A 72089-nucleotide genomic window follows, 5' to 3' on the forward strand; every position below is an offset into this window, starting at 1 on the left:
TAAATGTAGAATTTCTAAAAATACCTGGCAAAGATCGAACATGGCATCAATCAAAAAAATAAATTCACTGCTCCAGATTGTTGTCCATAGCCCACGTTAACCGGAAATAAAAATATAACGGCTGTCGCGAACAGGCAAGCACCGGATAATTTGGTCGCCGAAATGTCCGTACACCGAAATGTCCGTGCACCGAAACGCCCGTACACCGATATGTCCGTAGAACGATGTGTCCGTACACCGAAATTTCGGCACTGAAATATTCTGCACCGAAATGTCCTCGAGCCGTCTGGAGTTTGTCCGCTGCTCCCTGAAAAAATTCGCCTGGGAGCGTTCTTTTGATTATCTTTATCTCCAGATAATCTGCTCCGGTGGTGTTAATATTCGTATGATATACGTAGTTCGACGTGAGTTTTAAATGTCTCAGTTAATTTCGACCCAGAATTATCCGACACCATATTTTAATTTAAAACCCTAATTGTAACGTTAATGTAACGACACGTTCCAATTTTCGAAGTGGAACTGGAACGCGTTCCTTTCGCAATAAAGGAACTTGTAACGGGAACTCGTTTCAAAATTGGCAAGGAACGAGGAACGAGCTTTCGTTCCTATTTTGAAGGAACGTGTACAACACTGCAGCGACGACATTATACAGCCATCGAAAAGCCCCTGGGCTGCGCCGGTCATACTGGTGAAGAAAAAAGACGGCACATTAAGGTTTTGCGTTGACTACCGGCGACTCAACAAAGTCACCAAAAAGGACGTATACCCCCTGCCACGAATCGACGACTCCCTCGAACAGCTCTGCCACGCGAAGTACTTCTCATCGATGGACCTGAAGACCGGCTACTGGCAAATTGAAGTGGACGAGAGAGACAGAGAGAACACCGCATTTATAACCCCGTACGGCCTATACGAGTTTAAGGTGATGCCGTTTGGGCTGTGCACAGCACCAGCGACGTTTCAAAGAGTCATGGACACGGTGCTAGCTGGCCTGAAGTGGCACACCTGCCTTCTATACCTCGACGACGTTGTGGTATTCGTCCGGACTTTCGACGAACACCTTGCAAGGTTGGAGTCTGTACTCGAGGCCATTCGTACGCCAGGGTTAACGCTGAAGCCGGAAAAGTGACGTTTCGCGTACGAGGAACTCAGGTTTTTGGGCCACGTCGTCAACGCCGCGGGAGTCAGGCCTGGCCCGGCAAAAAATTCAGCCATAGCGAACTTCCCAAGACCCAAAGACAAGAAGGGCGTGCGAAGATTTCTCGGACTGTGCGCATACTACCGGCGCTTCGTCGCGAACTTCGAGCGCATTGCAGAGACACTCACGCGCTTAACGAAAAATACCACCCCTTTCAGCTGGAAAAATGCCCAAGAGGAAGCATTTTGCGAGTTGCAACAACGCCAGGGGAGTGAAACTTCCTATACCTTGCATGGGACGCGATATTCGCTCGCAGCGCCGGACAAATTCCTGGTGTTTGGGGGCGGTACTAAAAACACGGTGGCGCGTTGCAGACATTCTATAGGAGACGCCATCTTGATGAGGACTGAAAAGCCGAGGGGGGAGGGGGGATTTAGCGCCAATTCAAAAGGCATTCACATGGCCAGCGCACGACCTTTTTCCGGTTGCGCAACTCGCCCCATTATCTAAAGGGCAATTGTTTCGTTCTGATTGATAGAGTTTTGCGCGTCCACTTCGTTTTGCACCTCTTATTCTAAGTACGACGTTGTTTTGGTTTACTAGTACTAACAATCCAGACAAGAATAAAGAGCGAAGTTTTTTAATGTTTATTGCCTAAATTCGTACAGTGAAAACACAACTTGGATTTTTTACTGTTTTAGTAGCATACAAAAGTGTATGGCCCATGGCCGCATGCTAAGAACTAGGTATCCAGCCAGTGCATACCTGTCCGAGGTCCGCGTAGTCTCTACTGGTGAAATGGGCAGGACACAGCCGGTAGCTGCTGTAGGTCTGACGAGGTGATAAATGATCCAGGTCCTGCCTTCTCCAACACTGGAGCCAAATGCGAGATCTGGAACATCAACAAGAACGTGTGCATTATTGGGTTAGAATGAATACTAGCTTTATTGCTGCTTTCAAGCGCAGATACGATAGTTTTGAGTGAAATCTCTGTGGCATCTGTATTCGAAATACACGTTATCTGATATATTAGGAATCTTTCTTTCTTAAATTGATTTTGGCTACAAAGACGACTTGTGACAACGCCAATTGTAAAGGCGAATTTTAATTTAATATCGGTTTTCTACGCGGATACGTTTTTCTATCTGTGCGATTGAGGTGTTGTGTGGAAACGACCCACCCTTCGTCCTAATCCAAAATATATTTCTCCAGACGAAAGCAGCCATCCCACACCAGCATTTCTAAACTATTTTTAAGGCATATATACTTTCGCGTGCTATGTATTCCTCAGGTATTTCTCGGGCCCTGCAGTAAAGCGGTTATTAAGACCTTACTTAAAAACCTGTAATAAATTACTAGAACAGGTTAAACCTGCATTGCCTAATTATATATCGGCTTATAGCTGTAACTCCGTTCTTATGAATATATCGTTCCTGTACTGAAAGCTGAAACTACAAGCACGGTACTGAAGCGTAAATTATATATTATAAGTGGTGGTATTATAGTTATGATTGTATTATAAACATTTACAGTAATTGCTTAGTTTGTATATTGATTGCTACAAATTAATTCTGCTATATGCCGTGGATGCACGTGAAGACAAAATGCAGAACACACAATTGAAACGCAGTAAAATAATTAACGTAGTCACTACTTAGTTAACATTGTGCTAGCAACCCGATATGAACCTATGGAGCCACCCTCTGAGCCAAAAGTGTATGGGAGATGCCTTCCTCCAGCTGTGGACATAAATAGGCTGATAATAATAACGACAACAATAATACTGATAATAATTATAATAATTACAATATTATTAGTAATAATAATTGATTGATTGTAGGGTTTAACGCGCCGACGCAGCGCAGGTGATGAGGCGCGCCGTAGTGGAGGGCTCCGGAATAATTTCGACCACCTGTGGATGTTTAAGGTGCCCCGAAATCTCGTACACACGGGCGTTTTTGCTTTTCGCCTACATCAGAAAAGCGGCCGCCGCGGCCTGGAATCAAACCCGCGACCTTGTGCTCAGCAGCGCAACGCCTTAGCCACTGAACCACCGCGGCAGGTATAATATTAGTAATAATAATAATAACTACGCATGCTACGAAAACGTACTAAACGCAGGCAATCAAAACATAATAAAAAGAGGGCTAGATAAGCTCACACTGTTGCATTAGTTATTGTATATGTTGCCTCATATACATTTTCCTGCATACCGTGCATTCACTTGCGCTAAAATACAAAACACAGGATCGAAACGCATTAAATCAATAACGCACGTATAAACAAACGTGTGTATCTAATGTAGTCATTGCATTAATTGTCAGATGCTCTGCCACGCATTTCATGCGTAATTCAAGAGTGAAAGGAGACAATCAGAATGTAATAAATAAATAGTGCACGTGTACGCTCACTTAAATTATAAATCTACTGCTGCAACCGCATCATGCTATGTCGTGCAAACGTAGAAAAGCAAAACGAGCAGCATGCAGATCGTACCTTTCGTCCGCCGGGATCCAAAAGAATTTTATGCGGCCTGGCGTGAAGAATTTTGACACCACTCAGTACAGCACGATCTGTGATGACGGCGCGAATTCATTCATGCGGCTGTTTCGATGAAACAAACTTCACGGTGGTGAAAACTGCCCTCAGAACACCGTGGATCGTAACATACCTGTGGGCGCGACAAGAAACACCCCTTTTCTGCGGTGCGAAGCAGAAAGGGGCGGTTCCGGTTTTCCACTACGGGTGGCGCTCGTATTTTCGCAGTCTAGAACGGCAACTTTTAAGTTCACTTGCATATTAAAAACTCTGTTATTAATAAGTAACCTGGTAAAAAATAGAAAATGCAGCAACAACGTTCATTTATGCTCGTATGTAGTTCAGCCCCCAAACGTTAGGATCGCTGCAGTCACGGGACAGAAAAACGGCGGAGTTTCATCCACATGACAACGCCTGCAAAGCCCGCCCGTGCTCGCTCATTTCGACGAAAACGCCGATACGGAAATGCACACGGACGCCAGTGATATAGGCTTGGGTGCTATCCTCGTCCAAAAGCAAAGCAGTTACGAGAAAGTAATCGCCTATGCCAGCCGTGGTCTGTCGAAGGAAGACTCTCAGCCTTTGAGAACGAGTGGCTCGCTTTGATATGGGCGATTTCAAAATTTCGCCCATACGTGTATGGTAGACCATTCAAGGTTGTGACAGACCACCATGCGCTAGTGTTGGATCGCCAATTTGAAGGACCCTTCGGGCCATCTTGGGCGGTGGAGCTTGCGCCTGCAAGAGTTCGATGTTAAAATCGTCCATAAATCCGGCAGGAAACACTCCAACGCCGACTGCCCGTCCCCCGCCCCCGTCGACCCACCCCCACAAGACTCCGAGGAAGACAGCGCGTTCTTTGGAGTCGTGGCAGAGAGCGACCTAGCCGCCCAGCAGCGGGCCGACCCCGACTTGCGCGTAATGATCGACTACCTCCAAGGTGGCAACTTCGCCGTGCCCAGGACCTTCAAACGCAACTTACCACCATTCAACCTGAAAAACTCCGTCCTCGTGAAGAAGAATTTCAGCTCCGGATCTAGAATTATCTTCTTGTCATCCCGGCAGATCTTTGTGAAGAAATTTTGGAAGCGTGCCACGACGACCCGTCTTCCGGACATCTCGGCACAGCTTGCACAATTCGAAAAATCAAGGTCAAGTACTACTGGCTCCGCCTTATATCCGACGTCACCCACCACGTCCGGAGCTGCCGTGACCACCAGTGACGAAAAACGCCGCCGACGAGACCCGCCGGACTTCTGCAGCAGATCGCCGTCCCATCGAGGACCTTCAGCAGATTGGAATGGACCTTCTGGGGCCGTTGCCTACGTCATGATCCCGGAAGAAGTGGATTGTCGTAGCGACAGACTACGTGACGCGCTCCAGAGTGAGTGAGTGCATAACTTTATTGGACCCGAGACGGGGGTAAGGGAAGAAGTGAGATGGGAGTCCCCTTCATTCTTCCCCCCTCAGACGGCAGACATGATTCCTTGCGCCCTGTCGTCACCTTCGGCCATCTCGACGGCCCGGAGTTGAACGTCCGGGTCAGAACTGAGCAGCACGGCCCCCCACTGCTCTGAGGAAGTGATGTCTAGGGCTTGAGTTGTGGTGTTCACTTGAAGGGGGCAGGCCCGTAAAATGTTTTCAAGGTCGGCCCTTGCTTATCATAATTTACACTTATTTTGATATACTCCGGGGTAACAATACCTGTACGTCACCGGGTTCGGAAAAGTGAGGACTGAGTTAGACGCCATACGATGAGCTGCGGGATATCTGGCCCTCCCTAATCTATAATGATCGATTATCTCCCTATAGGTCACCATGCGGTCCCAACCCCCGTGCGGAACGAAGCCTCAGGTATTTCTGGGTGGTCTCGGAAGCCCATATCTCGAGCTGCGTCGTGAGCGTTTTCGTTCCCCGGAAGTGAAGAGTGCGCCGGTGCCCATATCATTCGAAACCCACGGAGTCTTAATTTTTTTAATCCTCCAAGGATTCCTTGGGCCTCGGGTGAGATCGTTCCCTTTGCGAAGTTTGTGAATGCAGATTTGGAATCGCTTATTATGAATTTCGCTTTTGTAGAAGAAAGCGCCAGTGCAATGGCTGCCTGTCCTCCTACTTCCGGAGTGTACGGGCGGATCGTTGCGGAGGCTACGCAATGGCCCTGCCGATCGACTACTGCCACCGCCATGGCGTTGTGTCCACATACTCGGCCGCGTCCACGTAGACCGCGTCATCAAAGCGTTGGAATCGCTTTTGGAGGGCTTTGGCTCTTTCATTCCTGCGCTGTAGGTTATGCACGGGATGCATATTTCTGGGCAGAAGGGTTGTGTATATACGTGCCCTCTGCTCGGCAAGGATATCCATTTTCCCCCTGTTGAGGTGACTTGAAGCTCTTGTAGGATATGTTTGCCTGTTGTACTATCGGAGAGCCTTTCTGGCTGTGCTATTTTTTAGGGTTCTACAAGCTCGTCTATGGTATTGTGCAGCCCCACCGCTCCAAAGCGTTCATTTGGTGCCGTAATGCGTATGCCTAATGCCTGCTTGTAGGCTCGCTTAATGATGTTATTGATTTTTTTCTTTCATCAGCCTTTAATTCTCAGAAGGACGTCGCGTAGAATACGCGGCTAAGAACAAAATCCCGCACTAATATGACGAGGTTACCTTCTTTCATACCATGATGCCGGTTGGCGATTTCGGAGATGAGGCGGACTGTCTGGTGTACAGTCGTTTAGAGCGCCTTTAAAGTCTCTGTATTGTAACCATTGGCCTGTATGCGAACACCAAGGACTCTGGTGCTCTGTACGAGGGGAATGGGTCTGCCGTCCGCATAGAGCTGCATATTGGGAACATCGCGGTCTCGTTTGCAGACTCTCCTGGTTAGTCTGTAAATAAGAGATTCGGATTTTAGTGGCGAGCAGCTAAGACCCTTGGGGGTCCCGTATTCCACTACCACGTCTATCGACTGTTGTAGTTTTTCTTGAATTTCTCCGTCACTGCCACCGGCAACCCACAGTGTGACGTCGTCCGCTTACATGCTGTGGTGCAGTCCTTCTATGTTGTTTAGCTGCTGTGGCAGATTAATCATGGCGAATTTAAAGAGAAAGGGAGAGAGAACAGACCCTTGCGGCGTCCCTCTGCTATCATTTTTGATCTCGCCAGATTACAATCCTCGAATAAGTAGCCATGCAGTGTGCCCCCAGAGAAAATCTTTGACATAGTCATAGACCTTTCGTCCTACCTCAAGCTGAGAGAGGTTGGAGAGCACTGCATCATGTTGCAGATTGTCGAATGCTTTTGTTAGGTATATTCCTAGTACTGCCCTGGTATCTAGTTGTGAGCACCCGTCTCCATCAATAATTTGGTGCTTAAGTCGGAGCATAATGTCCTGAATTGGAGTTTTTGTCGGAACCCAATCATGTTGAGGGGATAGAGATCTCTCTCCTCCATGAATTTGTTGAGCCTATTGAGAATGACGTGCTCCAATAGTTTGCCTACACACCAGGTAAGCGATACAGGTCTTAAGTTTTATGGCTGCAGTTTATTGCCTGGTTTATAAATGAAAACAATCCTAGCTTATTTCTATTGGGGTGGTAAGGTTTCTCTTTCCCAGCAGTGGTTCCTGTACTTGGAGAGCGCGTCTATTGAGTTGTCGTCCAGATTTCTAAGCATTTTGTTAGTCATTCTATCAGGACCCGGGGCAAACTTGGTACGTAGGCAATGTATGGCATATCGCACTTCTGCTGCAGTGATGGGACGCTCTTGTTCTCGATTTGGTGGTCCTTTCTAGGGTGGGAGAGTCTCTGCAGGGTTAGTACCAAGGTAACGGTTTCTGATTTCTTCAATAAGTTTGTCGTCTGTGCCCTTGTATTCATGGAGTATTTTACTGAGATTGTGTCTCTGAGTAAGTTCGCTCTTTTCTGGATCTAGCAGGCATCTTAGGATGTTCTACGTTTTCGCGAGTCCCATCTGGAGGTCCATTCCATCGCAAGTAGAGTCCCAGTTTTGACGCGTGAGTTGGTTGGCGTAATCCTCAATATCTCTATTTAGTAAGGCGAGCCGCCTGTGAAGGCTGCGGTTGAGTTTCTGCTTATTAAGGCGTTTTTCAACAGCCCGCATTGGCTTACGACATGTGTAGTAGAGTAGAGTCTGCTTGTTGTATGTTGGCTTCCTCGGTATAATTTTGGTTGCTGCCTGGACATGTGCATGAATATGTGATGTCCATGGTGCGATGTGTTCTACCACTGTACAAGTTGAGTTTTGTTCAGCAGCCCTAATCTGCTGGAGAGTGTCCCAGTGTGTGGTTTTGAGCTGCTTACCTGTGGCCCTAGTTGTTGCGGGTTTGATGGTAGTTCTTGACATGCAGTGATCACTCCCTAGGTTTTCTTGAGTCTTCAGCCATGTGGCGTCCCGTGCGTTTCTTGTGAACGTAAGATTTGGTGTGGTGTCCACGCTAATACTGTTACTGTTCCTTGTGGGGTAAGTAGGATCGGTGACCAGGGTGAGGTCCATCTGTTGGGCATCTTGCCAAAGCTGCGGGCCCTTTCTGAGATCCTTCCTATACCGCCAAGCAGAGTGAGGTGCATTAAAGTCACCCACAATAATAAGTGCCTGCTTTCGGGCAATGTCTACCGTTTTGCGAAAAAGGTTTGCAAATCGGTGCTTTTGGCGGGAGCTGCATTACAAGTTAAGCACAAAAAGGCTGCCCTCCGCACTGTTTTTTTTTACCCGATAAAATTTCGACGTGGACGTGACCCACTATCGCGATGCCAGTATCGTGTTGAATGGCCGGGATGTTACTTTTCACGAGGGTAGTAACGGTTTTTTTTTATTCACCCGAGTTCGAGCCATAGTACGATTTATAGCCTGATAATTTAGCCTCGCCTCCCGTTTTCCGGAGAGCGATTAAGTCTGAAGTCTGCGGTGGCTGCTGGTTACTTAAGAACTGACATAAATTCCCCTTTTTCATTTGAACTCACGGCAGTTCTATTGCCGAATGACGTACATATTTGCATTGCTACTCCGGGCCATAGTGTCCACTGGGGTTATCGAATGTTCTGGCACCCTCCCCCAAGTTGGGCCTGAATAGGGCTTGGATTTATATGCGCCTACGCCTGGTGTCTGCAGTGCTATTGTTTGTTTTCAATAGAGAGTACCCCAGTGTTCAAATTTGATAATTGCTTGTTCACCGACTTCGCAAATTAGGAGAACATGTCTGGCAGTTTCGCGAGACGGGCATCTATTTTTGTCGTGGTCGGATCACCGGATTCAGTTCCAGCTTTTCGCTTAAAGAGCGGTGCATCCACCGTGGACTCGCAGATGACTTCTACTGCTGCAGGTTTAGCGGAAACTGGGATTGGCGTTGCGGGTTCAGCATTGGGGTCGTTGGTGGCGCTGCCGGTGGTGGGTGGTTTTTGGCCTTGAGTTGGGCATATTTTGCCTTAAGCTGTTGATTTTCTTTGATAACTAACTCGGGCATTTGCTTGACCTGCGTTATCTCTGCTTCAACTGCAAAAGGGAGCCCTGCCTCATATGTTGTGTGTTGTTTGGAGCAGTTCGGGAGACTGTGCTAGATCAGCTCACCTTGCTTTGATCCACCATAGACGTGTCGTTGAGTCTGGAGCGTGAGGCAGAGCACGGCTCTCTGCGGTTCGCCTCCCGGCGACGAGACTTGGAACGGGATCTGTGCTGGCCTCCTGTGCTCTCCTCCTCCGCGGCTGGGGTAGGGAGTCGAAGAAACGACCAAGAGCGGCTCCTCTTCTCCGCGATTTTTGCCTCTCGGCGTTGCCCTTCCGGGCCGGCACTGTTGTCGGTGTTGCTCGTTTGCGTGGAGCTGTCCTTGTGCGTGGAACCACGATGCTGTTTCTCCCACTGACGTTGTTTGAGGAGAAAAGGAGTCTTAAACATTTTACGGCACCTCTTGTCACCAGCCATGTGGCCGTTGCCACAGATTGCACACTTCAGTTCACAAATGTGATTGTCTGGTGGGTTCTGGAGATTGCAGCTTTGGAGAAGGGCTTGACCGGTTGGGGGAAAACATGTGCGCGGTGCCCGAGTCGACCATAGGCCATGCAGAATTCGTGCTTCTTATGGAGGAAGCAGCGATACTCCGCACCTATATAGTAGTCGTAGTATGGGACGCGGCGGCCCTCGAAGACGATAATGACTGAGTTCGCTTTGCCCATGCGTCGGGCCAGTGAAAAAGTTGGGTTCTTCTTGTAGACGAGGCTGCGTGTGATGTAGTCAGCGGTGTCATAGTGAGGAATATTATGGATCACTCCCTTGGTAGTGAGCTCGTGCAGTGAGCCCTCCCATGCAGTGAGCTCATAACTGTGCTCACCGAAACAGAGCTGTCGGATTCCGTTGTACTTTGCGGCGTGGACCATCTTTGGGGTGCTCACGACTATGATGTTGCGTTTGGGGCTTGTCTGAAGTAAATTGTCCTCGGCTTTTTCCTTTTTGATTGCTGCGGCGGACGTCAATTTGGCGACGTCAAGTCCGTCCCGCGGTCGGAGGACAATCTTTATGTCGTCTTTAGGCAGCGGCGGCTGGCGCGGCAACCGTATTGCCTGCTTGCGCTTTGGCTCTGGAGTCTTGCTGACAGATGAGGCACTACCGGCGCCTGGTTACCTCTGGGAGTCATTCTGGGCTAGGTTTAGCCGTGCGGGTGCCTTGCCACTTCTTTTCCGGTGACTCCGGAGCCAACCAGCATCATTTTCGAAGTCTTCGGGTGAAATAGTCTCACCCTTTATTTCAACGACGTCCACAGTGCACGATGAAGAATCCAGCGGTGCGGTTTGGAGTGGCGTCCTCCCTGCGGGCACGTCCGGAGGCCCCATGGCGCCAGGCGCCATCCATCAGGCACGGCGGCGGTTCCAAAGCGCTGGTTAGGGTTAGCATCTTGCGGTATGCCCGCTCAGCGAAATGGGTGTAAAAAGCCTACCGGTGAGCCCGGATTTGTCGGCATTGGCTCCTCGACGACGTGGAAGACTTCGGAACCCGATGACGGATATTTCAACGGGCTGGCCGTGGAATTTACGCCACAGTAGGGTAAGATCTCAGAGTCTATGCGAAGCACGTTTGCTTGCATGCCCGCACGTCTGCGGGGCGCTACACAGAGACCGCGGCTCTTCCGAGGGGTACGGCACAAGAAGTTGCGAAGTTCTTCGTAAACCAAGTTGTGCCGTGACATGGAGCCCCTGAAGTCCTAATCATGGACCGCGAAACGGCGTTTACTCCGGAGCTTATGCAAGGAATCTTACGCTAGAGCAACACGGATCACCGAAGAACGACGGCGTACCACCCCCAAATGAAAGGTCTGACGGAACGTCTCAACAAGACTATCGCGGATATGCTGTCTATGTACGTCGACGTTGAACATAAAACTTGGGACGAAGTTCTCCCGTATGTAACATTTGCGTACAACACGGCTATCCCGGAAACTACGCAGATGACACCGTTCGAGCTTGTCTACGGAAGACGGCCGACTACGATGCTTGACGCCATGCTTCCGCATGTAGAAGACGACGACCTCAACGCGGACGTCCAACAATACCTTTAGCGTGCAGAGGAGGCCCCCCAGCTCGCTCGAGTTCGTGCAACGGACCAGCAGCTGGTGGATGCCGGACGCTACAACCTCCGACACCGAGACGCCGAGTACCGCCCAGGGGTTCGTGTGTGGGTTTGGACTCCCATCCGACGACGCGGACTCAGTGAGAAGCTTCTGCGACGGTATTTTGGACCCTACCTGATTATACGACGTGATGGCCAACTTACCCACGAAGCGATCCCCGATGGTGATTCTGGCACATCACGACGACGCACGCGACCCGAAGTCGTCCACGTGGTTCGCCTGAAACCTTACTGCGCAAGATGACGGACTTTTTTGTTGTTGTTTTGTTGTTGCGGTTTGTTCAGACTGACGTTTTATATAAGCATCGGGGCGATGCACTCTTAGCGGGAGGTAATGCCGCGAACAATGAATCGGTTAGTTTATTGTTTGTTTTTACTGCCCGGGCACGCCCGGCTCTGTTATCTGTGTCCCAAGCGAAGCCCGTGTTCCATTCTTTATTTTTATGCCGCACGGGCTATCTCATTGAGATAAGGAGACTGTTTCGCCCTAACGTCACTAACCTAGAATAATCTTCTGTGATCTACAACGTTCTGGATGTAAATCGACGGTTATAGAACCACGCGCGCCGGAAGTTAAAAAGCCGGCAGAGCAGACGCCGCGGTATTCGACTCACCGGCCCTCGCCTGGGCACGTCACTTTGTTGACTGCTGCTTCGCGGCCTGTGTATTATTTGAGTTGTTAGGGCAGCACAATTTCGCTCCAATAAACTTGTTTTCCTTTAAGATAACTGCGTTGTCTTTCGCTTCGTGACAATATTGTTACGCGGGGGAAAAACAAATGAGGCGAATCATGAAAGACGTGAAGGATCTACTTAAAGTATGTAGTACATCGCGGCCGGGAGAGAGCTCGTGCCAGCCAGTGCCTCGTCTTCGTCGGTGTTGGGTCATGCGGGGCATTGTCCACCTATGTGTTTTGTGACCATGTCATATCGACATCGGAGCTTACGAGAGGCGGAGTGATTGCGCCAGGTACAAATCCTCATAATCATCCTGATCACCTACTCAATCCCCAACCTAGTCCCACGGCTGCGGAACTTCAAAAGGTAGGCTCATACGCAAAATTGCGAAAACAGCTCTACGAACACCCCAAAGCGCTCCCGCTGCCAGTCTGTAACAGCAACAGTCTACAATACCTCAGCCGACCTCGTCCACACAGATAGAACGTCCCAGTATAAGCGGCTATCATCCACTGCCACTGTTCGAATGCTCTTGAATTGCTTACCGATCCAATTTGCCCCGGCAATACAACCCCACGCGGCCATCCCCCCTCTCCCTCTATGATCTCAATGTACAAAGTGTAGCCCGCAACATGTATCCTCCAACTCTGCGCACCGGAACGGTAAAAACTCGCCGTCACTTTAACGGCCATCTCTCCGTTAATTTTGACGAGCTGCCGCCGTCCAAGGGAAAAGACGTCCTTTCTCCCGTCAATAAAGAGGAGAGGGGGAAAACTACGGGAGCGCAGCAAAACAAACAAACTGCTTTTGGGCGTAAAGCGCTACAATTGGCTCCCGCAGTCGTGCAGGGCCCTCCGGGAAGACTTTTTTTTTTTTAGCCGGGCCATCTTCCGCCGCCTTCGTCTTCCTCCCTCGGTGCTGCGTTGCTTGTCCTCCGATTCTGTGTGTCGTCGCGCCATTTTTTGCCTGGTGTGCCACAAGTGACAACATTCTAAGCCAGGAGGCAAGGGCACCTGAAGAAGGTGAGTACTGTTCCCTTGCTTTTGTGCCAGAAAAGGTGTGGGAGGCGTGTTCTTGAGAGCTCGTTTGTGCGCTCACCGCGTGCGAAGCACATGGGTGAGCAGCGCCTTAGGCCTAGGTCTCTCGGCCCGCTTGAGCTGTAGCTGATGGAGGTACCCTTGCTAGCGCTCTTTATTGGCTTCGAACAAAAAGCAAGAGGATCGCGTTCAATGCTTCTTTTTGGCTTTCAATGGGACAAGATATTGTTAACGTGTGAATAAACGTGCACGAAGTAAAGCGTGCATCGTCTTCCGCTGAAAGCGCACCGGCCGTATGAGTGAGCGGAACGTATTTCGGCGCCAACGTATAAGCAAACACACGTTTTGTGGAGGCGCAGGGCCGGATATTTTAGTGGGATTCACCTATCCGCATCAGGCGCATATCGATTCATTTTGTCTGTGCGGGAATGCGCACCCGCCGTGAGCACGGGCGCCTTCGCGTACACCGGTTAATCGCCTGTGCACGCCGCTACATTGATTTGTTCAGGAGCTGTTTAACTCGTGAAGCGTATACGGCAGTGTCTGCAGAGTTACAGAATTTGAAAAAGTAACTTGTCAGAGACACAGTTTCTGTAAAAAAAAAGTATCGTAATTAGTTTTCCGTTAATGTAAAAACCAAGTAATAAAGCCCAAAACAAATGATAAAGTTTACTTCCTGTAAGCGCACGAAGGCAAGAAGATAGTCAAAATTGCACGTGGTGAATATCTAGACAAAGGGAATCTAAAACGGGACAAACTCAAGCCCAGCACCAAAAATCGTTGTGGATGCCTCATTTTGTTGCATCCGCGTTTTTGTGATGCACCGTTGGTGTCGGGGAATTCATTCTCGCTTTCACGAAATGAGTTAGCTTTTCTCAAGCCGACAATGAGTGTTTGATGTTGATCGCCGCGAAGCAACAACGCCGCCAGCTACAGAGGCTCGGCCGACACCCCTAATGCTGTCCATATACTGTGCCGCCGCGTGGGACAGCTCGCACGGGCGCCTAGACAATACTCCAGATGTTTTTAAACCATGGGAAGACAGTGAGCCGGCAGGGATAACGAAGACAAATGTTTCTGGCCCCAACCGCCGTGGGCACCGGCTTCTTTCGCCGTGTCAATATGGCTGCCCCGCTCTCGGTGGGCCCTCTCCGGAGGTCTTTCTTAGGCGTCCCCTCGTAGGGGGACGCCTAATTGCCATTTTCTTCACTTTCTTGTTTCCGCTCGACTCAAGACGGAAGAAAAACTTTAAAATCCTTTTACATACCGACCTTCGGCCTCGGTCTTATGCAACCATAGATCTCAGAGTGGTATCTTCCCTTAAGATAGTCCTCTTAGCTACCTACGGTCCTAAACTGCGAAGGAAGCCGTGTTGAGGAACAGTGAGGGGGATATGGGGAGAAAAAGTCCTAAAAAGTGAAAGCACGGTCTCTACGCCGGTCTTTAACGAGTGCGGCTGTTATTTGGATGATTCTTGGTAAAAAGAAAATAACTGTTTCGGTGTTTTCTGTTACACTTACATCACAAAAAGCAACAGGGTTACAGTTGCAAGTTCCTCTTTTTGAAAAGTAACTAGCTACAGTTTCGAGTCATGGAAAAGAAGTAACGAGATAGCAGTAATTAGGTACTGTCACTCTTACTGCCAAGGACTGGAACAGACTCACGAAATCCGACTGGCTGACAACGACGTTATATTCACGCTGTGCCCCTGAAACTTGCAACGACACGGACGCCGTGGGAAATAGGGAAAGAGCGACGCGCGCTGATTCGAATGGAAGTTACTGCCTACGTTGTGTAAGCAGTAATTTTGTAGCTTAGGCTACATTGACACCGCGGTAGGCACTAAACATGGGATAACCGAGGGTCCCGCGCTGGCACTGAGGCGCTGCAAGGGGCGCCGCATTTAATTGTTGTGTTGGTAGCCCGACACTATACTTTCAAGTTGGCTGTTTTCGCTGGCCGCACTTACGCATAAAAGAGGGTCTGTGCAGCAAACTAACGCAACTTAAAGAGGGAGGGCGCAGGTATACTGCTTGGAATACTGCATAACGCTAATGGCACACAACAAGCTTTTCTCTTTTTCGGTATTAGACTTTTTATGAATTTGGTAATGCGCTATGTAAATGTAATGGTAGCTAAATTAGAAACCACTGATAGTTGATTAGTCGTGGCATGGCGTTTATTTAATGCTTCAACCTTTTCTATGTCTTGTACATTGTTTATTAACCTGTGGGCTTGTAAATTTTCAGCACGCAGGTCAAGGCACACTTCGGGGACTGCCAGCAACACCACATCTTGCTGTCATAGGCACACTTTGGGGACTGCCGGCAACACCACATCTTGCTGTCATAGGTGGGTATTTGTCATTTATAAATTTACACAAAGCACTTATTTTCAAGAAAAAAAATTCTATGGTTTTTAAGCAAAGGAGAGGCAAGTGCTGGCATAATTTGGCATGCGATTTCTGTCGGCAGAATCGACATGGCTGAAGGATTTTTTTTAAATCTTGCTTTATATTTAAGGGAATGTAATACCTCTTGAAATGCATTTTTATGGATTCAAATGTCGATAACATCGCAGCTCAGGCCAGTTTTGGCAGAATAACAATTTGAGGTGCTTCGGATGCATTTTACTGAATGGCAGTGGGCTTACCATAACGATATCGTAGCTCAAACGAAACCTTTGCATAGCCTCTTCAAACACGATGTTGCGAATGTGACATAATATTCTGTCTATGCAGGTTCGAGCTTGGGAGACATTCGTCAGGTCGTGCTTGCAGTCGATGGACATGAATGCATGGCCACTGCTAGCATGGAGAAGGCATTGGGACTACTACTTGGAGCCTTCTTCGTTTTCAATATTTCGTACCCCTCTGGCTGCCCTCTCCCCATGGAGTTCTTTCAAAGGTAAATGAACTTGAAGTGATAGTTTTTCTGATACAGTTTGCAATTTAAGTGTCAGCAACTAGTTTCCTTAAGATAACGAGCATTCATGAAAATGTCTCGTCTGTCTCGCGACGGACAACTTCGCCTTCCTTGGTGCCACAATACAGTAAACTCATGATAATTCAAACTCAAAGGGACCCCGATGAATCTGTTTACATTATCGGAGGTTTCAATAATCAGAAGTTATCATAAATATGGTTAGGGGCAACATACAAACTTGTGTTGTAATGAAACATTCACATATTTAGTAGTAAAGCATTCACGCAGAATATTCACACCCTGAAAAAAGAATCACGAATGGATTACTGCTTTGCTTTGCATGAGAGTCCAAAACATTTTTTTTTCTCTCTTTCTCTATCTACACACTGTTGTTGGCGCGTGCAATGTCGTTTTGACACGTGTATACAGGTAATAGGATTTATTTGTGGCTATTAGTGATATGAGGATGCAAATTTGCAGCTAGAAACAGCAAATGCAACCGATATTTTCTGCCAAGTACAAGCGAAGAGTGCGAATTAACCGAATTTACGTAATGAAGCTGTTTGAATTAAACGACTTTAAAATATATTGCAAACAGCGGGCAACCAAATTTTTGAAATTTGTGAGAATTAACCGAAAGTGTGAATTGTCCGAGTTTGAATTATCTTCACTGTACTGTACTTGGTACAGATATCTATTCTAGGCATCATGATAAGTAACCTATTCTTTCCTAGCATTGAGGCGAGGTGCTGTTCAGTGTGAATTGTAAATGCACAGGTTTTCTTAATATTTTTTTCAAATTTAAAGTTTTGTGTGCTTTATGCACCGAAGCTAAACCTGGGCTGTGAGGTACACTGTAGTGGTAGACTGTTTAATGTACAAAGCTTCCGATATTTCTTACTGATTATTTTACAAATTAGCCCCTGACACTTGACCACATGTGCTTTACAGAAAGAATTTCATTTTATAAATTATATCGCATATGCCATCATAAAGCCTAGATATGTAGTAGTCAGTTCATGGCCTATAAATTTATCTTATCTCTTTTCAATTCCTTTCCAGGTACTTGGGGCAGATCAACCCATCTAAAGGACGAGGCAAGGGGCTGACCAGTGGCATAGCACCAAGGTTGCTGAGCCTTCTTAAAGCGCTTTAACATAGGTATGTTGAGCCTTTAATTATGACCAGTATGACCAGTAGGTTAAATCAAAACAGTATGCTTACCACGCATGCATGTCGCAGAGCAGCGAAACGTCGCTGCTGAACGATTTCAAGCAATCACTAAAAATGAATATTGTTCTCTCTTTCATTTTTTTCTCAGGGAATGCACCCATGGCTCCTGGTAAACAAGTAGCAGTCTGGAAGTTTGACGTTTTTTAAATCGATGTTCCATCCATGTACCCACTGTACCATTCAATTTATGCATCCATTGTACCATTCTCGAGGAATAAATATACGAACACAGATGCCAGCTTTTGTAGCATCTTTTATTTGATAGTGTCCCCTGTACGTGGCACTCACACAATTCATTCCCCAATTTTGTATTTAATGATAAGAAGAAAAAAACTGATGCCTGATCAATTTTGACAGCCTAATACTATTTTATATTGACAGAAGTGTACAACAGCCGAAATAACATCTGAAGCCGTCATTATGACGACTCCTTAGTAGTATAGGATGACAACAAAAACGTCAAAATGACGACTAAATGTATAATGAAAAGACTGGGGCTGTCATTTTGACGACTTCTTGTATATCAGGTTGACAGGTGGTCGTCAAAATGACAGTGAAAGTCTTTTTGACGACTTTCTTGTATATCAGGTTGACAAGTGAGTCGTCAAATTGAAGGCAGCACGTCATTTTGACGACTAATTTGTATTTCAGGATGACAAGTAGGCCGTCAAAATGACCAAAAACGCCGTCATTTGGTATTGACGACCACTCATCAATTTGACGGCCAAAGGCTTGGAAATAGAGCTGCCAGAACTTTCCCGTCATTTTGACCAAATTTTTTTTACAGGCTCGTATGCTAACGGAGCGCTACCCCGTAATAGGGAGGCGAAGCTAAAGTTTGCCGGGCAAGGGCAGCGCTGCACTCTCCCCTCCGCGGGAGTACGCGGGGGCTGCCGCCGCTTCGGCACGTGCTTTTTTCCCTGCGCGCGTGCTGCATTTTTCGCGCTGGGAAGAGGGCTGGGTAAAATCTTCTTTTGACTTATGAAATCATACGCGTCAGCACGTGTCCAGCAAGTTTGGTTTAAACGTAGAGTAGTTACTGAGTTCGTTTTTGTCGACGTTTGTCTTGTCGTCTGCTACAGACCCGCCGCTCGACCGGCAGACTGCCCCGACGATTTTAAGGGGGGAAACGCGTTGTTCGGCGTTCGCCGGCTGCTGTCTTTTCGCCTGCAAGGCGACAGCTGTTCAGCTTGTCACAGAGTACTTTTCTCTTGTTTGTTACTCCCTTCGCGTGCTCGCGCTTCGGACATCCGCATTTTCTGGACTGCAGCAACACTGAGGCTTGCAAGAAATGTAAGATAAACGTAATTGATTATGGTAATAGGTTATTTCTTACTCTTGAAACAATCAGGTGCATGTTATAAAAACGCATTAGAAAGGCACACGCTAATTAAGGAGTGCGCTGACAGCACCGCATTTCCATTTTACTTGTCCTTGAAGAAATTTTTGTTCGCAATGTTTGTCACCCGCTTGGAGTACAAGTATGGGTTAGCGTGACAGTTCGCGGAAACAACAGAACAGCTTGTGGCGTATAACCTTTAACTACTATTAATATACAGAATTTGGTGTATCCCTCTTTTAATTACCAGTATTTGTAAATGTGGCAAAAAAACGACCAACGCAGCAATCCCGTCCAGAACACAAGTCACAATTACAAGACGGACCAGAGCTACTACAGCCAGGTAAATCGCTAGAAACTATTTTTTTTCACCCATGGAAAATGTCAACCAGTTGTGTTATATATGGGCGATATCGAACGGCAGCAGCTAAACAACTCCGAATTTAATTTATTATGGCGGAAAACAATCATTGGCAGTATGCATTAAAAAAGTGTAGAGGGGAGGACCCCCCACCCCCTATCTATTTCCAGGCAGCCCGAGCAACAGAGAACTAGTATTCTCTTCTGCAAAATCCCTGTTTTCCCCATTCAGCTTTTCCCCTCTGATTAGCACCAAAAGCAGCGGAAGCAGCCTTGGGAGCCAAGCTATTCTGGACGGACCACAGCTGTTTTCCACTCTTTCGTCGAATGCGTGCATGACTGAAGGGCCACATGTTTGCGTTTATGCACGTGGCAACGCAGCATAGTCGCAAATGCATCGCCCTCGTACCAGCTGCACCTTCTGCCTTCCTTTTTTGTACAGACGGCGAGAAAAACAACAAAAGGCCAAATATCTGTCTGAATCCATCCCAGCTTATAGCAGTTTTGTTTACTGCACACAACGCAACCATGTTTTGTCGCAGCAGTGTCTACATGGTCATAAAACACGAGAACATAACAGAAAACAGGCGTGGAACGTTGGCGGAGTCCCGAGTCCTGACAAGATGTTCTGTTGTTCCCGCCGCAGTATCACCCTTCACTCCCAGCGGGTCAATCTGTGAGACGAACATTGCGAACAAAATTCCTTCAAAGATAAGCAAAATAGAAATGCGGTGTTGTCAGCGCACCCGTTTGACAGCATGTGCCTTTTTAATGCGTCTTTCATAGGAGCCAGCTGATCATTTCAAGGATTAGAAACAATGAATTAACGGGAATTCTTGTAAGCCTCAATGTTTCTGTCGTCCATAAAATCCGGATGTTCAAAGTGGGAGCACGTGAAGAAAGTAGCAAACAAGAGAAAAATGCGCTCTGACAAGTTGCACAGCCGTCGCCTGGACGACAAAAAGACGGCAGCTGACGACCACGCAAGAGCACGCTTTATCTCCTGAAACCGCCAGGGCGCTCGGCCGTTCGAGCGGCGCGTAGCGACGACGCGTCTCTAGCAGACGACAAGACAAGCACCGGCAAAAATGGACCCAGTAGCTACTCTACGTGTAAACCGAACTTGCTGGACACGTGCTAACGTGTATGCTTTCATAAGTCGAAAGAAAATTTTCCCCGGACCTCACCGTAGCGCGATAAATGCAGCATGCGCGCAGCGAAAAAAGCAGGTGCCGAAGCGGCGGCAGCCACCGCTTACTCCCGCGGAGGGGAGAGTGTAGCGCCAACCGGTGATCGTTCCGGAGCCTATAAGGCCTATTACAGTACGCGTAGATGCTGCCACTCTCCGCTGTCATGACGCGTACACACTTGCGGCCATCAACGCCGCCAATTCTCTCCCCCCTCTCTGTCTTCCCCTTACTACCTCCAGGCCGACCGCGGGAACGGCGGCTATCGACCCCTGCAGAAACGGGTAAGAGAGCCCAAGAAGCCAGACGCATTCAAGGGTTCATAAATGTGGACTCTTCCCCAAGGCTGACAGCTTTAGAAAGACGTTTGTTCCTCCTCCTCCTCTCGGGCCATCCCCCACCCTTATCATCTCCGGTTCGCCAACGCCCTTTCAGAATTTCGCAAGGGTTCCATCTAATCTCAACTTCGGCCGTCTGGATTCTGCTCCAACACCCTCCTAGTCACCCCACGGAGTTGATCTAGACCCCAGCAAGTACGGCTGTGGACGACAACAAGTTGGCTCGCCGGGTCGCTGGAGAGCTCAGCGTACGAGTCGGTCGAGACCTCGCTCTGCACCATGGGTCCCACTCAGCCTGCAATCGGCTGCTCCATTTTCAGGAGAATACATCCTTCTACTTCCTCTCCCGCCGCCTTCTGCCACCGCTTGCAACTTTCTTAATCGAACGTGCAGGCGCCACCTTTGTCGCTCTTCACATCCCTCACATCTCTGCCAAGCCTGCGGTGTCCTAGACACCCAGGACCACTGCATGTTGCAACGGCCCATAAACCCAGCTCCCCCTTTCATGGACAGAGGCCGTTGGGTGGAGGAGTCGCGCAGCTAGGACGCATGGTCCAGGAAACCATAATTAACAGAGCTTCTCGTGGTCACTGCCAACCCCTGCCTCCGTCACCCCCTCACCAACTGCATACAAATAGTTTTGCACTACTGCTTTACTGCTTAATACTACTACAACTACTCTCGTTAAAACAACTTCTCCCCCGTAGTGGCCCTGAGCTTAAAACTATATTTTTTTCTCCTGTTTTATCTGAAGTGTTTTCATATATTAACTTGGGGAGTGTCACATACGAGATGGAGGAAAGATGCAGTGTGTGTGAATTTTTGAATTTGTGTGTGAAGACGCAATATGCCCCACTAGCCCGCCTAACTCGCTCAGTGCACGTTAAGGCTGTACATGGCAGGGGTAAAAACGGAATCCTACAAGCGGTCTTGCGTATGGTAAGAATTTAACTCGGTCGTAGAAACAAGAGATGCCCGAGACGGTCTTGTCTGTTTTCAAAGATACAGTACAAAGATACAGATTACAGTACTTCATGGGATTGCGGCGATCTCAGTGGGACAATTTTATTTGAACCAATCCGTGAGGTAGGGTATAGGGGAAGGCGCCCGGGGCGGATTTTGCATTGTCCATAGTACTGGAGGAAACCGCAAGCCGCGGTGGGAGCACCGACGAACCGCGGCGATGCTCTCTTGAGCTTACGTGCAGCCATTGCCGCCGCTATCTGGGGTCAGACCGAGACTCTCGAGGAAGGTAGCGGCTTCGGCACGCGCACTGCACGGCAAAGGCAAGTTCCAGCTGCGGGGCCCCGCTGACTTGCGTCCGATGCCGAAAAAATCCTCCAGTGCTTCCAGACGAGCGGCGCAAGTGAGGAGGCTTCGGGCCAGCCGGTAGTAGGATTCGTCGTACAGCACGCGGTCCGGTTGCTCTTCAGCAAGCTCGATGCTCACCTCCGTCGCTCCCTTGGGCCGAGAAGCAGCGCCGCCGCCTTGGGGGGCAGCCGACGCGGCCCTCTTGCGGCCACTGCGGCGAGAAGTCTTCGCCTCCCGTACGGCCCTGGACCTCGGCGCGTGTCTCTTCCGAGGCTGCGAGGACGCTCGGTCGGTCGACGCCGCGCCCTTCCGGACGGGGGTCGTCTTGCGTTCCTTGGTCGTGCTCCGAGCTCGTGAAGTGGCGCGCAGACTGCCGACGGCTCTGCCGTAGCTCGGCCCACTAACGTAGCGAAGGAATGAACCGGGCATTGTGAAGCTTACGCCGCCGACTAGTGTTCACAAGCGCGCCTGATGTGCCGAACGTTGCCGGATCGTGCGCTCGAGCAGAACGGCACATCATCTTCTTTTGACTCTTTGTACATTTCGCATGGGTGGCCGGCCGGTAGAGATTTCTGGCAATTACACAGCCAAGCAATAAAGGGTCACATACCGACCTCCCAGGAACACCAGAATCAGAAGTGTTATTACACAATGTGGCGCCCATTTCGAAAGTATGAGGAAATCCAGGCCGCAAGTAATTTATCATTTCCCAGTATATATCCTTTCCCAGAATAACAGCTAAACTGCTCAGCTGTTCAAAGTTGAGTTGCAGCCGTGCCTGACCTCGCTCAGTACTCGGGGCAGCAAAGTGGAGAGGAGGCAAGGAGCCGACAGGAAGGAGTGGGGAGTGCGTGGCTCAGGACAAAACGCTTCCAGTTGCCGGAATGCAACCTGGGTTTTAAAGTGTGTCATAATCGGGGAAGAAGTAACTGTCAGCACCAGCGGCATGAACAGTATCTCGATCGGCCAGCATTTGCCTCTGCTGCAATGCCTAGAAGTTCTTTTAATAGCGTAAATACCGTTACTCTAACCTCCATTCCCGATACGAGGGAATGAGCCTGAGTAGACGAGAATATAGTATCAGTATTTACACTATTTGCAAAGCTACTAGGCACCTCACCAGAGACACAGCAGGTGGCCGATATACTGATTACGATGATGATGATGATGTTCTTTGGTGAATGGCACATGCGCAAACAGGGGATCGGTCAAACTGCAGGGGTACGAAAAGAAGATAGTTATTTACGGGATCCTGTAGACGGGAATTTAGAGAAGGAGACAATACTTTTTCGAAGTAAAATCCAAGATTAGAAAAATAATAATAAAGAATTGGGAAAACCTCAAAGCAATTACGTAAGTTGCAAGCGTAAAGCAAAATCCGAGCACGAATTGATTAGAAGTTTCTATGAAGCTCAGAAGAGCTGAGCACACGTCCCGGAGGCAGAACTCCGTCTTGTACGCCCCAAGCGAAAGGAGACTCGGCACAGCTAATGTAATCGCCAGGCTGCGAAGCGGCCCTTAAAGAAGCCTAAATCTGATTCTAGGAAAACTTCGACAGGCCATCAAGTAATGGTCGCCAGACTCGTCTTCATTACTGTAACTACAAAGAGGAGATTGCGTTAAAGGTAGCTTGTAAAGATACCTGCTTAATTGTGGAACACAACAGCAGATAGTGGTTAAAATAACCTCAAGGTTACAGGAAGGGCCAGTCTGGTTTCCAGAGAAATTTAAGGTGATGGAAGTCTGCGAATGCTAATAAAATGAATTCCTGCTTGCCTTGAAGTGTTAGCATTCTACGATACCTTGCCGCCGTAATTAACGCGGTAGGCTGGATGACTTCAACGACTGGCCCATACAGCGCTATCCATGCCAGCGAGTCAGCAGCTTCGTTTTAAGAAATCCTCGCATGCCCAGGAACCCAAAGAAGATGAGGCGGCACAAGGGATCTAAATGCCCGTTGGAGAGGGGAATCTTTAGGATCAGTTAGGGCGGAGCAGACTGAAAGAGAATCTCTGATTACAACTGGGGAAACAATTGATGCACCTAACTTCTGTAGTGCCAATACGATCACCAAAAATTCAGCATAAAATATGGTGATGAAATCAGCTAAACGAAGAGAAAAGGACCAGTTAAGGCCAACTGCACTCAAATTTTTCTTTGTCCAAATAAGTAGTCTATGCTCTTAAAATCCCCATGGCGAAATCCTCAGCTTCGTAATCACAGAGAGCGCTAGGTACCGCCGTTCAAAGTACCTCCGAGCAGACGACGTTTCCACCTGGCGGAGAGTCGCCGAAACAAGTTCCGAACGGGCTGTGACGGAGGTTGGGGAACCTGTCCCGTGAAGCTCGCGCTTCTCCGGCGACTTGCAGGGCGCTCCGCCGGGCGCAGGGATGCGTTCGCCCGGTGTTTCTCTGCTGGCACCAGCGCGATGTACCGCGGTCGCCATCACACGTTTAAACTAAACAAATACATCCGCACAAATATCGGCCCTCGTCTTCGTGAAGTGCGAAAACTAACGAAACTGCTCCTCGCCTAAATAATAAACTAGATATTTGTTCTATTCCCGAGTGAAGTACTTACTTTGAGCGTTATATTTAGTTTATTTCAAAGTAAAATGTTTTCAACAGCACCTGTCTCTGGTTAAAGTAGAAAACAGCGGCATATAGGAAATGTTTTCGTGTTTTAGTGCGTGATTTAGCTGTGGAAGCTGGCTTATAGGTTCAGAACCCTTTTATAATTCGATTGTCGATGTGCACACAGGGGAAAAAATACTGGGCCGATATTCAAGAAGCTGTTTGCACGTATTGCATAAAAGAAATAGTGATTGATCTCCGCCCGCGTGCGGTTTGTTCCCTTCAGAGAGGGCGACGTGATAGCCGAGGGGTCGGCTATAACAAAAGCTGCTTTTCGATATCGTACGAGCAAATAGCTTTGTAAATCAGGGTCCGTTTTTTACTTGCAATGCCAAAAAGTGCTACTCCGGCCGTTATTATGATGGAAAAAATTACTGTCGGGCGGTCTACTTCATCTCGATTGATAGCAACGGGATGCCGGAATTGCGCCCAACTTCATTATCATGGGCAAACGTTAGTGGAAGTTCTTCTGTGGAAATAACAAAGCGAAACGCGGTGCTACCACGCGCATTTGAAGGCGGCTCTGAGCGGCCACCGGTTCCAGCGCGGTCGCTTCCGTTCCATCACGTACGTCACGTCCGGCCGCCGCTATGGCCGCCTTTTCTATTAAGTTTCGGTTCCGAAAACGCGAATGTCACGAGCCGTTTGCGTCGCGCACGTTGATGTTTGAAGCGCAGTATTTTGCATTTCGCACCCTTTTTATATGTACTATTAGGTTACATTATTTTTACGTTGTCGAAAATTTGAGTGCAGTTGACCTTTAAGGGAGGAAGATTATACACCTATTTTTGACTTTTCTTCGCTCTGCAGGGCCTCTGTGGCAATAATCGCATGAAGCTGAATGGAGGCCAAATGATCTTCGAGAAGCCTTTCGAGTAGACGAGAAGACAATAATCTGCCCTTTTTGGGGTAAGATATTGCGGAGGTTCATCTCTAGGGGAGTATTTCTATCACTAAGAGGACTGATGCTATTCATCAGTACCCGTAATGGAGAAATGAAGCTGTGTACTAGGGTACATTCCGGGCGATACGGTCGAGCAAACTGAAGTACATAAAATGGAGCCAGTTCCGTGATAAAGATGCGCATGAACCTGTTAACCACAGATTCATAGGCTTGTAGGAAGGTAGTCACGGTGAGCGTACGATATCTGGTAAACAGTGGAGGGATGCGGCCTTTGATATAAAGTACCACATTAGCCGCAGATTTAGGCAATCCTAAACAGCAGCATAACGCCTCCCGTTCCAGGAGGACCAGTCGATGGAGCTTGTGTGTTGCAGACCCTGAAAATAACACGCATCCATACTCTGAAATAGGCCGAACTATACATTCGGTATATCATAAGTGCGTTCCTGCGCATACCTTTCCTTCTGTAACTGAGACGCCACAACATTCCTACTGCACGTGCCCCGGCCTTTAAAGGGACACTGAAGTGATATGTAAACATTGCGGGATTACTGGCGCAAATTGTAGTCCGGAGTCCCCAGGCCATGTTTCGACCACTCTGGGCGTGTTTACGCAATTTTATTTAGTAGAAAAATTAATTCGAAAATGCTGTCCTCCTCTCTTTACGCTCGCCCATTTTCTGCCGCGTTTTTGTGGGACGTCGGGAGGAGCCGAGCTCGCAATTGGCTGCGCTCAGTCGGCCCAGCGTTTCGTCCGCCGGCCGCTACGGGTCGTCGCAATTCGTTCGCTCAGTTGAAACGAAGCCAGGACACGTTTGTGAATGGAAGAATGTGCCTTTCTTTACTTGGTTAGTTTGTACACTGTATCTAGCTCCAAGTCAAGATCGCTTCACAAAAGCGCTGCACAAGCGCACATGCGACGCTTCGCTGACTGGTACGCCAGTAGGAAAATATAAGGCCTCTTGAAGGCGGGAGAAGAGTCAGCGTACTAAGGAAATAAAATCAACTGATATTTTTACCGTACAGCGTAAAACTAGGGTGCGGGAAGCACTTTTTTGCGCTTGGCCAACAAGCACAGCGGCCAGCAGCACGACTACGCATCTGTGAACGCTTTTCCGTCTAAGAAATGCAATTGCTAGACGTGAAATATTGTGGAAACTTGGGGGATGCTTGCTGTTTTTGTTTTGCAAGTCGCAAGTTCAAATCCCCGAGGCTACATGGTTTTTTTTTTGCCATTTGATTTTCTCGCTTTCGGCCAATGTTTTCTAAACTGGGTTAACCATTTTTGGGCCGTAACGTTCACTGCCCCACGAGCGAGTTCGCAGAACGCGCGCAGCCTGCCACTGACGCGCTAGCGAGTTCTCGTTAGCGTGCTGTTGCCACAAGCCCCGACTGCTTGCGGGCAGTGGGCACAGGCCAGAATCAACAGACCCTTGGCCTGGTGCGAACGCGCTTTTTACGATACAGGCATGAGTAAGGCAAGCTCCGAATATGCGGGAAAAGCGCATGGCATTTGAGCGTCAGCGGTGACGCGGAGGGCGTTCATACACTGCGTAGGCCTCGGCTAGTGATTTCTAATATTCCAAGCCGTCCTGGGAGGCTTATCTCAGGCATTTTACAGCCGACAATATGGCAGAAGGGCGGTACGGCGATTACTGAGATATCGAGAATGCCCATCCAACGATGCCGTCGGATGTCAAGCATGTTGTTTTACAGAACCGAAACCGAAACTTGTCTGAATGCTAACCTCGGACATCGTCCAATCACGGTGCCATCTCCTCGCGACGTCACAGCTCTAGTTGGTGCGGCCGCCACAGACCGTGCATGGTAGTTTTTCTTCTTTCCCGCTTTATAAAATAATTAACGACTTATCAACCGGATAAACGATGAAAAGTGTGGTAATTTGAGCCAGTCTACGCAGTGCAAGCAAAACCTGGTGCTTGACAAATTCACTTCAGTGTCCCTATAACAGCTGTAATAGCTATATGTGGGCTCCAGTCAAGCCGGTTGGTACATATGATCCCAAGATACTTTAACGAATCAACCTGTGGGATGAAGTATTGGGGATAACGAAAAGTAATGTGAACTGGCGTAGAGACTGGAAAGACTAGTAATGAGCACTTATTGGCGTTAATATAGAGATCAGTAGTGCCTAGCTAGGAGTCTAGATTCTTTAAATGCGATTGCAGTGAAGATCAAAGTTATTGGATGTCAGACTCTACAGTGAAAAATGCAATATCACCAGAATAGACATGTGTATGTACTTGATGTGTATGTACTTGATGGAACGATTTATTATACTCAGCAATTCTTGCCGTGCCAATTGCAATAACACCTTTAGCATTTCGGCGGTAATGCCAACCAAACCAGGGGCAGCAGCAGTCAATTTTTCCATGAGATCAAACAGTTCTGTGAGTGTTACCTCTACAAAATTATTTGATGCATCTGGCGGAGAAAATGAGATCGCATAAACAGGTGAGAAGCGATTCTGCAGACCATCAGCAATCGATTTAAGTGACGATTCGATTTAAGTGACGATTCGATTCGAGTCGATAATACCAGTGAGTCCGAACTATCTGGAGAGGGAACTGCTTTCCTAGATTGAAGGAAGCGAAAAAGGGCACGGTTATTATTAGTCCTGGAGAGAAACGAACATTTTAGGCGTTGGCAACAGCTCTTTTGAATATTGCGGAGAAATATTTGTAATTGCACCACTTAAGTGGGCATAGGTTGTGACAAAGCTTTTCCCAAGCCGCTTTTCTACGTCTGTAGCTACGTGCAGATTCTTCGTTCCACCAGGGGCTTGGAGAAACCCACTTCTTCGACCTAACTTGAAATCGTGAAATTGCGCTGAAGTAGTAATGGAATCACAAAGAGCTGTAGCCATTTAAGGTGGATTTTTTGGGACCAGAGCTGCAATGGCGTCCTTAACACAGATTTGAAACTTACTGCATTTTATGAAAGTGCGGCTCTGCCGGCCAAGTGACCGAGTGGGACACAAGATCTCAAAAACTATTGGAACATGGTCACTGTTAGAACCCCCGTCAACCGTCGACCAGGATGATACTGAAGCACCACGAGAAGAAATAAGTCCCGCACAGATCGCGTTAGTCCCGGGATATAGGTTGGAGAGTCCGAATTTATTCATGCTAAATTATTATCTCTCATCCAATCAAACATGTGAATTTCACAGGAGTCCGTTCTGAAGCCCCAACCAACGTGGTGGAATTGAAGTCAGCTGCGAAAATCAAGGAGTAACTGCCGAAGCGAGAGCGAAGTCATGTCAATCGGTATTTGTAACACTCCTCGGAAAGTAAACATAGCCCAAGGAGAACGCTAAACTACCAGGAAGCCTTATCTCCAACAATGAAATTTCAGAGTCTGTGCGCCGAAGTTGAAATGATACTTTAGCCCAATGAGTAAATTTCATAGAAACCAGGATTTACAAGCCCCCACCCGGACACGGTCGGTCCAGTCTGAAAGTACGGAAATTATATAGAGCTAAAGATTGGTTGTTGTTAAGCCATGTTTCCTGAAGCAAGATAACATCCGGAGAAAATTGAGAAGAGAGGCAAAGTAGGCCCGCAAATCCGTCTGTAGCAGGCCGGCAATTCCACTCGAGTTTATTAAGCGACCCTATGATTCTGTGAGACCCGCTGCAGCAACGGCCACCTCCAATATCCGATCATTGCTTCTTAAGCGAGGTTTATTTTTGTTCGTTTTTGCTTTCGGCGGGGAGTCCAAGCCTCCAGTTCCCGGAGATCGCGAACGTTTACCATACTCAGGTGCAGGCCAGGATTATATGTTTGTGTCCGAGTCTGAAGAGTGAGAGTACGAAGCCAAAGACTTCGAGTCATTCTTCGAGCAAGTAGCTGACGAGGATGCGGCCTGAGTGCAAGGGAGTCGGTCAGAGCCATTCATTACAATATAGAAAGCAAGAGGGACAGTTTTAGGAGTTTCCGGAGCAACACTTTCTGTATAGAGCAGCGGTCTATCAGAGATAGAGGTGACTTGTGGAATCACTCCTTGTGAGGTAGGGCTCGAGGAGGGCGCTAACTGGAAATACGGTGCAAGCCGAACCACTACCATGCGAGCGACACACTCAGTGATATTGGCAGTTAACTGAATAACCACTTATGCGACGCCTTTCTCGACAGCCGCTGCAATAGCTGTTGCAAAGGCAGAGTCAGCTAAGCAAGGCTGCCGTATTTTAACTAGTGCTATTTCCGCTGCGGTGACAATAACACTCACGAAGGATGGATTGGTCATCGATGAGACCTGATTTCCCGCCACTCTAGCATATATCCATGAGCCCTTTCTTTGATTAGCGAGACTGCCTCCCCACTTGAACAGCACAGCTTGTCTATAATCTAATGTATTTGTACTGCCTGTACTGTGATGGGGCAATTGGAATAGTCTGCTTGGTGTCCAGCCCCGGAAAGGCAACATGTGACATCCTACACAGAACACAAGTCAACAGAATGACTTTCACTGCAAAATCGGCAGCGGGGAGACGATTTACAGGCCTAGACATATGTTCAAAACGCCGGCAACTGTAACATAGAGGGGGTCTAAGAGTGAGAGGCTCAAGTATGATCTCAGAAGGACATGAGATCCCTACAAACGTGGCAATCACCGACTCTGTAGGTCTTCTGTTGTTTTCTACGGCCCAGCTGCAGCGGTAAACGCCATACACCCCAGAAACTGCAAACTGTTCTAGAATTTCCTGATGATACATCTGCACATCGACGCCACGAATGATGAACTTCACACAAGCCAAATGAGGGGGAATGAATGCACTCACCTGGAGTGATGCAAAAGTTGTGCACCTTAGCCGGTCGGCTGCGCAGGACTCACCGGAAGATTTGCACCGGACGCCACCTCTCCCGAAAGGCCTAACTGCAGTGATCATCTCAAATCTTTTGGTAGCCGCTCGAAGAGCCGCCTGTACTGCCTGAGGATTCTTTTGCCGGATGGCTCCTCCGCCTGGCACCAAAGCCACGGGGACGCTGATCACCCCGCTGCGCTTTAGGGCCTCCAAGGGTACATTCTGCGAGCGAAGGGAAGCTGCCCAAGGGGAACTCCCCCGGCCGGGAGAATCAATAGATATCCACGCGTTACTACACGCGACCTACAAGAAAAAGAAAGAGCCAAAATGAGAGACGCAATCTGTCAAATCTACGTAACGCTCAAAACGAGCCCCTGAAAAGGTTAGACAGCAACGCTGCTTCGTTAAATACACAATACATGAAGACAAGGTCCACTACTCACTTACCTACTCCTCCGTAGTATTTCTTCGTCCGGTATACAAATCAAAGCCGGCACAGCAGCGAAAGAACTCAAGTTTAAGGCACAAAACCGTTTTAGCCAGTTCCGGCTAATGGCACGCGAATCGCTACGGAGTGTAAGTAGTGCCAGTATCGGCTTGCCGCACGGCAGTCTTCATGTTCGTCCGAAAGAAAAACTACTTCCTAAAATTACACTGGGCTTGATTAAAATGCGTCGAAAAGAACTGTAGCGGTGAACACAGATTTTCAGGTCATTTGTAAATACAGACATCTGGTACCAATTATATACAAGAAAAGCTTGAGCGTGGTTTCTTAAGGAAAACACTAATTGTGCCATCGGTCAAGATTACATAATGTGAGGAACTGCGGGAAAAATACGCCAGGCATGGTGTACGGGGGGGGAGGGGGGCGAAATTTTAAGGTGTTTTCTTACAGTGATAGATGTTCGCTAATATGTACCCTATACGCACCACTGTAAGTTTGAAAATTATCCCGATAAAAGTGGCGGAACTTTCCACCATCCGGTGCAATCAACCAGTTTTTGAGAAAGCTGATGTTGACCCGAACCCTACGCGCAATTTTAAGCGCCCGAGAAACGAATGGCGTGCAACTCTACGGCGTGCAACTTTACGGCTCACGGGAAAGCGTTACTTGCCCTTATATTGTTACCGCGCAAAAAAAAAAAAAAAAAAGAAAAAAAAACACTACTTTGTAGCCTGTTTCTCATGTGTATCTTAAATTGCACAGATTTCTCAAATAGCACCCCAAAAAAGGCTAATCCGCCAGCAGTAGAAAAATTCGCGTGAGCGGCTATTTCTATGCGAAGCAGATGACGTGCCCGCAGTGGTGGACCTAACGATATCAGCGCCAGCGTCTCCACTGGGGGCCTTCATGGCCAATACAGGCCGTCGAGAATATTTGCCAACTGCTCCTAATAAGAACTACTTTGAAGAACTGCCAGTTGGGCTTGTTGCTCTACATTCTTGATTGGAACAGCGCTCTACAAAAACGAAGCGCATCGTATTGTGGATCTTGCTTCGTCTTCGTTTTTGAATATAGCGCTGTTGCAATCATAAAAATCACGTTTTCTGAAACCAACTTTTGCTATTATACAAGGGCGAGCGAGACTTTCAAAATTGCACTTCTCACGACAGCGGCGGCCGCTTTTCTGATGGAAAAGAAAATGGAAATGCCCGCGTGTTCAAGATATCAGCGCACGTTAAAGGGACCCTGCAACACTGTTTGAGCAGTGCAAGTAAACCTGCACGACGTTTAGATTACACTGCCAGGAATACCTGAGCCAAATATTACACGTGCACGTGAAGCGGTGAGCGCGCAAATCGATGTGAAAGACGCGGAAAAACCAACCGCTCCCTCTTCAGTTGTCCTCATTATGCAACCCCTGGCATGGCCTAAGGGACGTCACATAGGCCATGGCTGCCCGATAAGCTGTCACTGGTCAACTTCGCGGCTAGATTTCCCATTTCCGTCGTCGTCATCGCTGTGTACGAACCTCTTCTATGCCTGAACCTGTAGGCACAGTTTTGTCGTTTCTTTTGTGTTTTGAGTGCGCGCGGAGTTTGAGTGATGAGCTCAATACTTCCCTTTCAACGGGACCACTCGACTATAAACGTTTATTGCTTCAAAAACGCCCTACCAGCCCGAGCGCACACTTGCGAGCAGGCACCCATGCCTGCTTTTTTGCGGCACCAGACCGGAAATAGGCCCCTCTGTGTTGCGGAGAAAAGGAGAAAACTACCCGGCATGTGATATATCGAAGGCCGCCGAAGAAAACGCCGCGAGCCGCCCCCCTCTCGGGGAGAGAGCGCGCAGCTTTCGTCGCGTTGTGCGAGGTCGAGTTGAGAGGGAACGATTATGGGCGATTTCTCATCGCGCGTAGTTTCGTTAATTGTGAACGGATTTTCATAATTCTTGCGGGGGGAGATTTCTGGGACAATAGACTTTATCCCAAAATACATTACTAGTAGTCGGTGGCAAGTGTTGCAGGGTCCCTTTAAAGGTGCCCGCTGTGGCGAAAATTAATCCAGTGCCCTCCACTACGGCGCGCCTCATCGCGTGTGTAGTGTCGGCGCATTAAACATCATAATTCATCAATCAATACTCCTCACGAAGCGGCATTAACTTCCATTTTCCCCCGTTCCCGCCGTGGTGGCTTAGTGACTATGGCGTTGTGCTGCTGAGCAAAAGGACGCGAGCTCGAGTCCCGGCCGTGGTGGCCGCTTTTCTGATGGAGGCGAAAAGCAAAAACGCCCGTGTGTTCAAGATGTCGGCGCACGTTAAAGATCCCCAGGTGGTCCAAATGAACCCGGAGCCCTCCACTACGTCGGTCCTGATCGCCTGCGTTGCGTCGGCGCGTTAAACTATACAATCAACTAACCAATTCAATTTTCCCGCATTCGCATAGCTCTCGGGCCATCTGTTGGGACAGCGCGCGCCGTTTTCTTAACCACGCGTCTCGTGTGGGAGCCCATGTTAGTTGTTATAAAACTGTGACTGATTGTTATCCAATACACCTACTGTGATAAATCTTCTCTGTTATGTAGTCGTTGGAGCACAACATCTAACAATTTGTTTCGACAGAACACGAGTTCTAGACGTTTTTTTTATGGCATTAGGCGTCAATTCCTATTTGTGTTGGGGACTACCCAATTATGACATGGGGAACTAACTAATTATGATAAGAAACTAATAACTCACACGTGTTACACACGCTGGTAACCGGCCCACCCGGACATTGCCAGGTACTACCGCTAGTGTATATTATAAACCCCAAACAGGCAAAATTCCCAGTGATCACCTGTTCAACTGAACCGCAAGTGACTCAACAAATAAGGGGCGGCTCGAGAAGATTATGTTCATAGGAGTATTATTAAAAGGTTATCCTGCTGACGGGACGACAATGTACCCACTACTTGGTGCGCGGCCGTGGTTCCCTGCGATGTTGTATATGACGACGGCCAGGGAGGCGACAGCACGGACGCGCACCTTACCAAGAGTTTATCGCCGTCATGCTAACGAAGCAACAGCCAAGCGCTGACCTTCGCCCTTCCGAACAACTCGTAAGACCGTAAGACTATTCACCATTCCAATATGACTTTCGGGCCCGCCGCGGTGGCTCAGGGGCTGAGGCGTTGCGCTGCTGAGCACAAGGTCGCGGGTTCGATTTCCGGCCGTGGCGGCAACTTTTCTAATGGAGGCGACAAGCAAAAACGCCCGTGTGTACGATATATCGGCGCACGTTAAAGATCCCCAGGTGGTCAAAATTAATCCGGAGCCCTCCACTACGGCGCGCCTCCAATCAATCAATATTCCAGTTGAGTGATTGCCTCCTTTTGTTGCGAATTGATGTCTGCTGTATTTTTCGTTCTTTCTTTTCTGGCTTGTAACCCCCCCCCCCCCCCCCCCCCCCGCTGTAATGCCTTCGTGGCGCTGTGGGTAATAAATAAATAAATAAATAAATAAATATGACTTTCGGTGGAATCGGACTAGTGATTTTCGGACAGTTGTTTTTATTAGTTGCCGCGGCTTTGGAATTTCTGGTTTTCCCTTTTATTTCCGCGTGCTCGTCCTTTAATCGACATCCCAAGGTTGTCATTTTTCATTTTCCACGTTTCCGTTGTCCAGTGTCATTATTGTCCCGTCCTTGATGCTGGCTCTTGTTTAGAGCTTGCATTAACTAGATCACAACATGTTTCACCTGAAATACTTAGAGGGCAAGATAAAGCGCAGCTATTTGCAATAAACAGTCACGGGATTGATAGCACTAAAGAGCGGGATCCTAAGGGTTTTTAGCACACCTAAAGAAGAATACCGTCGCACGTACCCGACAATGCACTATTCGCAAGGGGTGCGCGAGCAAATCGATCCAAGATGGCTGTCCTAAGGTACATCCTTTTACGGACCGCCGCGTATGTGCTCACTGAAGGGGGGAGGGGGGTAGGATAGCTCAACTGTTTAAAGTCTGCAGGCAACGCTGACGCGGGATTTTAACAAACCATCTGTTTAAAGTCTGCAGGCAACGCTGACGTGGGATTTTAACAGACCACTATTCTTATTAGATATTACGCCCCATAAAAACAGTAGAGAAAATCTTTCGGCCCACAAATTAAGGTGAAGAGATAGTGCAAGAGCCGCTCGCGTCGTTTGTAGCGGCAAGAAGGCTGACAGCGCTTGGTCTGTGACACTACAAAGCTTCAGTCTGCAGATATCAATGTTTCACAAGCCACCACAATTAGTTGGGTCTGTTCATAAGTGGGACGGATTCATCAGGGTACGCATTTGCAGAATATACCGCACAGTCGTACGTTGTGTCGCCCTCTGCAGGACGCGCAAGTAAGTGCACGTCAGTGATAGTTTTCCACTAAATATGTTTTATCACCAGGGAAGGCAACGATGTGAATGTTTACCCAATCAAACTACCTGGGCGTGGTCGCTTTAAGGTTGGCAGTATCCTTAGTGAGACGTTTTTTTATCTTTTTCGTCGTGACAGATCGTAGTCGCATGGCTCACAACTAAATCTATTTTTATTGGATAAGACACACTATGACCCGCCGCGGTGGCTCAGTGGCTAAGGCGTTGCGCTGTTGAGCACAAGGTCGCGGGTTCGATTCCAGGACGCGGCGGCCGCTCTTCTGATGGAGGCGAAAAGCAAAAACGCCCGTGTGTTCGAGATTTCGGCGCACGTTAAAGATCCCCAGCTGGCCCAAATTAATCCGGAGCCCTCCACTACGGCACGCCACATCGCCTGCGTTGCGTTGGAGTGTTAAACCCCACAATCAATCAATCAAGACACACTATGAGTAGAGCGCTGGATACTGCTCATTAAAAAGAAAACGTGTTGGAACTCGTTTTTTTTTTCAGAATAACAGTACCCAATTCCTGTTTGGTTTTTTTACTGCTGCTGTACACGCGTAAATAAGGAAATAATTTTATGTATTCCGGGCGCTATATTCCTCATTCAAATGAAGTATTATACTTAGTAGACTTGCTGTTCCGTGGAAGACAACAAACTCCGCATGATGCGTGCGTAGTATTTTTGAATGAAATGTGTATGGCACACTGTCATATGAATGAAACATGATGTGTGGTAGCAGAAAACCCGCCAACAATTTTGTGGTTTATTGGAACCCATTAAACGCTTGGAATTTTTATGCTGAATGTTAACCTGCCAACCAGCTTGAGAGCTTTAGCTGTTTTCTTGCTATCACCTAATGTTTGTGAGAAAACAGCTAAAGCTTACTATCACCTAATGTTTAGGCAATGTCATCCCATACGTTACCAACCGTAGGTTTCTGGGGGGTGGCATTCGACAGGTCGCTCAACTGGTCACCTCATTTCCCGCTATCTCAAGGAGAAGCTCTCATCAATCGCCCGAATATTCCTTATGCTCCCAGTAACTCCGGCGGTTGCTCTGTTAATCTCTCCTTCGGCTGTACGAAGCGCTCCCTGTGTTGGCTTCATACGCTGCAGCATCCCCGTATTGGCCCCTCTTTCTAAAAGAACGATCAAGGATCTAGAGTCCATGCAAGCACAGATCTTGAGGACCTGCATTGGTGTCCCGAAAACTACCTCGACTGTGGTAACACTGACGGAGTGCCGACGCCTGTCACCCTTTGCTCTCGGCACGCAGGAGCTTCTGCGGGTGCGACTACGGATTGTGGCAAGGCAATGTGAATACCCTTTAGCACCAAGTTCGGTCAGTGAAGCGTGCGACTTCCTGCAGCAGCATTACCAGCCGCTAGCTCTTCCTCGGCATCCACTCTGGATGTTCCCGGCCATGAAAATAGTTACCACAGTGCCCGGAATTTCACGCAAGGAGCGCATTTCACCAGCCGCTCAATGGTTTTTTGCCCTTCCCACACATACCTACCACACATACGGAGTACACACACATCTGTACACTGACGGATCGGTGTCATCCACATCATCCACTGCCGCGGCGTGGATACCTTCATCTCGCACCAGCCTCAGTGCCATGCTCAGCCACAAAACCTCATCTACGACTATCGCACTTGCAGCTCTGCGGCTGGCCTTGGCTCATATCATCGAGCAGCCTGCACGCGTATGGGCCATCTTCCCGGACTCTCGGGCTGCACTGCAATGCTTGGCGTCGTTCCCGAAAGATCAGCTAGTGCTTGATGTATATGCTTTGCATCTTCAATCTCTGCAAGCGCGTCATCAAATAACACTCGAGTGGCTCACTGCCTATTGCGGAATAAATGGAAATGTGAAGGCGCACGCTGCAGGTTCCATAGCGCATAACAAACGCGGACCTGAAGTACCGGTACCATTTTCACGGGGAGATGCTTCAGCACTTGCATCCAGTGTGGCATGGAGCGTGCAGCGATCGCTTTGTACAGACGCATCCCATCATTACGCGCCCCTCTACTCTATCGACCCTCATTGTAATTTTAGTATGCCACCCGGAATATCCAAGCATGATAAAGCAGTACGGTACCGTATGCGGTTGAACGTCGCCTACACGAGATTCTACTGTTACAAAATCAACCAGTCCACCTCACCACTGTGCCCACAGTGTGATGTGCGTGGAGATCTAAAACATCTAATCTGTGACTGTGCGCGATTTAGTACGCAAAGAGTATGTCTCTCAGTGTCACTGGGCCAGCTGCTCTCCATAGGACTAGAAATGAGGGACGTATTAAGTCCCTGGGATTCTTCTAAGCGCGCCTGTCAGGCTACGAAAGCTTTCTTGGCCTATCTAAAAGCCCCAAGGCTTGATCAAACTTTGTAAATATTCAAAATTATATGTGTTCCTCTTCAGTATTATAATTACCATTGTCACTGCATTCACTTGGCGTAACAAGCCTGGCGGCTTAGCTCGGCTGACATGGCCAGACTCATTAAAGATTGTTCTCTCTCTCTCTCTTCTCACCTAATGTTTTCTGCATTGCTAGCAGTGGCTCCCTGAATGAAGCCTCAGAAAACGAAGGAAGGCAAGGAAGGAATTCACAAAACTCTCTGCACGTAAAAATATTAATTATAATGGAAGGTTTCAATTGAACGCGCCCGGACGGAGCCGGTTGCCAGTGAAATTTTAGGCGATGGCCAAAGCGTCATCAGATCAGAAACTGCCCTCACGGTATCGTACGTGCCAACAGCTTAGTGAATATGGGCCCAGATTACCTTAAAACGCGCCCGCACAACACGTCATGCGCAAAGCAGAGAAACGGTCAGCAACCTAGGTTTTGAAAACAGATTAGAATTGGTTCAGTTTAAGACCTTGCTAATGAAATATTTTATGCCTTCAGTCTCACGCCTCTGCTTTTTTATGTAAGTACGCGAACATACGGAAAATGCGACCATATCAACGTTGTTATCGTTCCTTGCACGATCAAGGCGCCGGATATCTGCGACCTGGAACTATAGACAAGGGTCAAGTAAGGGTGACGGAAAATGAAAGCGTCCGTCATGTATCAGCAGAGTTATCGTTAGAATGAATTGGTGCCTACTTGCAAGGATTTAAAAGCATTGCACAACGACGAGGGACTGAAAGATTACCCGCCGCGGTAACTCAATGGCTAAGACGTTGTACTGCTGAGCACGAGGACGCGGGTTCGATTCCCGGCCTCGGTGGCCGCTTTTCTGACGTTGGCTGAAAGGGAAAATGTTTGTGTACTCGGGATTTCGGTGCACGTTAAAGATCGCCAGGTAGTCGAAATTAATCTAGAGCCCCCCCCTACTTTGCGCCTCATCATCTACGTTGCGTCGGCATGTTAAGTCCTAGAATCAATCAATCAGGGACTAAACGATTAAAATATACACCATGCGCACTGTGTTCTGTTTGTGTTTTGGTTCCTCGTCCCTATGCAGCGCGTTTATATTTTTTCACGCGATGTGTCAAGCAGTAGAGCCTTTAAAACCTAATACATTCAGTTAACGTTGTACGTTTTGTTATCGCGCTAAAACAGGCGTCAAAGCCTCTGTAATGTTACGGGCGAACGCCACCGGCCAACATGCGCGTTCCGACTTTTCCGCCGCCCGCCGATCCTCCATAGAGTGACTTTTTTAAAGACGATAGTCTTTCTTGGGTTACTTAAACCCAGAAATTTTGGTCTGTCTGTATGTCTGTCTGTCCGTCTGTCTGTCTGTGACTCGATTCAGCCACCCTGCCAAAGAAAAACAATGCCTGCGCAATAGTCTTATATAGTCACAGCTAAATGTGCCCGTCTAAGTCCGGTGTAATGTTCATACTTGTCAACATTGTTGAAGAAGAACAAGACATTACGCATGTATAAGACAACAAATTAATACAGAAGTGATATTTGCAGCGTTCCTTTATAAAAAATCGTGCATATTTGATTTTGGCGAGATTAAATACTTCATCAAGTGAAGAAAAAAAATATCACTCCACCGTCGCCTGCTGTCGCCCGCGCCATATAGCTTCTGGTGGCATTTGAAGAAATCAAGTGGCAAAAGTTACGAAAGGTTCCACTAGATAGGTTCCACGTTCTGCTTGGAACGCACGTGCACTAGGGAAACGCGGTTCTATAAACGTTGAAGTAGGGCGCCTCGATTCACACGCGTCTTCGCCGTACGGCAGCGTTGGCATCGAGACACCCGGTTTGGACCAGTGGAACGCGGGAAATTTAAAATGATTTAAGCAAACCTTTGGCGTCTTTACCTTGGGAGGACCGCGACGCAACAGGAACAACATGAGAGGTGAGCGGGGAAGCGAAGGGAGGCATTTACTTCGCAAAAGTCGATAGAGACTATCGTCTTTTGACGACATTTGCAACGAAAGGAGCAGATACGCGGCCAATTTTTTTAGATGCGACTGCATCTCATTCACTCGCCTTGTCCCTGCATCCGGCGTCGTCGGCGTTGTCGTCGGCGTCCGCTCCTCCCCCATTCTCCTCGCCACGCGAGCTGCGCTCTCCGCCGCTCAACCCCTCTCCTCTCCGATAGCGAACACTCTCTCGCGAGGGGCATTGGATTGGATTCGATTGCATTGGCTTGGATTAACTTGGCTTGGCTTGACTTGGCTCGGATTGGATTGGATTTGGATTGGATTAAAGTGGATTGTGTTGGATTGGGTTGCGTCATAGCCGCGGCAGACGCACTGGCGCCGGCGCGTCCCCTCACCGTTATGCGCGCTATAAAACGCGGTGCCTGCGCCGCTCCGCTCCATCGTGCCAGAGCCGTTCCTCCGCTGTCCAACGCTCCAACGTGAACCCCCTTACACAGGGGTTCCCGCGAGGGGAGGTGGGAGTTTTTCTCTTGGCACCATGCGGCGCCACCGTCTACATCCTCCGCGAATAACGAAAACAGGACGAGCCAGGCACCGTTTGAAGAACCGGTATACATCTCGGAAGGACAGTCGAGTTGCCAGAGTACAAACGTCAAAAAAGAGCAGAAGGCCTTGAGAAACTGTTTTGAGACCGGGGTCTGCATTTGAACAACTGTTATTCGAGTACAAAAGCGCCCAAGATGGCCTACGAAATTCTACCTGGCTGCCTCGACTGTGCCGACATTCTCGGCGTGTGTTAAAAGACCGCACATATATGGCAGTTTCCCATTCTGACTGCCTAAGCGGATCCTACACAAACGAATTTAATGTTACCCGCTCGACGCAACTTGACCATGGCTCCTTTGTGGGCGGGAGAGATGCAAAAACTTTACAGATAACCATCATCGCTGCACCGAGATCATCCTCATCGGTGCCTATTTCCACGGCAGCAGCCTGAGCTCGATCTGCTTCGTCTTTCACACATAGCCGTCTCGTAAACAGAACACCGCCGCATAACCGGGACGTCGTGGCAGGTGGTCTTTCCTTTTATTTTACAGGCATCACTTAAAACTCCTTAAATAGCTATAGGACACTATAAAATTTGAAAACAGAATTTTTAGATTTACCAGCCTTAAAGTATGCTGTCAAGGAAAGTGCTGGCGTGAAGTACGACTCTAGTGCCACGTTAATACACGAAATAGTGCCACCTTCAGAAAGTTTATTGCCAAATTAATATTACAGCCACGAATTTTTTTTTTTTTTTGAAATTCCTTGCGGTTACGCCTCTAATCGGTTGCCTGTCCCTTTAAAGTCGGCTGAAATGCCAGCAAGACGGTGAGGTGTTCACAGCCGCCCACAACTCATATTGGTTCCCTTCGGCCGTCTCGAGTGGTTAATCGGAACCCGCGAAGCACACGCCCCGTTGCCGAACCATCCGCGACACAAAGAGCGAGCGCTGTCGTACATGCGTCCGCATTCACGGCGCGTTTGTCTGTTTGCGCGCGCCGCTGTCGCGGACAAATGGGCCGAGCAGGCGCCGACCGAACGTCGTCCGACAACAACCGCGAACAACAAGGGCGGCCGGGCGCTTTCTCTGTCGTCCTCGACGCCTCCGTTGTGTCTCAGACCCCGGTAGGGGACTTTGTGACTCGGAGGCTCTTGGCGTGATAGACTGCCCACAATGGGCGCGCCACTTCATGCGGCGCGCCACGCTTGGCCGAGCGCGTGCACAATGGCAGCGGGCCATTGTGGGCTACCGAGCTCGCCAGCCGAGGTATTATGGCGGCCGGCTGGGAAGGCCGCCGGAAGGAAGGTGGCTTTCAAACGATCCCCTTCACGGCTGCGATACTGGTGACGAGTGAAAAGCGAACAGCTACACGCGAAGCACAAGAGCGGTGGCAATGGAACACCGCTTGCTCTCCCGTAGTGCGCAGTCGCGATGAAACGATGCGGCAAAATGGGAAATGTTTCCAGCCCGAGGAACTGCCGGCTCGCGCGCGTGAGAAGCGCGCCTGCAGCGTTGAAACTGATCATGTCGCCCGGCTTGTTACCTTCTCCGTTTCAGTGCACGACGAGGTGCAGACGGAAAGACAAGGCGGTGCCAACGCGATTGTGAAAGACCACTTTAACGCTTTCGAGTGCAAAATAAAATGAAAACCGTGCTAAGCAGTGTGCCTCAGCTATGCGTCTTTTTCGGTTTATACTTTCACGTCTGCTGTGGCAGTTTTCCATGACAAAAAAAAAAAAAAAAAAACATTAACAAAAATTTACAACACATGCATTGCTTGAATCACTCCTTTCCTGGTAAAAGTGTCCTTGCATGTGGGTACCTAGGCTATGACTTATCAGCCTTACTGTTTTTCTTGCAGGCAATGTTCCTTGAGCTGGCAAGTAAGACTCCGCTGAGTATTACACAAGTGGAAATAAAGTCTGATTTAGGTAGGAAAAACAGTATGATAATGCAAACACTGGAACATATTTATTAAAATATTCCATGTAAGGATGGCAACTAGGGCTGCACAGACAAAAAATAGCTTTAAATGATTCACTTGTAAAAATGCGATGTCTTTCTTCCACTTGTGTTATGGGGTTTTATACTTGGTACCTTATTTTGCCTCATGTTTAGCGACTTTTCCTATCAGTTCGTTACTCCGGTGGCTCAGTGGCTAAGGCGTTGCGCTACTGAGCACGAGGTCGCGGGTTCGATTCCCGGCCGCGGCGGCCGCTTTTCTGATGGAGGCGAAAAGCAAAAACGCCCGTGTGTACGAGATTTCGGCGCACGATAAAGATCCCCAGGTGGTCAAAATTAATCCGGAGCCCTCCACTACGGCGCGCCTCATCGCCTGCGTTGCGTCGGCGCGTTAAACCCTACAATCAATCAATCAGTTCGTTACTCCTTGTATGTTATGGGTTTACACGACGAGGTACTCAGCATGGAGCGCTGTAGTTTCTCAGCAACTGTACCTAGTCTATTACATGGGTTGTTTTGCTGGGCCACCGCAAAATATTACAAGAAAAAAGGTCTTGAATAAAGCTCCCGTAGTTAGTGAAAGCTCGTGTTGCGTTCTTCGCTTCGTGCTATCAATTCTGCGGTGTTCCTTCATAATTGATATATTTCAACTTACCAAGCTCTCAACCCTTGTGTATTTTATCCCAAATAACCTTTCCGGCCATTACAGGTACAGATAGTCTGTTTTGGACCTCCAGTAAATGGCACATGAAGATCGGTGCCACTTCTAGATGGCTCCACTTCCACAACACATCTTGATGAAAAAAAGTAAGTTGTTGATTCCTTGTTACTAATAGCAAAGCGTGAAAACACCGAGTGAAACCTTTCACTGAAGTGAAAGTCTTTTAGGCTTCCACGTGGGAGACTTACTGAAAATAAAATTGTCAGTACGGGGGAATTGTTTAAGCAAGAATAGTTTAACTACGGTCAAAATGTGACGGAGACAGCGTCAGCATAGTGGAGGCAGATTTCCGTGGGTTAATGCTACGTTCGCTGTGTTGCCTGTACTATCACTGATTCCACACGACGGTGCGGAAGTGTCTTTTTTCTCGTTTGGAAATGTATGTGTGGCACCGCAGTTTATATCGTGACCCAAAGTTTCTGCCTGCTTTGAGTGAGTACGGAAAAACTTTGGCCAAGATAAACTGGAACACGGCACGCGTAAAATTCGGGGAGGGTTGGCCAATATGACTCAGTAGGTCCACTTGTTCTGAACAATGGTGCAACGTCAGTCAATATAATGATAACTAAAGTGCTCTAAAATTACTGGACATTACGTAAATTACTCTATCTCTGCGGAGACCTTTCATGTCATTCTCTGGTTTGCATCTTCATTTCCATGGAATGGATTTATAGTGCTTCACATGCCTGTGGTTTAGCGTGTGGGGCTTATGGTCGCACTGGATTTTTTTCTTGTTCTGAAAATTTCTCTAGATGCCTTTGCAAGGTGAGAAATCCAAGTGACGGCCCCTCACATATACCTCCTCTACGGCCGCAGGGAACAAGTTATTCAAATGACTTCTGGAAATATTAGACATACCTTGATTTTGCGCCTGCTTGTGTACTCCATGAAATGCCGAACTTATCTGTTCGCGTTTTCCCAAGCACTTATTTTCATGTACAAAATTATGGGTCTCCGAGAAATTTTGTCAAAAGACAGGTCGCAATCGGCCTACTTGGTGTGTAAATCTACAGCTCAAGGGGAATTATAAAGACGCACCTAAAGAACGAAGAGAAAAGATGGATTCGCAAAGACGAATAAATTTCGCGTGTATTATTACAGACTCTGGCTGATACGGAGAATGCAGCGAATGTAACCCTAAATACTGCTTTGTGTGAAACAGAGATTTTATAATTAATGTCCTTTCTACTTCCTCACATTGTGTTTTCTTCTGTGACCATGACAATAACGCCGGACTGGGGAAGAACATCGCTGAGACGCATGTTATAAATTGACCTCCAATTCAATTCGCCCACCAATTTATTTTTCAAGGGCAGTATCCAAAGAATGGGGAATGTATTTGATGTACTTTGCATTATCCGTGCAACAATCGAGGCGAAAAATCTGTAGATTTAGCCGTGTTTGTAAAAAAAGATCACGCAACTTTTATTAAACATATTTAATAACGATATATGAATAAAGCGAATTCGCCCTTGAAATCTATAGCAATTTAGAAAAAATGCTTATTAAGGGACAATAATAAGATTAAGGAATAACCCTCAGGTGCCTATGAAAAATAAGGGTACTATGTATGTTCTAAACTACTGATGCTGAACTTCTGGAAATGTGCTCCTGTTTTATGGGCATGCATATGTGGATGTATTACATGACCTGTCTGATGCATGACCCAAGTTTCACACAAGCAACGTTGGCTTAAGGATATGCTATCACAACATTGGCGTGCTTTCATAGTAAGCTATCAAGTGCATCTCATCTGGCTTATTTAATTAAATGTGGTATTAGTAAAGCCTAAATTCATGCCCACATGTTTATAAAAGCTCTATAATGCATTTTTTATGCTTGTTTCTTAGACGGCACAAAGCTGATGACAACATCAAATTCAGTCATGCCTGTTCACTAAGCTTTCCAAATATTCGCGAAGATTTTTGTTTGACAACTTGGGTAACCACTAACGAACAGGTCATGCAGTGCGTGTACAAATGTATGCATGTATATTAAGAGAACATTTTCAAGCTTTCAGGCACCGCAATTTTAAGAATTACAAAATAAACTTCTAGTTTAGTAGCCGTATATAAATGTACATGCGGAAAACTAGAAGGTAATTTATAACTAAATAACCCTTATGCGTTTAATTTTTTAAAAATTACTGAGCTATAATTTACTTTTTGTACCCTATAGTAAACTATGGACTGCAGAAATGAGAAACAGTGGACCTCTCTTAAGAGTTACCGAAATTACTGTTGATGGTGATGATTGGTGTTTAAAGGCGCAAATCCAACCAGGGCAAGGAGTGCCAGAGGAGTTATTTAATGGTTGAAGAGAAGTGATTGCCACAAAAAGGTAGGTATAAAAACGTTTAAACCGGACATAGTAAAATTAATTAAAGATAATGGTGACGGCTGGTGTATAGGGCCAGATTTTATTATGCATGATAGGAAATGAGGTTTAACAACTTAACGTCTGACAAATACTTAAACACGACTTTCACAGAAGGCTGTGTCTAGCGTTCCGTCCAGACGGAACTATATACAAGTGCTAAAGTTCCGTCCAGACGGAACGGAGCTCTGCGGGTTATCCTTCCGTCCAGACGGAATACAACTGAGAGCTTAGCGTTCCGTCCAGACGGAGCCGGCGTGAAATTTGTACAGTTCCGTCCAGACGAAAGCAAAACCGGCTGCTTAGACGCCATGCTCAAACTTCAGATTTGGTGTAGAGGGTGCGCCTCCGACAATGGCACTCTTGTACCGGGTTCGCTTCCCACCGGACATGCTTCACTTATTTATTTGTTTTTTGCGCGGTTGTGCCAGCGTTTAGTAACAGCTAACTTTGCGCCCGTGCACTTTACAATTGACGCGGTGAGAGCGGTCGGTCTTGATTTTGCACTCAACCGGCCGCTCGGCTACCGCTCACTAGAGCCAAGGCCGACGTATCCATCGCCAGAGTTCCCATCATCTGTAGTTCGTAATGGTGATTACTAATTACGGTTATTCTTGCTAGTCAATGAGCGGAAGGGGGTCGTTCGGCTGGGTAAATATCAAGAAAGACTAGCTGGTCGCGCTGCTCGTTGTGAAGCGGGCGTGGTCGAGCTTGGCGGTTCGTTTGACGGCCGATCATCTCATTGAGAGTGATTATAAATCAAATGTGACTCTGGCTAGTCAATGAGAGGAAGCGGTTTGACCGGTTGGGTAATAATTAACAAAGGCGATCGGACTAATACCCTACACTCGGTGACAACTTAATAACGGCACCGGAAGTTGCCGCTGTGCCTTATCACCGTAGCCGGATGTTTCTCCGCGCGGCGAAAGTAGGGCGTTACTGGGAATATTTTGAACATGGCGTGAGCCGTTCTCGTGATTTTTTGGACTTAATATGCTTATAAACGACTCCAGTGACGACAAACAAACTGCGTGAGACAACGCAGATGATATCACGCGTTCATAGCAAACCCCTTGAAAGTGCAAGATCAGGAGGAATGTATATGGAGCATACCGTTATCAACCTATTAAATATTATTGTGCGAATTGCTACAGCCTCAAGGACAGTGTTCAGAGTGACAGGGCGGCAGGCTAAGGATTTCCGGGCGATTATGGCCACACCGCTAGAAGAGTGTGTGCAGCCATCCCTGTCCTTTCTGAATACCATGTAACAATTCACGAAATTTGTGTAACTGGATTCAAATGTGCTTCTTGAACACACATTACACTTGGCTGATTAGCATGCAGTATTTCGTATACATCGTCAAGATTTTTATGTTTTCTGTTCCCATTAAGAAGTGTTCGGAGCTACTGGAGTGTGTTGCTTATGTATCGTCTTTCGGGGATTGGATTCTCGGAGGGGGATTTTTCGGTATCTCTACAGGTTTGGATACAGGGAACCGTTCCTTCCGCTGCGACAAAGAGAGGAACGGTCCTACGTCCATCTCATCCTCGGATGTCCTAGGGGTGCCCGATGGACCATGCCCCCTGGACTTGGCACTCATTCGGGTGCTTTTCGTTTTTTGAGCCGCTACCGCCGAAGGTGTCGGGAGTACCACAGGTGGCACGGGCGGCACCGCAGAGGTGGGAGCCGATGCAGGGCCCCCAATGTCCATCGCCTCCGCAGCTTCCAGTGGAAGCAGGGAAGGTGAGGAGGGAGGGGCCTGAGAGGCATCGGTCTCGATGGTGACTGTTGCCACCACAGCCGCTGCTGGCTCAGCAAGCGCTGTGGAGACGGGTTGGGCTGCCCGAGGAAACGCGATGGGGGGCGGGGGCGGGACCAGGTCCGACTCGCGGTACTGGGTTGCCGCCGAAACGAGACGCCGCTCCGCACCCCGGCGAGCCGCGTCGGCATACCTTTTCAGGGCGAAAGAGGCGAACCTCTTTCTCTCCTCTGGGAAGGTGATGTTTTCTGTTAACGTTACGTTAATGATTTTTTTCTCTAGTTGAAACTTTTCACAAGCGCGAGACTATGCCGCGTGTGGACCGTGGCAGTTCAGGCAGGTGAAGTTGGTTGCAGTGCAGTTGTCGGATAGATGATCATGCTGGGCGCATTTGGCGCATGTTGTTCTGCCGCAACAGCAGTTGGTACCATGCCCCAAACGCTGGCACTGAAAACAGCACCGCGGATTCAGAATGTACGGCCAAACAGAACAGCGAATGAAACCTACGTTGACATGCTTGGGCAGTGTGCAGCGGTCAAAAGTCAGTATCGGGGGTTTCGTAGCTATTTCTTTGTTGTCTCTTTTAATGAAGATGCGCCTTACTGCTGTCACGCCTTGGTCTTTTAGGCCTTCAAGCAGATCAGCCTGTCTCGGTTAGGAGATATGGCTCAGATATCACACCCTGGGAGCTGCTGAGGCTGCGGTGGGGTGTGACTGATATCCAGGTCTGCCATTTGGTTTGGCTGATGAGCGGTGTGGCTTGCTTGCTGCGTGTTGACCTCAACTAAAACCTCACCAGTTCTTAGTTTTTAGCATCGTATCACTTGCCAAGGATGGCTTCAAGAATTTTAGATACAAAGAATACGGATTGTGAAGAAAGTGGCTTTGATTTGTCAGCAGATTCAACTATCAAGAAGCGGGGGTAGTTGTCGGGTTTCGGGGGGTTGATGGCAGAAGAGGTGGGAAATATATACTTCGGTGCGGACCCTTTTCAGGGTCCGATCATGCTTGGAGGGGGGGGGGGGGGGGCGTTCAATTTAACAAATAGCGTAGGAAAAAGCAGGGACGGGGTTACTTCTTTCGCTCGGGTAACCCTGATACCGAGAGAGGTCCTGGAGCTCCCTGCCAGGTAAACAGACAGGGAGCCCATCCGCCGGAGCTGGACCTGGTCTCCGACAGCCACCGTTGGTGGTTTCTAACCCTGCACCTTTCAACACATCGCCATAGTAGGTTACAACTATGTATGGGGACTCGGGGTCCGAGGTGTCGCCAATACCGTCGCCAATATTACTGAAGGCGCCCCGTGTGGGGGAAATTAGAGTGCACCAAGTGGAATGTGTCTAAGTATTCTAACTTATAAAAATAGCAGGATAAAATGTACCCGTTTCCTGTGGTAATTATACGCATTATCAGCAGCATTAGCTGTAGCGGTAGCATAGATGCAGTACCAGCAGCGACTGTATTAGTCGAGTGAAACTGTGCTACAACACACCTCTCAGATCAGCTCTGTGAACAAACATTTGGGATTTTGCATTATGGGGTAGGCCGAAATATGAATCGCCTTTCTTCGCGAAAATTCTATTTAAATTACCAATTTAATGGGTGTACTCTAATCTTGGTCACATATAATGCAACTTCTGAACGGAAGTAATCTATAGCATAAAGGTTGAAATGGAGCCAATTTCATTTTTTTCTTTATCACAGCCCATTCTAAGGGTGCAGGAGTGAAGTTAAGAGCGGTTGATAGTTATTTTAGCGGTTTATGTCTTATCTCAACAAAATCTGACATGTAACCTTTACGTTGTTTCCTATGAAACGCCCGGTAACCTATAAAAGATGCTTGGCGCGCTATCTCTCCGGCGGTCTGTGATTGCTCCGTTGCATGACTGAATGGGCGAAAATGCGGGAGGCTGTGTTTCCGCCCCAGTTGAGGCTTTTCACCGCTGTGATTCACCTATGAAGTAGCAATGATAGCGGTCACAAAGACTTGTTTGCCCGCATGAGACGTGGATGCTTCTGTGAGCCCATTCATTACTGGAAGAGCTACGACCCTTATACGATCATCAAGTCCGCATGTTCGACCAATGCCCCAGCGCCCGTGGGAGCGAACTAGGTAAGTGTTCTCACGTAACGTTTTACGTGTTTTCTTCTGGCGTATATTTTCTTTGGGCACATTCCAAATATAATATTATGAATCAGAGCACAAGAGAGGGATTTACGTTACCTGGGTGACTGTTTAGTTGTCTGTTTCCTATTTTACCCGCCGGCTAATGAATGATATCACTGGCTGCCCAGTGCTGCGCCCCATTTTATCTCGTTGCCCGAAATTTCTGCCTGCGCTGGTTGAGCATGGAGAAATTTGGGCCGCGGTATAAACTGGGTAACCGCACGCATAAAATTCAGGAGGATTGGCAGGTATGAGTGCACGAAACGCAGAATTAAATCACTTAGACGGCCTCCGGTTCCTGAACCACGTGATTCGTCGGATATGGCGTCGGGAATGCTCATCGTGCGGCCGCAAGTTCAAAACAGATCCTAGAGCTCTCGCCGACAGTGTGAGAAAAGAGAACAGCGATATGAGCAGCCGCCATCCGATCATCGAAGGAAGTGTGCCCCTTCTCTACAGCCTTCGGATAGCGTTCCTTCAGATAAAATGAGATTTTTTTTAGGGGCGAAGCTCCCGTAGGGCCTCGGGCTGTCGGCGTCTCATGTCGCCGTCGTAACCATCGTCTCATATAGTCACGGTACTAAAACATCGGGACACTCGTTTACTCCGCGCGCTAGAACATAACGCGTAGTAAAAAAACACCGGGACACTCGTTTACGCCTCGCGGTGGAACGCTTCGTGCTTCAAAGAAACGAGATTTTCGCAGCAAAGCTGTATACCTCTACTCCCCGATGGTTTCCTCTCCGTTGGCGAAAACGCCAAGAGGCGGAGAAAACACTTATACACTGCATGCTTCGCCCCTCCCCACGTTTCACGTTAGTGAAGATGGCCCGGGATTTTTTACTTACCAGAAGTGCACATGTTTGTTTTTCCTCAACGTAATCGTCACGGGCAACTATACAGTAGCTTCACTTGTTCTGAACTGAGCTGATTATTACTAAAGTGCTCTAAAATTCCGTTAAATTACGTAACTGGTAATCTCTAGTGTGGTTTTTCATTTCATTGTGTGGTACGCATCTTAATTCGCATTCAATGAATTTAACGTACTTAATGGTGTGCTGCTTATGTTTGCAATGCATTTCATTCTTTTTCTGAAAATTTCTGTAGATGGATTTGCAAGGTAGGGAAATCCAAGTGACGGCCACTCACATATACACCTCCCTCTACGGCAGCAGACAAGTTATTCAGCTGACCTCTGGAAATCTTCATCGTGCACTGATTTCGTGCCTGCTTGTGTACTACATAAAATGCCTAACTTACCTGTTTACATTTTCTCAGATGCTTCTTTTTATGCAGAAAATAATAGGTCTCGGAGAAACTGTGTCGAAAGAAGAGATTGCAAACTGCCTAGGAACTAGTTAGTGCTGCAGAAAAAACCGAACTTGGTGCGGGGATCTACAACTGAAGAGGAAATTATGAAGACGAACCTAAGAACGAAGTGTAAAGATGCAGTCCTTAAGACGAATGAATTCCGAGTGTGTTATTCATGCCTCGTCAAAGTTGGACCGCCTCACTGAAACTCACTCACAAATTTGTTTTTGTTACCACCTCTCCCTCAAACTCGGACTCATTTGCTTAGCAACTAATCTACGCACTCTTGAACTCAGAGCGAGTGCAAAGCTCAGAACTACTCGAGCTCAGAACTTAATTAGCGCTCAGACCTCAAAGAGACTCCGAACTCACTTGGGCTCATAACTCAAAAAGGACTCGAACTTGGGCTAAGAACTAACTCGGGCTCGAAACTCTTAAAGGGACTGAGAATTCGCTGGGGCTCAGAACCCAAATGAACTCAGAACTCAAAATGGACTCAGAACTCACTCAGGCTCAAAATGGTTTCAGAACTCACTCAAGCTCAAAACCGAAAATGGTTTCAGGACTCACTCAGGCTCCGAACTCCAAATGGACTCAGAAGTCAGACGCCCTAAGATGGACTCAAAATTCATATGGATTCAGAGTTTGCAAAATTCACGTGGGTTTTTTCCTGTGCTCAAATTCTCGCGTTTGTTAAGAAAGACACGATCTCGTAACTCCAGTGAGGACGTAAAAAGTTTCTCTGCAGATTTAATACAGCTCTGGTTGATTGCAGGGTTTAAGGCGCCGATGCAACGCAGGCGATGAGGCGCGCCATAGTGGAGGGCTCCGGATTAATTTTGACCACCTGGGGATCTTTAACGTGCGCCGAAATCTCGTACACCAGGGCGTTTTTGCTTTCCGTCTCCATCAGAAAAGCGGCCGCCGCGGCCGAGAATCCAACCCGCGACCTCAGGCTCATGCAGCGCAACGCCTCAGCCACTGAGCCACCGCTGCGGGCAATTAGTACAGCTCCAGATCATGATTACTTGTACCGCTTACAAGCAAATATACGTATCCATTCGATACCGAACCCTTCATATAGGCAGCGTGTACATGACAAAGAGGATTCAGGCTCGAGCGTACGCTGGGACCCGGGGGAGGAGAAACAAAGAACATTGAGCAAAACGACATGCGCTCATGTTCATTTCAATCGAAGCTGTATATGGTTTAGGTCCCGTCTATTCATGTTCTGCATCCCAAAAGAACGCCTTGTGGCAAAGCCAACTGTTCCCGCGAGCCTGTGAAGCCCGAGGCGTTCATGGGAGTGCCTTAGTTTTTGTTTGCATGCTTGCTTGATTATAGGGGCCCGACTTAGGACAGGTGTCTCTGCTGGCGCCGGTCATTGGCGCCACACGGGCATCGATCACCAAAATGTACTGGACATGTTATGGTGTTCACATGTGCAACACGCACGTTTCCGTGTTTAAATTTGCAACCGCTCGCAACCTGTCATGATTTCAGTCATATGATACGCACGTCTCGTGTTTTTAAAAAATGAAGTCCAGACCACGCGTGTTTAGCTTCATTCTTTGCCGCATCATGAGAGTCATGGTTAGTCACAGATTTGGTTAAAATTAAAAATGATGCCCCCAGAGCGAGTAAGGCATCAAATTGAAGGTCTTGATGAGTGGATTCACGTGAGACAAATAAAACATTGCTCCCTGGTTATAATGATGGCACATCCATTGTGAGTCATATTTTAGGTAAGATTAAAAAGCATTCCACTAAGGTGTGGGGGGTATCACATTGGATGTCTCGATGAAGGAATTCACGTGCGACAAATGAAAAATTCGGCGTGCTGTGCACGAGAGATGGCGCCAGCAGTCCCGGCGTTGAGGTAAAATTACCTCGACTTCTGAACATGCCTCGTTATTTTTCATACGGACAGTTTTAACTTGGAACTCTGCATACAAAGTGAGGATGCGTGAAATGCATCGTCAAGCGCTGCTGCGCGGCTGGTGTAGTGATTTTCGTTCACGCTCAAACTCTTATTGGCGGTGAGCGCGAACACAGGCGGCGCTGCGAAGCGCGCCTCCGTGACGTCAGCTTAGGGATTCTCGCACTTGTCGTCTGCTTCAATCAGGATCGCTTTCCCTGCTGTTTCTTTGCGCTCGGTCAACGTCTGATGCTTGTCCGCACCAGAATTGGCGTGTGGGTAACTTTTTATCATAATAATAGGCTTAAGATCGCATACACTAGCTCATGGTGTCAATTAAAGTATAGTTTTGGATACCGCTACGGCAGAAACATTGCCGGCGCCACCCCATTCCTTGCGAAGCCGGTCCTGTGCGGAGCGCGAAGAGTCGGAGCTGGGCGTCAGCTTCTCAGTTGCGCACTCTTTCGAACAAAGGGAACAGTCAGCCGCTAATAACCGACAACAGCGAAAATGGAAGACCAAAACAAATTCTAGGCCTTCAGGGCTGTCGGCTTTGGCAGAAGGCATCACGATTCCCGGTAATCATATGTAAGGTAAAACAGTTTTTGCAACCTTGCCGAAAGCTCGAACGCGTTTTGTCACATCACTTTACGTTGTCAAGGCATGAAAGTTGGCCGACATGCACTATAGACTGCAAAAACTGTAGGTTGAGTTCCAAATAACCCAGTGTGTATATACGCGCGTGCTGATTCTATACCAGGCATCTAACCAGTATGGAGGTTTACTGAGCAAAACGAGTCACGTCTTCGTTAAATTTATAGTAACATATATATGTTTGTTAAGACCTCGAGGGATATTTCGGAACATTTTGCACAGCCATATCTTCCCGATATTCGGATATGCCTTATAGAAAAACTGCACTCAAGAGGAGGTAGAGGAGTAAGGGGAGGAGGGGAAAACTTTGTTTTACAAGTAAATCGATCTAGTTAGTGGGCCGGGTCCTCATTCCAGGACAAGAGAGTAAAAGTAATTTTCTTCAAATCATAAAACGCCATCCCGAGTAGAATAGGATTTGTTCTTCGCGCCTGGAAGGGTTGAAAAGCAATAAAGAGCTACTTGGAATTCTTCTTCGGTTTCGAGTCTTGTAATATATGCAGGTATACTATTTATTACGTTAGTTAGCGAGTATATCATGCCTTCAACACCTTAATCATGTCATCATTGTTCGAGTTCAGAGTCCGTTCGTTATGATAACGATATAATTACGATAGAAATTCGGAGCACAAAAGGTGCCTTCGAGTCCTGTGGACCACGTTGTTTAAGGCGCGATCGCGGTGGCGTAGCACAAACCTTCTCATTGTATTTGCATGTGAATAAACAAAGCACGCTGCGGATATGCACCTTCTTGCACGCAGCCGTAATGAAAGCCAATTTGTGAAGAAGGGAATGTATGCCATACAAAATGAAGAAAATATCCACACGACCTTTGTGAGGCTCCCAAACATCCCGAAACCTCCTAATAAGAAGTTGGTGATGGCGCAGAAAAATTAATGCGTTAGGCAGCAAAACAAAAGCAAGAAACATTAATCCGATACAAGACAACAACGAAAGAAACAGAAGAAAGCCGCTTTATTTCCTGCTGTGCGATGAGCGTGTAGAGGCCGCTGCTTGGTACGTAGTATTAGACTGTTGAGTCTTCATAGGAGCATCTCAAAAATACTGCAGGGAAGCCTACGCATTTTGAATACTTATCGAGAAGCTCTGATCGCTGATTCTCGCGAATAAGCAAGAAAGGACGAGTTACACGCGATCATCTGACCGATACTCTGAAGAAAGTTGTTCTCTATCTCTTCGTGTGTTGCAAACTTGTGGGGGATACAGCTTCAAATTATTCAGATGCGAGAAGCTGGCAAGATAACTGAGTCGCTAGAAATACGCTTTTTAACGCACTGCAGCAACGAAGCGGGCGATTTCTAGCCCAGGCACTGTTGCCCCTCATAAGCGGAGTGTAGCAGACGACAGCGGCGCGAATCCCTAAGCCGACGTCAGAGCTAGGGGGCTCCACTCAAAGATCTCACCGCCAATTCTCTGAAGGACGTCTGCGCCCGGAAGGCTACGTAAACTAGACACTGCACGTGGCGCTGGCAAATCCCCAAAACCTAACAGGAAACCACGTAATGGCCTTTCAGCTGCCGAAAGATAACGCAGCGAATTTTGCAGTGAATTCTTGACAAACGTTTGGGGAAAAAAATGCTAAAAATAGGAAATTTCTGAACCTACCAATGAGAATATTTCCCCTCAGCGTGGAACATCACTAATTCTAATATTTTTTTGTGTCTCCTCGACAGCCCTGAAATAACTCCCTCTGTGCTACGCTTAAATCCTGGGTCTTCTGGAAGCCGAATATTTCCCTCCTGTAGATTTGGATGGATAAAATCGCATTACAACACTACGTGCTGCATAGTTTCTGTTTCTTTTCCGCAGACCACGCATACCCTATAACTTTGTGTATACTTCCCTACAAAGCTCTTAGTTCGCAGGCAACCTGCTATAGCCTCAAAAAGCAAAGCACTGCCCTTGGGATTATACGAGAAATTTTCCTTTCTGATGTCCTATTTCTTAGCCCTGTACATCTCTAACGACGTTTTAGCTTCCATTTTTCCTGTCACTTTATTCGTTTCTATCTTCCTTGCGTCTTTTTTGATTACCTTGGCTGTCTTTGATTTTCCACTGTTCTTTCCGTATTTCATCGTTAGCCTTATAGTCTTCCTTAGCCACTGCGTGTCCACGCTTTTCATGTTTAGGTACCTAAACACCTTAGCTGTCCACCTACTGATCCATTGCTCCCAACCTCCTCTCGAAACATATTTTACTCTGTGCTTCTCGAACTTCAAATGACGCCCAGCCCATATCTCCCTGCACTGCTTCGTTATTTTTTTTACCAAGCACTCCTAAGCGAGAACGGTCTAGCGTTCTGTGGTTCACTTAAAGGCACGCTAGCAACCAAGGAGCCAATCCTACCTCTCCTTCCTCCCCCTTGCCTATACGTCAACGTCGGCTCCCAGCCAACAACTCCCATTCGACGACCCGGTAGAGTGGCGCAGGCAGAAGTAACCACGTATAAAGTAAACTAGGTACCGTATTTACCCGATTCTAACGCGCACTTTTTTTTCGAAAAAATAGGCCGAAAAATCGCATGCGTGTTAGAATCGGATACAAAACCGAAACTGCCGAAACAGCGGAAATTTCGTCCCACCCATCGCCATCGCCATCTCAAGATGGCGCCAAAGCTTTCAGCAACAATTTTTCGGACGCACGAAGCCTAAGCGCCTAGGCTTTTCTATCGGAGTTCACACAAATCGTCAAATCGTTTCACTTGCGCGCTTGATAACAGTAATGGATGGCAGCAGCGGCTCCCACGCGTTTAAAACGAGCGGTCGGCTGAAGCGTGCACCTCTGGAGAAGCTCTCGGGATGGGCGTGCGAGGCGTGGGCCACCATCCCATAGACCATGGTTGAACGTTCGTTCAGAAGTGTGGCATCGCGAACGCGCTTGAAGGCACCGAGGCCGAGATGTTGTGGTCAGCGGAGAGCGACGAGGAGTGAGGTGAGTGAGATTACTTCGGGAAATAAATCGCCCGTTTCTCTCGCATTCGTTTCTCTGGGTCTCAAAGTCCCGTGCGCGTTACAATCGGAGGTGCAAGTTTTTTCGTTTTTTTTTTCCAGGAAAATAGGGTGCGCGTTAGAATCGGGGGCGCATTAGAATCGGGTAAATACGGTATTTGTAAACTGTTATGCTGTTCAGCACGAGTCTAAACTGTCGTTCTGCTTGCCGGTATTCTTGCTCAAGGTTGCCGACGTCTGTCTCGTAGCCTGTAATGTAAGTGACGGGAGCGTGAACTTGTCCTGACGAGATAAATGACCGAAAGCTTAAAATGAGTACTCACTGCATGACACGTTCATCGAAGGAACTTGGTGTAGCCAGAAATTAAAACCAACCCGCCGTTTACTCTCCAAGCGCGCGAAGCAGTGATACAGCGTGTCGCCGAGGCCCCCCATCCCGCAGTTTGAGTACTTCCCTTAAATAAACAATGCTGTAAAGGCTGTTTCGTCAATTGGATTTTTTGCCTTTAGCTTACTGCAGAAGCGTTAGCAGTAAGCTGGCGGTTAAAGCTCTGGGTAAATTATATCATCGCTGAAAACAAACCGGAGGGCTGGACTACAAATACGGACTGCCTATTATACCAAATTTCTCGGCCGCGTGCGCTCTTTCAATCGGTTCAAAGAGTGAATCGGTACTTTTGTGGAATACAAAAACTAGGGCCCCCAGAACCAGAGCGAGAGCCTAATACTGAAGCACTGCTGGCAGTGAACGAGCACTGAAATCACCCGGCTAGCACAGAAAAGGCTGGCGCTTTGACGGTGCGTATTGAGTGTACATATCATCATCTACATTTGTTTTGTTCACAATTTAATCAAACAAGGCAATAAAAAACGCTCTTTCAATCTGTAGTCCAGGGAGTAAGATATCCGACTCCGATGCAGGTCGGTCCAGCGGTACTAAGCTCGAATTACACGCGGGATGACTTTTTTTTTTTTTTGCTTGAGCAGCTTACTACCGTTAGATACGACAAAGGTACAATTCCGAAGACAATTCGACAAAGGAAGGTAAACTTCAGCAGGGAAACGGTGCACAAACAGCAAGTACGTCCGAGTTTTACAAGGTAGCCATACCACTGATGCGGCCGAGTCGCCGATCACGTGGATGGGAAATTGTTTATGGGAACCAATAAAAACTGCATTATTTTTAAAATATCGCATTTACCGCTTTACAAGGTATTATCCACAAAGACCGTTTAACTCTCGACTGTTCTTTACCTGACGTCACTGCTAGTTGCGCCGCCGACCGACGGTATTCATGGGCGCTTGAGATGGACCGAAAACGAGCATTTGAAAGATGTCTTCTAAATTCCAGCAGCGTGAAAAAAAAAAGTAAAACGGACACCAACTATAAAAGTTTATAAAACAACGACTATTTTGTACTTGTTTTATATAGCTTCATGGTCGGTGTCAGTTTTAATTTTTGTCATGTGTTCTCCCGACCCGACGGGCTTCCGTCCAACTGTTGATTGCAAATTATAGCAGCAATGAACTGCGCAAATATTTTGGATTTATGTTCTTAGAAAGTTGTTCAAGCGGATGAAATCGACCAAAGGCAAATGCATTTACTTTTCGCGACACCTTTAAGTCTGCTCCCATGCTTTGAATGGCAAAGCATCGTCGCTTTTCCTGGCCGCACTTATCAAAGAGTTTAGCACTGCTACGTCAAGTTTGCGTCTCTTTTTCACTTTGCAATAATTTGGCGCAAATTACTTGGACAGACACACTGGTGACACTTGCCGCCGTAGCTACCCTAAAGTTCTCCGTGGTTGGTTTCACTCACGTGACGTCACGTTCATCTGTCAACTATGAGCTAACTCGTGCTCTGCCACTGGCCATGTGCTCAAGTAGCGGAGCGGTAACCCACTCGGATACAACTCCGGAGACGCAGGTTCCATTACCCATCATACTGAAATGGCGCTGAAAGATTAAGGCAGGCTTTTTCTGTATTGTGGAAGAAGCAGCGGTGCCGCCCTTGCCTTGACGTTCTCTTTCGTGCACTCACATATGGTGGAAGATATCACAATTAACGTATGTGGTTTGCTTGTCATTTCAGATGAGCGGGCTGAGTACAAAGCCGCTTCTCTTTTCCACCTGCAATACAGTCTCTTGTAAGCAAACCTTCACGCAGTTTAGCCACCAGAGGCCATCTTATTAACGCTCCTCCCACCAGGGTCGTCTACAAATACGACGGCGTCGAAAAAGTTCCCCCTTACTGGAGAAAGCCCGCCCGCATGCCTGCTGACTCATCGTGGCCTTTGACGGGGACAGCTGCACTGGGATGACGCCCGGCCGCCCCACATTCAGCGGCCACCTGCATTCGGGTGAGCATTTTCTGCGGCCGGTCATCTGACCACCGCCTAATGGCTCCCATCCAGCGGCCCCTTGTGTGCGCTCGAAAACTGACTGAACGAAAGCCTCGACGGCCTCTAGAGCGCCAAACTGTTCGGTGTGCAGTGGTGACATTGTCCGCGACTGGCAGCAGTGAGAAGTACTACTCCGAAGGCCTGCTTTCAACGTATTCACCTGATCTTGCAAACGTGGGTTGTTTTTGCATAGAAGATAGAGGCCCAAAAAAGCACTAATTTTGCTAACACTGTCATCGGCGCGACATGTTAGAGGCTTAGCAGATTTAACGCCAGCACAGGTCAATGTGACTGGCTAAAAGCACACTTAAAAGTGTCCCGCCCACGTAGTGTCTGATTGACTAAAGCGTTAACTGCAACTTAAATTAATCCCTAGCTGGCAGCACACCGCAGGATCTACGACTTCGTGAGTGGCTTCCAGTGCTATTAAGTCGCACCCACAGTGCGCCTGGCAGCTGGAATGGATTCCGCCGCGGGGCATAACTTTTCAATACAAGCCTGGAACTCTGTTCTCACTGGCTGCCTTATATCGGTTCAACATACCCTGAAAGGTTAAAATTTCCCACCACTGGGCCTAACAGCCCCTTCAAAAGCATTCTAGCCTTCCTCGCAACTGTCTACCGACGGGCGAAAAAAAGTTTGGCAGGTCGATATACGACAGTCACGCGACACAACCTGAAGCGTACGTCCCGTCACTGGTCTCCGATGCTTTTTTGTGTTTCACCAATTTCAAGCGTCCATGACCGTACCATGTCATATTACTATGTTAGAGCATGCTCGCATTGTATCAATACATGAAAAATAGTGCAGGAGTTTTTGAAGCAAAGCAGCCGGGTGTTACGTGGCCCAGCGGGGCCACGTAACACCGGTGTGGAGCTGGTGGCCTTTGTATCATCTCTGCATACGGCAATGCTGGAAAGATGCGGTAGAATGGGTGGGCATGCGTCATGCCTCACCTCTGCGATGTTGCGTAGCGTATTCTGGTGCTGCAAAACTATGACTCAGCAGCCAAACGTTTTTTTGTTTTGTGTAGGAACCCTTAATTATACAAGAAATGTTGGTTGGTCTCACCGCGCCATATTAGGCTAATGAAATTATTATGATTTCGTTTCAACTAGTGTGAAAAAAGAGGCCCCGTTACATTTTATTGTGTTGCGCATTACGAATAACCAAGTTGAAAAAGGGGAGCGATCATGAGGGCAACTGGGGGTCAACAACGGGGAAGAGAAGGAAGGCGAGGACTTTTGGACGCTATGTTTTATCGTGTAGAAGGACTTAACCCTATGTAAATACAGTTATTCTTTCGTTTTTGTAGCTTTGGGCCTCTTTCTTCCACAATTCATGGTGCCCTGAAACCCGCGAACGAAGGCTGGGCTACCAAACAAACGGATCAGGGACCAGCCGGAGTGAAAGCGGTTGCGGTGTGCACAAGGTAAACGGGTCTACGATATATATACATGCTCAAGAGTAAAGAAAAGAGAAGAGCCCGTCGTCAGCAGAATACACGACTCATCAATGAAGCCCAGGCTCTTTAGGATACAGCCAATTTGGAGACTTTGGGTGCGCTCTTAGAGCGGCTGTAGTTAAACAATGAGGAGTTGAGCAAGTCGAACACAGAGCTTGATGGACCCGAGGAAAATTTTCACATTGTCACCAAGATTCGATGTACGTCCGTGGCATCGTAGATGGGGGTAGTCAGCACTCCTTCATACGTGGAGATGTCTTCCGTACTCTTCGTCTGCAGGATAATAGGAAAGACAACATCGTAACTTGCCGAATCAAGAACGAATCAAACGAAGAGTAAAGGAAGGACGAATCACGAACGAGGGAATGTCGCCTAGTGCAAGTTGTCATCCCCAGTCAATACAGTGACTATCTATTCTCAAAATAGCGATAGAAGTTACCTTCCTTTGCAAGGATATCCTGAAAGTACCCACTGAGAGTGACGTTGCTGCCTCCACTGGAAGCAGTGGCCAGCCTATTGCGGACAAACTTCTTCAACAATTGCTGCTGGGCATGGACTTAGCCTCTTGCTTGGAGCCTACCACCTCGAGAAGTTCATGACAGGAGAAGTGCGTCATCACCCCAGAATTAATAGTCGGGCTGCACTAAACTCGGTTTTCGGTTGGATCTTTCAGGGGACCCTGTCCGTACCTAGTTTATTTGATGCCTCATCAAGTGTCGGTGTGCTGCGAGTGACAGCCAACTACGAAGTGGTGGACAAAGTTCTGAGTTCTAGCGCAGTCCTGAGCTCTTGGAGGGAGAAACAGAATTAACTTTATTGACTTCGCCAACTGTCTAGGAGAAGTCGTCGCCTATAATATACCGTGAGCACTCGGGCTCTGGCAGCGTCCTCAGCCAAATGGACGGCCCAGAGTTGATCTTCCGGGCGGAAGCTGTGGAGCCCGGTCTCCTACTGCTCGCTGCTAGTGATTTTGCGGCCATTCGTGACCGCCGGTAGACATTGCCATCATAAATGCGCTAGTTCGGTGCGTTCCTGGCATCTGCATTAGTATACCAATACACTATACACCAGTTGGTTTGGATACGAGTGGGTCTGTAAGACCACCGAATGTCGCTTACTGAATGATGGGTGCGCGAATGGGTAGTAGGGCCAGGCTAAACAATGTCACACAAGCCTGTCCCTGCCTGACACGGGGCGTCCACATTGGAGGTGCCGTCCAGTCATTCGGTAAACCCTCGAGCCGCTTCGCACGCGGACTCGTTCCCTGCCAGGCCAGAGTTGGCGGGGGTCCAAATTAAGTTGACCTTTCCTGTCCGGTTTTGGAGGTGCAGACCAGAAATTGGGATTGCGGACGCCTCCTTTGATAAGTGTCCTCGTGAGAAATTTAAAATCGCTGATATGGATCTGCTTCTGATTGTTTTGATTTTTGTGGAGGCAACCATGGCTAGAGCAATGGCTGCCTCTTCTCCAATCGCCGAGTCACTTGTGCGGATCGAGAAGGAGCCAATGGAGTTACCCTGATTGTTGACCGGCGACAAGCGACCAGCGTAATCGATCGCGTGCACGTAGTCAACGTTATTTACTTTCGCATACCGTTTTTGCACGGCACGGGCTCTGGCATGTAGCTGCTCCTTGTTATCTATAGGATGCATGCTACGCTGGAGCGGAGGAACGTAAGGGTTTTCCTTTGTCGCTGATGGCATCGCGAAACGGGTACTCGCGCTGTGTGGATGAACATTACCCGGGGAGTCGAGTATGTGACGCCCCCTTGTGCTGTATCAGACTTACAAGTTGCCCTAGTCGCACAGCCCCGATGAGCTCATCCAGACTATTTTTAAAGCCTAGGACCTCAAACCGCTGGGTGGACCTGTTTAGTGGGAGACCGATGGTTTGTTTGAAGTCTCTGCGGAGCAGAGCGTCTATTTTAATTACCTCTGGCTGATGTAGACGTGGTTTGCGCCACCCGGCTTACGTTAAAGGCCTGTATCATACTTGAGAGGTTAGATTCCTTCACTCCATAGTTGCGACTAGATATCCTGGATATTATGCTCGTTGTTTGGTGCGCACTTTTATCGCGGACTAGCACGGTTTCAGAATTATATCCCTTCGCTTGCATTCGAAGTGCTAGTGCGCGAATACTCGTGACCATGGGAATGCGGTACGAACAGGTGGCAAAAAAAATTGGAGTTTGGCGTGCGGGGGAGTAGATTTCCTCCTTATACCTGGGGACAGTAGAGAAGAAGTTCTGATTTTTTGCGTGAGCAGCTAAGGCCCCGGGGTGCAACGTGCTTTTCGACTGTGTCTATCGCTTGGTGGCGAGTGTCCTGAATATCACCGTCACAATACCTCCGCAAACCCAAAGTGTTACATTGTCGGCGTAGAGGCATGCTAAAGATTTGCTATGCTGTTGAGGAGATTGCGAAGACGGATCATTGCGACGTTAAAAAAATCACGGAAGCTGGCACTCACACACAAGACTTGAATGGCGAAGCTGTTGTAGGTTACCATGGCCGGACGCATAGCTCAGTTTCAGTATCATTGACTGAATTATTTGCATAATTGCTGTGCCAGTAATCGTCGTCATATGCATCATAGAAATAGTCGTCTTTGTGGTGGATGCAAAGTCATCTTCAGCATTGTAGACTGCCACCAGCTCTTCGTCATCGACTCGAGGCAGGGTTGGCGGGATCTGTAAGTGGTTTCGTGAAGAAGGGACATTTTTTAGAATCCATATTGGCTTCTAGAAAATGCGGTGGCTGCGGTGCCCTCTTCCAAGCAGGGTGTTATTTGGACGCTGCCGCGAGCGAGGGCTCTCCAACGCTACAGAGCGCATACGCACGACGACACGAGGGCGAATGAGCGAAGAACATACGCTCTGACGTGTCTTTCTCATTCCGAGCAAGTATTGCCACGATTACGGTGAACGTTGGACTTTTTAAAGCGAAACTTTTTTAACGCGAAGCTTTTTACCTCTACCCCCAAGGGTTCGGTCGCGACCGTCGGAATCAACAGAAAACTCCCGCGAACAAATAAAAGAAGTTTTCTCACGGCATCGAGATAAAACCACTCGAGAGATGATTTAAGCATTTCACATTAAAAGGTCAGGAGATAGATGTGTTATTAGTACCCCATCAGTTTTTATAACTGACAACGAATATTTTTATCTGTGCAACTCATTGCGATCGTAGCGGTTTCTTGGATTGTTATGGCTTCGCTGTTGTAATGCACTCTTAAGAAATAAGGGTGAGAAAAGGGAGGAAATCCTGCTTTTCCTCCCTTGCGCCCGTCCGTTCCTCCCCTCCAATGATGAGACGTTGCGCGCCCTCTTTCGGAAGCCTTCAGAGAGAGAGAATTTCCTCCCTCCGGCGGCACGGGGAGAACGGGGAGGAGTGGGGTGTGGACGACTCTTCAGCGTTCAAGCGTACGCTTTTGGCGTTTTCTCGTTTATCGTAGCGTAGCTTATTTATAATTTTTTAGCGTAGGTTATTTAGTGACGCTAGCGCGAGCGGCTGCGTCGTTCGGCGGCAGCGCGTCGACACGCAATAGAGGGCGAGTAACCGCATGAGGCCGGCGAAGTCGCGCGCAAGTCGCTGCGTCGACGGGCGTTGGTGGACACGTATGACATCCTGTTGAAGTCGTTTATGAGCAGTTATTGTCGATTCTTGAACTGCAATTATCAAGACTTTAGCTTTAGCCCCCCCCCTTCCCCCCCCCCCCCCAAAAAAAAAAATCGCTTGTCGTCATTAGTTATTGCTAAGTAGTTGGCGGGCAAATATTTAAATGCTGCGAAATGTATCTCGAGCCATCACGGTCAAATCAGAACAAAATAAGATAGGATGATAAACGAAGACGCACCTCATAAAGTCAACAGCCTTTCTTAGAGTCTTTTCAAGCAATTCGATATTATTTCCTCTATAGGGGTTTGAGACCATGCAGGCATACTGAAGTTTCTATCAAGTTAAAGTAGGGTACAAAAGTCGTCTAACTTTTGCTGGAGCATTGGTGAGTTTATACTTTATAAAACAGACTTCACGACAAGATGAGGAAACATTGGTTTTTATATGGGACTTCAACTCAAGTTGCTAGTTTATGCAATAGCTAAATAAGTACATTTCTGAACTTCGGGCGACAGTTTTCCTGAAAAAGGGTAAAAAAATGTGAGTGTATTCTTTTTGTCGACGATATGAAGGGAGATTGGATCATTCGGTTTTAATCTCGTAGCCCATTCATGACTCCAGGACGGGATATTATCAAAAATGGTGAAATTGCGTGTATATAGCCAAATCTGGATGGGCTAATTTACAGTGGAACCAATTCATTACAGAAAAATTAAAGAAAAGACCAAGGGCGCTACCATGGGGACCATTAAAAGTACGAGAAGAGTGTCAGCTCTATTCGCTCCAATCCGAAAAACAAGCAGCAACCCAGGCTACAATAAAGGAGCGAGGAGGGTGGGAGGCAGTTTGTGAATTAATTTTTTGAAATTAATTTGGCCAGACGGCAGGTACCACCAGTAAAGTGCAGGCGGTGGGTCCGACCTGCATCTGTGAGTGATTAAAAAAAATTCCATTCTATTGTATGAATCCTTCATGCGTTCAGGTATATGGCCACCATATGCAGACGTATACATGCACCTTTTTTTATAAACCCTGGGCCAGGTTCGAAGCCTGTGCTAATTTGCAAACAAAATCTGTAATGTCGGAATCAGCATAATTAACCGTAAACAACTGTACTGGAAACATGCAGCAAAGTGTTAAATGCGCCTAGTTGGGTTTTCTCTGAATTTTATTTATTAATTAAAACTATTGACCTGGTTGGGAGCCTTCGTACAGTCGTCCAGGAAAAGGAAACCTCGTTGTAGAACACAAAGATCAAAGCCGGCATCGCCATTAAAAAAAAGAAAGAAAACACCGCGGCGTCGGTCGGTGGAACTATTCCTGTTTTTTCCAGTTACTAAATACGATCGCTGGCTGCCCGTTTTGAGGGAGTTGTGCATGTGGTTATGGGAATTTTCGGCAAAATATTCGGTAGTAGGGGAGAATGCCTGTACAGGTGAGGAGAGAAGCAGTGAGTTTAGATGAGACAAGGGAAGTAGCCAGGTGAAAACAGATTTCAGCAGACAATTCAAGAAGTCGAGAGAACTTTTTTTTTCTGTCCAAGCTTATGCCACTGCTGTGTGTTCAAGTATTTAAGTAGTAATTTCCTGGAAGGCTTTGTGCAGTCAAGGGTTTGCAGAGGTGTCGAAAGCAACACGTTTGCTTCTCTGTAGAAGTATCTCCGAATTACTTAACTAGGCAATGACCAATTGTTATACCTGAAACTCTCAAGTTTAAAGTGTATCTAAGGGCCCGTTCACAGTTGCAACGAAAGCAAGCGAAAGCGACGGGAATTTCGTCGCTTTGTCGCGCGACGATAGTTTTTGACGAATGATCGGGACCAATTTTTGTCGCCGTGCCACAAAGCGACTGAATTCCAGTCGCTTTCGTCGCACTGTGAACGGGCTTTAATGTTGAGTGCTTTAAAGCCCAGATAGAGCGAGAGCCTTCATCAAGGCGGAGTTCTGGCCAAGTGCTGCAGTCGGCGCCGAGAAGAGGGATAGCGATGAAAGCGACAGAATTCACGTCGCTTTCGTCGCAGTGTGAATGGGCCTATATGCTAAGCTCGGTTATTTTTGTTATGCACTGGGTCGTATACAGCCTGACCTACGCTACGCCATGCGGCGTAGAAACGCGATAAACGCGATACAGCAGTCAAAAGGAATGCGAGTTGTGCCGGGAAAGCCATCGCGCGCGGGCGGAATTCGCTGGCAATACGCTACTAAATACGAGTTAGTACCGCTTTTTTTCTTCCTATACTAGATTTGCGTGGACCACGAGCTATCCGAAACAAAATAGTAGTCAAACACTTTCCAGAATGAGGAGTGATGATAAGTTTCCAAACCGAAGACGCACTATGTGATCACCAACAAAAAATGCTGGGCAGCCATTAAAAAAAAAAAAACCCTTTATTTTCACATAGCTGCTATAGCAGCCAATATTTCACCGTTCGTAATTTACATAAATGTGCAATGTTACAGTAGTAAAAGTAACCAATGTAATGTTTAGAATATACTTGTTCGTTATTTTCGCAATTTTGCAAAGAGCAGTAGGGTTCAGTGGTTTTCAGTGCCGCACAGCCATGATGACTATATAACCAAACACTGAAGTGTACGAACTGTCTTGAGAGGCTCTGTATGTACGTTATTTGTATATGTGTTTGCGCCTTGATGTGTTTATGTGGTTTGCGCTTGTATGCGGGATGTGTTGTCTGAACTTAGGATGTTGAACTCTGGTTATGTATGCAATGAATGCCCTCTTGCCGTATTTTTTTTTTCGGAAAGCGCCATTTTTAAAACAATTTTAACTCAACTTTCTCTCGCTAGATGGCGGTGGCTACTACGCAATTCAAGCAACTGGAAAACAAATTTATCCAGCGCTTTTGAAAGCAGTGCAGTCGTTATTAGTCCAGCAGTACTATTGCTACCGGCAGAAGCATGGGAGAAGCACTGGAGTATTTTTTTTTAATCCGTGCTGCTGCGGCTTGTTTGGTGCGTGTGGGTTAGGTTGGCTGTTTTGGAGAATTTAGGAGAGATCGCTTTGCTGGCTGGCTGGCTGATGGCGACTCTTGTGCGTAGCAAGTGTGGTGCAGCCATGCCCAACGTTAACCATGCCGCCGAGTGGACTCGCGCGAGTGAAGTTCTGTGCAGTGTGGACGAGTGTCCGCTTAAATCCTTCCTTCTGTGCGATAACTGCAATTCGTCGTCGCTTACGGCAAGTCACACCTTCTTTTAATAAAGCTCTCATGCGTGAAAAACGATCGCTGTTTTGAAAACCTTCAATATTCCCCAAGCATGCAAACGGGGTCGGTCAAGCACGACTCAAGTCGAGAGCAATCGGCGCCGTACGCCATACACACTCGCGCTCAAACTCCCTCTCGGGATGCTGTTGCGGTGCTGATGAATCGACGTTTTAAATGAGATCCGAAGACGCGATATAGGCGTTTGACGTGCTGCACATTTAGAACGATGAAATGCTTCGCTGCTCACAATGCTCCGCTTGCCCCGCTCGCGTTCCGTCTGTCGACCGCCATATTTGTTTTGAGGGAGAGAGTTCCGTCCCTGACGGCGGCGGTTTTCCTCCCCCGCGCAGGTAGCAAAGTCTCTCCCCTCGCTGTGGGAGGAAATTTCGACCCCAAAGGGCCCAACATACTCCCTCAAGGGAGGAAGCGCTACTCCCTTTTTTCTTAGAGTGCCCTTACCCTTAGTTTGTCGCGTGTCAACCGTATGTATTTAATCCTGTCAAGAAGTGAATTTCATGGTTTTATCTTGGGAGAGATGAACGCACCACGTGAGATGTTGAAAGTATATATATATGTGTTTCTTTTCAATAAACAGATAGTTGCGAGTAAGCGCCGTGTCGTCAATGTTTTTTCTACTTCCGTCCCTGTTTTGTCCACCTTCAAGATGAACAGCTACTAACTAGCCCAATTGTCCGTTCTACTGGGTGCTGCCAAGTCGCCCATCACCAAAGAGAATGCTCGTAGTAGGATATTGCGGGCAGCACCGTGAGCCGTCTCATTCCCTGGGAGTGAGGAATGATCTGGGTCCCCACTATTTGGATGTGGGGCAGAGTCTTGAATGTCTGTAAAAGCTTGAGAGCGGGAGGTGAAATGCATCCGGTCAGAATGTTCTGGCAGGCTTGCTGTGGGTCGGTATGGTTACATAGCCGGTACGGGCTGTGGCGGCGGCGAGGGCTATGTTCTGCTTAGGCTGGTATAAGCGGACGACCAACGCTTTCAGCTACCTGTCTCTATGCTCTCCCGCGAGCATTATCCAGCATTGTAAATAGCGGAAATATGTTATATCTCCTTGCTTTCCCCTCGTAACCTTTTGGTGGACGTTGCAGGCTTCTCCCACAGACCACGGAACTCCGTAGCGGGCTTCAAACTCTACCTACCAGGATGCCTATACGGTCCTGCTTCAAACGCTGCCAGTTCCCCCGTCACTCTGGCTCACTCCTGAGAACCTGGAACATTTTCCGGCACCGATGAAGTAGACGCTAACAAGTGGATCTAAGTGCATCCGACAAGTGGTTAGCAGCCATAACTAATGGGATGCCACATCTGGAACTGCACGGCTCTGGTACGACACGTACGAGGAGGACTTGACCAGCTGTGACGTCTTCACGGCGAAGCTAGGAGGTTAGTTTGAAAACACTCCTGACCGCCAACTTCCCGCGAAGAACAACCTCGCGTTTCGGCTACAGAGTTCTACCGAACCTACATTGCATACATTGGAAACATCCTTGCTCCGTGTGTCAAGATTGAATGGGAAATGCCTGAGGCAGAAAACGTTGGGGCGCCCTAAAGTGAGGACGACGCAATCAGTTTAGCAGTATTCAAGAACAGCTCAAGCGTGGATGACATCATTTCGGACTGCCGATGTTCTGCCCAAGACAAAAGCCGCTGTACACGTGCGGGCCCTGACACCTGCGGAATACCCGCCTGAACGCATTCCAGGCCCACCAGAACCCCATTTACGGCAGCCCGGACCTGGGCCGCCTTAAATACAGTTTGATCTCTCTCTCTCTTTCTCCACTGAGTCTGCGAAGAAGGATGATGTGCGAAGCTGGACGCAGTCAACGGAGTGCAAGAAAAAAGACATGTTTGTTTCTAATTTGCAATTTATCATACTTTCTAGCCAATTGGCTAACAAACTTGCAAGGACCCGCAATTTATTCTCGCGGACAAACATGGAGCTGTCTGTTTCACTCCCGCGTCGTAAGCATCTTACTGTTTGGGTAACACACCAACCCAATCCTCTATACCACTGAGACGACACCAGTCAGGCCGCACTGGGCCATTTGACGTAAACATTTAAACCTCCCGCCAGAACAAGGGACCTATAAAGGCACGAAGCCTATAGCGGCGCGTGCACGCCCCCCCCAACCCCCTCCCAACCCGTGCACGCATAAACCGGCGACTGGTTATGTTCACGTGCTTAGAAGTGAAAGAAATCGTCGGAAATGTCGCTCTGAAGCTCGTTAAGCTGAACGAGTAATATTAGTCTGTGTCGGCGTTCCAAGCAGGCAAATTACTGTTCATGGGAGGGATTGGCAGCTATTCGACGAACTGGAACTTAAGGCGGAAACAGCGGCAGCAGCGGTTTTCCATAATTTTCTCCGGCCATTCGCGCTTCTGTTCGGGCCGATGCTTCTTCAATTCCCACTCTTCTTCCTCCAAACGAACGGCATGCGTCCATACCATGAAGACATGCGTCCATACCATGAACCTTGAAGACATTAAGCTTTATTCTAGCGGACAAACATGTGACTGTCTGTTTCCATCCCCCATCGGAGGCGTCTTGCTGTGTGTGTAACACGCCAACCCCAACCGTCACCGCGCGATTACGGAGGGCAGCTGGCAGGGCGCAGTGAGCCACAAGTCTTCCACGTTTAAATCTCTCAACAGAGCAACGGGCATGCCATCGGTAGCGGCATGAAGCCCACCTCTGTACGACAGCCCCCCTCCTTCCACCCCCAACCCCTGCACGCATAAACCGGCAACCGCTGATACTTAGGCGGGAAAGACACCGGCAAAAATAGCACTCAGAGATCGTTTCAACTTGAAGAAGAATTAAGTGCTCACGCCGGCGTTTCAATCGGGCAAGTTGCTCTTCAACCGTGAGGGATTCGCACCTACTCGGCGACGTGGAATTTGATGCAGCAACTGCGGTGGCTACATGTTCGGCGGCGGTAGTGGCGGCCTTTGGTCGTTTTTACGTCCATTGGCGCGTCTGTTGATTCTGCGCAATTATCTGATAACGGCGCCACCACCGTTGTCAGCCGATTGCGCAGCTTGTGAAAGGCATCGGTGGTGGCGAGGGGAATATCAGTTGTGAAAGAGTGGTTGGCGTGGCAAGGAGGAGCCCTGGAGCTGCGCGTAGTAAAGCGGCTTCACCGGAATATAAACTGGGTGCGTTAGATATACTTTGCTTAGCACTAGAATTCCTCCCCGTCTTCCGAATATAGCCCTACTTCGTCCTGCGAAGATGTGCTTCTCCGCTCACGAGATGTCATCCCAATTTCGTACCTGAGACGCTCAGCTGAGAACTGGAGGCCATTCCACCAACCCCGCTGCATGCACAATGTGGCCACAGCCCGTCTATATTTATGATTCAAACATCGTCGGCCTATAATTTTACAACTTCGAACTTCGGTCGCTATGCTCCGCCAGTCGTCAAGACGACCACCAGGTTCTACAGGCCCCCGCCCTTTCCTATCATACCTCACCTCGTCATTTCCGCAATCCGGCTGCCTGGCGAACTCCTAAAGACCGTCCTACTTGTTTTTCGTTGCGGTTTGCATCAGACAGATTTCTAGTTACTGCCGAAATTACCCGTAAAATGCTTCCCGTACTGGACTTCCTGTCGACCAGAGAGTACTTCCCGAAGATTTTCCCCACAACCGTGATACCACAGCTCAGACGCCGCTGTTTCCCTTTACCGATTTAGCTGTTCGTCATCGCTTCGCCGTCACCCGATTGTAGTCGCCCGACATCGCCGTCCCACCCCGGCCGCGACCTCCCGCAAAACTAGATTATACAGCTCGCAGAGGTGATGTTGCATTGACGACCCCGACCGAAAATCCTCTGCCCGCTTCGCCTGTCCCTTGGAGCATTTTGATGTTCTTGTTGACGGGGTTTCTGTCCAAGCATTAATCGACACGGGAGCGAATATATCTGTGATAAGTGCTGACATATGCAGCCGACTCAAGAAAGTGCTTTCCCCTGCTCCATCCCGTGTCCTTTGTGTTGCTGATGGAACCTCCCACCGTTGTCGGTATGAGCACCACTCGCGTCATATTTACTGTCTTGCCGCAATGCCCCATGACCTCATACTTAAGCGTGATATTCTTTCTGAACATTCTGGTCTTTTCGACTGTTCGGATAGACCCTTCACTTTTGAGCTACCTTGCATGCCCCGAGAATGTGGCCGAGAGAGTGCAGTATGCCTATATTCAACTGAGTCCCTTCGGCTTTTTCCGCGAGCTGCTACTAATGTCAGAATTTCTACTTCACGCCTTGTTCCAGACGTTGACTATTTCCTTTCCTCACAAACTGATATTCTACTGACCCAAGACGTGGTAGTACCGCACACCATGGTGCCTGTTCACAACAACCACACTGCTCTCGCTTTCCTTAATTTTGGCCCTTTTTTCGCAAATTATTACCGGCGGCATGACCATCACGACAGCGCATGCCTTGGACAAGTGGGAACTTTTGACCCTACGTTTGTGATTGACCCACATCTGTTCCCGCTCCCTTTACCTCCGCTCACCGACCAATGAATTCACAGCAATGATTGCCCCTGATCTTTCACTTGATATGCGTACCTTTATCGTCTTCTGTTATCCTACATCGCCAATTTTTTATTTTGAAATTGTCCTTTCGGCTCGACTAGTGTGGTCCAGCACTGTATCCACACGGGTGACGGTTACGCAATTTATTGATTGATTTGATTGACGTTCACACGAGCTTGACGTTCGCAGATTTCACACCCAACTGGTACGTCGTAAAGAAACTGATTGATTGCAGGGTTTAACGTGCCGATGTAACGCAGGCGATGATGCGCGCCGTAGCGGGGGGCTCCGGATTAATTTTGACCACCTGGGGATCTTTATAACGTGCGCCGAAATCTCGTACACGCGGGCGTTTTTGCTTTTCGCCTCCATCAGAAAAGCGAGCGCCACGGCAGGGAATCGAATCCGCGCCCCCGTGCTGAGCAGCACAATGCCTTAGCCCCTGAGCCCCCACGGCGGGTTGACGCAATTTATCGCAGGCCATGCCGCGTATCCGCCACTGAACGGTGAATCATTCAAAACGAAGTTGACAAAATGCTTGCTGAAGACATCATCGAGCCCTTTTCGAGCCGTTGGGCGTGACCAGTAGTATTGGTCAAAAGGTAAGACAACGCATGGAGATTTTGTGCCGATTACCGTTATCTGAACCACCCAACACAAGACAAAAAAGACTGCGTACTGTCTTCCCCTGATTGACAACACACTGCATTGTCTCCATGGTGCTATTTATCTTCAACTAACTAACGTTCCGCTTTTCGGCAAATCGCAGCGGATCAAATGGACTGAGAAACAAATGCCTTCATTACACGAGATGGTCGTTACGAATTTAAGGTATTACCTTTGGGCATACGGAACGCGCCGGCCCTGTTGAAATGCTCAAATGGCGCCGGCCAGGTTCAAATGAGCCACCTGCTTGTGCTACCTCGATGACGTCATCGTTTTCCCTCCGACCTTCGAAAGGCATTTGGAACATCTGTCAACTGTCCTTTCAGGTTTGCCCCACGCAGGTCGTCAACTGAATTTATTCAACTGCCGCAAAGCCCAACGACAACTCCGCATTTTCAGTCACGTTGTGGGGGACCGCGACGTCCAACCCGATACAGCTAATATACACGCAGTCAAAAACATTCCCCACCGGCAAACCGAAAAAGATCTCAGAAGCTTCATCGGGCTCTGCTC

This window comes from Haemaphysalis longicornis, unplaced genomic scaffold (assembly GCF_048455015.1).
Source record: "Haemaphysalis longicornis isolate Haplotype H1 unplaced genomic scaffold, Haemaphysalis longicornis Haplotype H1 scaffold_1, whole genome shotgun sequence".
NCBI lineage: Eukaryota > Metazoa > Arthropoda > Arachnida > Ixodida > Ixodidae > Haemaphysalis > Haemaphysalis longicornis.